The 69,499-nt window shown below is 42.2% G+C and overlaps 2 protein-coding genes across 2 annotated transcripts in view; both read left to right on the top strand.

Annotated features, from left to right (window-relative positions):
• The first annotated feature begins 8,949 nt into the window (after window positions 1-8,949).
• On the top strand, window positions 8,950-51,364 carry foxp3b (forkhead box P3b). The gene is given in 12 exon segments (XM_034087736.2): window positions 8,950-8,980; window positions 28,769-28,859; window positions 29,121-29,289; window positions 29,412-29,504; window positions 29,919-30,006; window positions 42,581-42,655; window positions 42,848-42,995; window positions 46,888-46,964; window positions 47,340-47,441; window positions 49,767-49,812; window positions 49,815-49,887; window positions 50,339-51,364. Coding segments are annotated over 11 exon segments (1,008 nt in total). The 5' UTR covers window positions 8,950-8,980; window positions 28,769-28,780; the 3' UTR covers window positions 50,397-51,364.
• A 12,946-nt stretch (window positions 51,365-64,310) lies between these two features.
• Window positions 64,311-69,499, top strand: part of trappc6b (trafficking protein particle complex subunit 6B) — a 16,480-nt gene continuing 11,291 nt past the window's right edge. Inside the window, exons 1-3 of the mRNA XM_034087812.2 lie at window positions 64,311-64,531; window positions 64,601-64,668; window positions 64,856-64,973. Coding sequence (XP_033943703.1) covers window positions 64,424-64,531; window positions 64,601-64,668; window positions 64,856-64,973 — 294 coding nt within the window. The 5' untranslated portion in view covers window positions 64,311-64,423. The remainder of the gene's footprint in view (window positions 64,532-64,600; window positions 64,669-64,855; window positions 64,974-69,499) is intronic.

The raw sequence follows: 69,499 nt of genomic DNA, 5'->3' as shown, positions 1-69,499 counted from the left end.
TGTTGATATAACTGATTCACAGTTCACAGATCATGTGACCATAATATTTTAAAAATACATCAGTATTTTAAAAACTGACATATGTTTAATGCCTCCATGTCCCACACAAACATTAGCTGTGCTTAACACAGGAAACATGGTGATGATGTTTGAAGTATACAGAGGTGGGAAGTAACTAAGTACATTTACTCAAGCACTGTACTTAAGTACCATTTTGAGGTAATTTCACACAAGTATTACCATGTTTGGTTACTCTGTACGTTTACTCCAGTACAATCTAACCAAGTGTTAAATCAGACTTTAGTTCCACCTGGAGTAAATCCACCAGCTACCCTGCAGTCTACAAAGTACTTCAGACTAGCTGCACCTTCACCAGCTACCCTGCAGTCTACAAAGTACTTCAGACTAGCTGCACCTTCACCAGCTTTGAGAACACTTTCATGATCAATCATTATAAAACATATCATATATATTATTCTGAAATGGACCAATCTGCACAACGACTACTTTTACTGTCGCTACTTTCACTATATTCTGATGAGAATACTTTTCTACTTTTACTCGAGGAACATTTTGAATGCAGGACTTTTACTGAAACAGAGTATTCCTACTACACTGGTACTTCTACTTATATTCAAGTACAAGATCTGAGTATTCCCTCTACCTATGCACATATATATAACATGTCATTGAATGTGGAGCCACCTGGATATACTTACTGATGTCTCTTGACATTTCCAGTAGCAGTAAAGTAAGTTGACTTACTTTAACTCATTGCTGTTCATTGCATGTATGTGAGTTTCACTGTGGACTAACAACCAATGAGATCAAGCGTCGGGTTGCTCTCAAGCTAATCAGGGAAATGTCAGTCAAACCCATTTTCCAATTCCTGAACACAATCATCAGAATCAGAATTCCTTTATTTGGGGGAATTGACATTGTTACAGCAAAAGTAAAGAGCCAAAAATAGCTAAATATTAATAAGGAGGTATGCATAAAATATTAAAGATACAAGTTGAAATTACACAAATTACAATTTACAAAAATACACATCCAGGTGGACAACAAAAAATACCAGAAACAGTATTTAAAATAAACAAGTGTAGCATGAATAAAGTAGTGCGATAGCAGCCGGGTAACAGTAGCACAAGCGCAAGTATATTGCGCTTTTATTAGAGATGTATTACAGTAGTTAAATTGTCTAACTACGAAATAGCAGTCAGTAATAATTATTATTATGAAGTGGTATTGCACATAGATGTGTGATAGTCTTTGTCTTTGTTGTTAAATGTGTTTATCATGTTTATTTATATACATGTTTGCCTTTAGCAGACGGACTGGAAAGGGGGAGGGAGAGGGTATAGGATGCATTAAGGCTACGGGACAACAAAGCTTTGTTTTATGCTCGCTCAAACAGTTGGCTGGGTTCATTCAGATCAAAGATCACAGATTTGAATATAAGAGTCTCCTACATACATTTACCTATATCAAGGATCAACGTATTAGGATGTATGACTTGAATTAGAACTATGAGTAATAAACCCACACAGTTAGAGTAGTCGCTGTCTGAGGCGCCTGCAAGTTTCCACACTGTAATGTGGCTGATTTCAATATCCTACAGGAAACACTTCTTCAAACCCTTTGTGGCCAACACATGGTGACTCACAGCCAAATATCAACCATCACATCAAATCCTTTCGAGTGTCGTGTTGTGACTAAAGCTCTCCTCTCTTTGATTTGGCTCTCGTAGGAGAGATAAAGTCAGGAAGGGAAGCCATAATGAGATGTGAGTGAGAAGCCACAAACATGCTGAGCCCTCTCACTTTCTTCTGAAGTCCTGTTTCTGTGGGTGTACATGTGCACAACTCATGTGAGGTCGCCTGTTTGTTTTTTGCAAAGATGCACACACCGTGCAGCCTTCGAGAAATCTCTGATGTGACAGTCAGCGAGATGAAAGAAAGGACCCGGCTCTAACACTAACATTATAACTTCTGGCCAACCTGATCTCACCAGAATGCGTGACTCCACCACGACTCCTTAACACCACAATGCGTGGTGGAGTCACGAACTTTGTTACATTTGCGTGTCTGCACCACGCAAACAACCCCAATGTAAAGTGAATGAGGCTCCTTTGTCGTGGTGCACACACGCATTTCTCCAACGTCCCGCAGTGAGCTTTTATTCTATACAACGTTTTTTAAATCTACTTTATAGCTTGTAGTAACTCACGGGAGGCTTCTTTTATTTTATTTGTATTCATAATTGTTTTTATTTTTCGTCAGAATGTAAAGATTACATTAGTTACGAATTGTTGTTCTCAAAAAACAGTGCATTGTACGGTGGCCCTGAAGTGCAAGACACCACAGCATTTCACAAAACGCCACAGCGTTTCACAAAACGCCACAGCGTTTCAGAAAACGCCGCAGCGTTTCACAAAACGCCGCAGCGTTTCACAAAACGCCGCAGCATTTCACAAAACGCCGCAGCATTTCAGAAAACGCTGCAACAGTTGTTTTTGCTGCCAGTCAAGAAATGACGCTTCGTGATTAGCCCAACACATCAGCCGTTAGCTGTTAGCACACACTCAGAGCTCACAGCTCCTCATATCTGTTCAGAAACTGGACAAAAGTTAAACATATACAAAACACAGACTGTCTATGTCATGGTGAATACAGTCGCTGCTTTATTTATGTCTGTATGACGTTGTTGTGAGTGTGGACGGAGCAGCTACAGGTTAGTTTAGCCTGATGGATCCGATTCCGATTTACATGGAGATACAGCCCGCCCCCTCTCCAGCGTCTTGTTTGTATGACAGGAGTAAACACAGAATTAATGCTTTATTAACTCATGGTTTTTAAGGGGCTTATCTCGATGTAAATACTATGGTAGACCACCCAATATTCGCATCGCTCTAATCGCTCGAGTTTCACCGCGGCTGTCAGCTGTGTTTGCTCCTGTCAATGCTGTCATTCAAACAAGAGGCGCTGGAGAGGGGACGGGGCGTATCTCCATGTAAATCCTACAACAAAATGAACATATTTGACCGTGATTTAATTGTAATACAAGGTGATGCCGAAGTAACTACATACTGATAACAGTTAGTAAAAACCATGAATTAACGCTTTGACAAGTCTGCAGACAAGACGGCAGGCGAAAAGCTTTTAAAATGCGTGTTTTCTGAATTGGATTCATCAGGCTAAACTAACCTGTAGCTGCTCCGTCCACACTCACAACAACGTCATACAGACATAAATAAAGCAGCGACTGTATTCGCCATGACACAGACAGTCTGTGGTTTGTACATGTTTAACTTTTGTCCAGTTTCTGAACAGATATGAGGAGCTGTGAGATCTGAGTGTGTGGTAACGGCTGATGTGTTGGGACCATACGTTGTGGGACCATGGTTGGGACATATTTCGCTGTCGGGTGTTGACCAATCACGAAGCGTCATTTCTTGACTGGCAGCAAAAACAACCAATCACAGCAGTGCTTCTCTGGCTGGCTCTGTCCAATCACAAACAAGAAGTGTTCTCCCTAAAGGAATACCCTTTCCGTCCAATGTGAAATGCTGTGGTGTTTTCTGAAATGCTGCGGCGTTTTCTGAAATGCTGTGGTGTTTTGTGAAATGCTGTAGTGTTTTCTGAAATGCTGTGGTGTCTTGCACTTCAGGGCCACCGTAGCATTGTGTGTAATGCAACTGTGATTTTTATTAAATTAGTTAGTTTTTAAGGAAGGCCAGAGCTTCAGCTGTGTCAAATAGATTGTTCCCTTTAGTTAACGTTATTTAAAAGATAATGATCATGTCCCCTGTATTGTATTACGAGCGTCCATTCCTATTGGATAACGGAGAATTGTACACCCGGAAGTAAGTACTCCTCTTACTGTCGATTGATTTTACAGTGATATCTGCACTACTCATCGACTAAAAAACACCAAATTGTCCTTGTTAATTACACAACATTGATTGGTTTGAATTGTGTACAATGCTTTTGTATTTTCCCCCCTTCGATTCGGAGAAACAAATATTTTTTCGGAGTTTTTGGACGGCAGAAGACACTACACTACCCAGAATCCTCAGCTATCGTTTGGGACTACACCATGTGCTTAGCTTGACAAACCCCGTGATCAGTCCTCAAGCTCTTTGATTGGTTGACCTCCAACTGCATTCCATATAAAAAAACGTTTCGTAAAAGAGAAAATCATACTTTATTCAGCAGTGCTTGCTTTACTCTTTGAAAGTCGTCACATGAATGCATTGTAATAAATGGTTTGGCTGCATTAAATATTACACATCTGTCGTAGTTCTTTATTTATCTACAGAGATCGGGCATCAGAATACACCGGAAACTATTCTTTTACCGTTCTGTTTTAATTTCACAATAAAGTTAGTAGTAATATTTTGTTTTGATATTATTGTTTTTTATTAACTACTAGACGACTGGGTCATGTTAAGACCATCTTTTTTTTGTTGCTATGGGTTTTTTCCATCGCTTTTGTGTTACAAATATCAAAACAATAACAAAATAATATTCGTCGTAAACTAAACCGGAAACAGCAGTATATTTTATTTTGTTAACACTGTAAACTTGAGAGCCTTTTAACCCAAACCACCTACTGGTTGAAGCACGTTATTGCACGTTTTAGAGTAATTGCAATGCAGGAAGATTGTGTTGCTTTTAATGACTGTTTAAAATGTCTTTCATTTTGTAAAGCACTTTTGAATGTGTTATATTTATGAAAACATTTAAATATTAAGAGTACATACAAAAATAGTGGGAAAGTAGAAGGTCAATTATATACATATAGAATAGAAAATATCAAGAAGATACTCAAATGATATCTAGAGTAAAACAGTTTAGTGCCTGATAGGAGGATGTGCTAACTAATAAGGCTTTAATTAAAGAAATGTGCAGAATACGACAGTGTAATGGTGGAGGTACACACACATTGATAGATGTCTTGTAATGCACTGTTGAGGAACCTGTGACCCAAGTTGTTCATTCATTGCATAACTACACTGTTGTGTATATGATATGTCAATAAACCTTAGAAAATCTTGAAGTCTTGAAAGGGATGTGCAAAATAGCAATTATATACAGTCTTTAATGAACTATTAGAGAATAACGAGTAATGAATATGCTTTATTTGCAGATACATATTTAGTCTTCTCAAGCACCAACAATCAAATATCTCTCCTGATTGTTGGCACTTGACAATCACCTTCACTGAATTTCATTCAGGTATAACTAAAGTCTGATTTAAGGGTTGTTTATATTTCACATCATTAATCCAAATCTGTAAAGTAACTAAAATAAATGTAGTGGAGTAAAAATACCAGGTTAACCTTAAAGAAAGCCCTCAGGATTATAAAAGACCCCATCACCCCAGCCACAAACTGTTCTGTCTGCTGCAGTCTGGCAGGCGGTACCGCAGCATCCGGACTAAAACCACCAGACACAGAGACAAGCTTCATCCCACAGGGCACAGGCTATTAAATACCTGAACTTAGAAATAACATCCATCTGGCTGCTACTTAGAAATTATTTATCTAATATATCATATTCTAATCACTTGTATATAGACTCTTATTGCACTATTTCACTATTTTTTCTGTGTATCTGTTTTATTGCGTAGCACTGTTGGAGGAGCCTGTGACCTAAGGGAGGAGGGGGTAGGACAACGTTCGATTCCTGTTTTGAATAGTGGTGCCGTCGATGGGTTTCATTCCATTTCAAAGTCCTTTTGGACGCTCTGTTGTAAACTTCACGCATCCAATCACAGAGCTTGAGGACTGATCACGGGGTTTTGTCAAGCTAAGCACATGGTGTAGTCCCAACGATAGCTGAGGATTCTGGGTAGTGTAGTGTCTTCGGCCATCCTAAAAATCCGAAAAAATATTTGTTTCTCCCGAATCAAAGGGGAAAATACAAAAGCATGTACACAATTCAAACCATCAATGTTGTGTAATTAACAAGGACAATCTGGTGTTTTTTAGTCGATGAGTAGTGCAGATATCACTGTAAAATCAATCGACAGTAAGGAGAATAGGCTACTTACTTCCGGGTGTAAAATTCTCCGTTATCCAATGGGAATGGACCGCTCGTAATACAATACAGGGGACATGATCATTATCTTTTAAATAACGTTAACTAAAGGGAACAATCTATTTGACACAGCTGAAGCTCTGGTCTTCCTTAAAAACTAACTCATTTAATAAAAATCACAGTTGCATTACACACAATGCACTGTTTTTTGAGAACACAAATTCGTAACTAATGTAATTTTTACATTCTGACGAAAAATAAAAATAATTATGAATACAAATAAAATAAAAGAAGCCTCCCGTGAGTTACTACACGCTATAAAGTAGATTTAAAAAAACGTTGTATAGAATAAAAGCTCACTGCGGGACGTTGTAGAAATGCGTGTGTGCACCACGACAAAGGAGCCTCATTCACTTTACATTGGGGTTGTTTGCGTGGTGCAGACACGTAAATGTAACAAGTTCGTGACTCCACCACGCATTGTGGTGTTAAGGAGTCGTGGTGTAGTCACGCATTCTGGTGAGATCAGGTTGCTTCTGACCTGCTTCATGAGAGATATGTCATGTCACCTTTCATATGAACTGAAGCATTAAAATGCATTCATTAGCATAACAAGAGTTCAAATAGAGTTTAAAAATATGGGAGAAGAGACGCCAAGGGATGAAGTACCCAGGGTGTAATGAGGAATAAAAGGTCATTGCTTAAGTTCTTCCAATGACATGTAGAAGTGGAAGAATAATTGATTTAATAATAGTAGAATAGAATAGGTACCTTAGCCACGTGCTTATTATTGGGACCATGGTGCTCCACTAACCTTAACCTGCTTCATCAACCCGATCCACTCTTTACTGTCACATCAGGAAACAGTGAATTGAAAAGCTTTTACAGATATGTCTTGAGAAATTAGCAAACCACAAACAATTCAATTTTGATTAAGACATTCCAGAACAAGCGCCCAGCATTTGCTGCTTCTTACATTAAGGCAAGGCAAGGCAAGGCAAGGCAAGGCAAGTTTATTTATATAGCACCTTTCAACACAAGGCTACTGTAAATAGAAAGTTTTCTTTGAAATTCTGAATTTAAATTGTAACGTCAGTGGCCCTGGCAGAGTTTGCCCTCTAATGAAACATACACTCACCCCACGGCCCTCACATCCAACACATTGTCAGGGAAGGAGTGAATCATCAGCATATCGACAATATCATTTTCACTCTGAATCATACTCCCAAAGGCATCAGCGGAATAGCAGCCACATGTATGCCTGTGCTGAAGTTGCAGAATCTGAAAGTACGATCATCAAAGCTTCCGCGGATATTCACACGAGGACGCCGTTCACACCGGCCGATGCCTGGCTGCAACAACATGATGTACTGTTTCCAGGACACGTCCACATCGTATATAATTCGACAAATCATCACAACTTCAGCAAAACACATGACTTCAAATGTATTTCAAAAGTGAATTCTGTATTCCTGCCAATGACTGGTTGAAACACGCCTTCAGTATCAATGGCCTCACAGTCAGCTTGAAATGCATGGAAGGTAGATAACGGCAATCAAGAGGAACATTTGTGCTTTAGAAAAAAGCTAGCATTAATTTCAAATAGAATGTACTTGCAGAACAAATATATATATATATATATATATATATATTGAATAAATTATTGTAATGTTTTTTACATGAGAAAGTTGCCACAGGAGGATAATCAAACAACTGGTGGCTGTTAAACATACGTGCATAACATAAAGTAGTGATCTAATAAATTAATGAAATCAAATACAGTGTTCAATTTGAATTTAAATGTTCATTGTAAATAACATTAATTTTCATTTCTCACTTTAAAGCTCGCTGAAAATGCTCAGATTCATTTGGTAACAATAATAGCTTTGATTTGAGAATGCTAAATAGACCGAGTAGTTATTATTCTTTATAACCTCAGACATTATATATTGAAACAAAGTCATAGGAATACTTGCAAAGTAACTTACTGCTATGGATCATAATGTAATACATCATATACATACATACATATAAACATAATATACATAAATATATATATATATAATAGTTTTATTATTTTTGTTTATATCAAATATATATATGCATTTATATGTATATACATCTATATCAATCATATATATTTATTTATTACATATTTAACTAAGACCAACATCTTTCCCTATACTTTAAATAGAGACGCTACTATTGACTCATTCAGATGAAATAATCTGTGTGCAGTGCCAATGCTTAGCATGACGGCATGTTGTGTTCATGTAGTTCTGATGCATGAAGTCATCATGAAGTACATTAGCAGGCTGAACTTATGGTGAGGTGTTATTGAGTGAGGGCTGTGTCGACGTTGGCCCTGATGGCTTGTGTGCTTTGCTCTGGTGTGAAGCAGCGTACTCTCCATGTGTTCTCAGGTTGAGAGCGCGTTCGGAAAGTGTACAGCTTTCGATGCACTCTGTTATTGTGCTGTGATTTGCTGAGAGCTCCGTGCCTCACCTTTCCTCCTCTCCCTCTGAGGTACAAATACCGAGAGGAGGTCTGGGCCTCCTCTCGGAGACTGAGGCCGGCTGAGTGCGAACCTAAACAATTATCATAGTAAGATATATTCTTTCAAACAGTTCAACTGAAACTACAACTTCACTTCTTCAAACTTTATAAACTTTATTTGTGATGGTGAAGTTCACCTATTTCTTTCTCTTGTTGTTTTCTCTTTTCTAACTTTTGTTTTCTCTTAAACCTGAATAGCACAGCCGTGCAGGCGTCTAACAACGAGGTCTGTTTGACTTTTTCTCAAGCTTTCAGTTGCCAAAAAAACACAATACCATATTTCCTGTGGAATAACCCCCCCTCTAAATGATTTCACAGTGTCTCCCTCGAGAAAGTGAGAAGAAGAGACAGAGTCGAGAGGAGCTTCTGCGTGAGACACGGTAAGCTGCAAACCTTACTGTTTTACAGCAAACCTCAAATCATCGGACTAGCTCGTGACAGAGTGAAAGGAAATACATGAAATATGTGCAGGGTTAGAGAATGTGTTTAAAAACAGTTGATGCGTACATGCCTACATATTTCATATAGTGGATATTAACAGCAATCACAAAGCTTCTTTCTTTAAATAATCTGCAGATGACCTTGAAACGTCTTTGAATGAACGTGGAAAAGACATAAAGGTGTTATGGGTTTTATTTTCAAATTTGAGTTCAGTTCATTAGCAGTGAAATATTATCTATAATTGTATGATATACATATAATAAATCATTATATGAGAATTGTGGCAGAGGGTGTGAATACGCCCATTGGCTATAGGGTTTTTACATGTAAGTTAGCTTTGGTAAAATAACATAAAATAGAACAGTAATGTAATGTCATGTAATGAAACTGTACGCGCTCAGGCTCCTCCACTGAAATCCGCCTCTGATGTCTTTAAATAGACAGAAACTGTCTCCTAGGAGTCTGAGAGAGAGAAAAGAGACACATTACTCAGAATGAGCTTTGTTTTTTCTGTCCGGCCTCTAATTTCGCTTTTTTGACAACTACTTGATAAATATGGACCAGAACCGATTCAAAAGGTCAAGGAAAGAACCCTCTTTGGTTGAACTGGTCCCCATATGGGCACTGAAATATGAACTGGTGTATGGAGTGCAAGGGTTTTCCTTTGCTGTCTAATACCATAAGTACCAACATATTAAAATGTTATATTATATATATTATTATATTATATATCATTCAATTAAATTCTCCGTACAGATTAATCATTTACAAAACAGGCAGTGCTATGATAAGTGCGGTATAATACATTTAAACTTCCATGAAACTCTTTAAAAAGCCCACATGTTGATATAACTGATTCACAGTTCCACAGATCATGTGACCATAAATATTTTAAAAATACATCAGTATTTTAAAAACTGACATATGTTAATGCCTCCATGTCCCACACAAACATTAGCTGTGCTTAACACAGGAAACATGGTGATGATGTTTGAAGTATACAGAGGTGGGAAAGTTAACTAAGTACATTTACTCAAGCACTGTACTTAAGTACCATTTTGAGGTAATTTCACACAAGTATTACCATGTTGGTTACTCTGTACGTTTACTCCAGTACAATCTAACGCAAGTGTTAAAATCAGACTTTAGTTCCACCTGGAGTAAATCCACCAGCTACCCTGCAGTCTACAAAGTACTTCAGACTAGCTGCACCTTCACCAGCTACCCTGCAGTCTACAAAAGTCCTTCAGACTAGCTGCACCTTCACCAGCTTTGAGAACACTTTCATGATCAATCATTATAAAACATATCATATATATTATTCTGAAATGGACCAATCTGCACAACGACTACTTTTACTGTCGCTACTTTCACTATATTCTGATGAGAATACTTTTCTACTTTACTCGAGGAACATTTTGAATGCAGGACTTTTACTGAAACAGAGTATTCCTACTACACTGGTACTTCTACTTATATTCAAGTACAAGATCTGAGTATTCCCTCTACCTATGCACATATATATAAACATGTCATTGAATGTGGAGCCACCTGGATATACATTACTGATGTCTCTTGACATTTCCAGTAGCAGTAAAGTAAGTTGACTTACTTTAACTCATTGCTGTTCATTGCATGTATGTGAGTTTCACTGTGGACCTAACAACCAATGAGATCAAGCGTCGGGTTGCTCTCAAGCTAATCAGGGAAATGTCAGTCAAAAACCCATTTTCCAATTCCTGAACACAATCATCAGAATCAGAATTCCTTTATTTGGGGGGAATTGACATTGTTACAAGCAAAAGTAAAGGAGCCAAAATAGCTAAATATTAATAAGGAGGTATGCATAAAATATTAAAGATACAAGTTGAAATTACACAAATTACAATTTACAAAAATACACATCCAGGTGGACAAACAAAAAATACCAGAAACAGTATTTAAAATAAACAAGTGTAGCATGAATAAAGTAGTGCGATAGCAGCCGGGTAACAGTAGCACAAGCGCAAGTATATTGCGCTTTTATTAGAGATGTATTACAGTAGTTAAATTGTCTAACTACGAAATAGCAGTCAGTAATAATTATTATTATGAAGTGGTATTGCACATAGATGTGTGATAGTCTTTGTCTTTGTTGTTAAATGTGTTTATCATGTTTATTTATATACATGTTTGCCTTTAGCAGACGGACTGGAAAGGGGGAGGGAGAGGGTATAGGATGCATTAAGGCTACGGGACAACAAAGCTTTGTTTTATGCTCGCTCAAACAGTTGGCTGGGTTCATTCAGATCAAAGATCACAGATTTGAATATAAGAGTCTCCTACATACATTTACCTATATCAAGGATCAACGTATTAGGATGTATGACTTGAATTAGAACTATGAGTAATAAACCCACACAGTTAGAGTAGTCGCTGTCTGAGGCGCCTGCAAGTTTCCACACTGTAATGTGGCTGATTTCAATATCCTACAGGAAACACTTCTTCAAACCCTTTGTGGCCAACACATGGTGACTCACAGCCAAATATCAACCATCACATCAAATCCTTTCGAGTGTCGTGTTGTGACTAAAGCTCTCCTCTCTTTGATTTGGCTCTCGTAGGAGAGATAAAGTCAGGAAGGGAAGCCATAATGAGATGTGAGTGAGAAGCCACAAACATGCTGAGCCCTCTCACTTTCTTCTGAAGTCCTGTTTCTGTGGGTGTACATGTGCACAACTCATGTGAGGTCGCCTGTTTGTTTTTTGCAAAGATGCACACAACCGTGCAGCCTTCGAGAAATCTCTGATGTGACAGTCAGCGAGATGAAAGAAAGGACCCGGCTCTAACACTAACATTATAACTTCTGGCCAACCTGATCTCACCAGAATGCGTGACTCCACCACGACTCCTTAACACCACAATGCGTGGTGGAGTCACGAACTTTGTTACATTTGCGTGTCTGCACCACGCAAACAACCCCAATGTAAAGTGAATGAGGCTCCTTTGTCGTGGTGCACACACGCATTTCTCCAACGTCCCGCAGTGAGCTTTTATTCTATACAACGTTTTTTAAATCTACTTTATAGCTTGTAGTAACTCACGGGAGGCTTCTTTTATTTTATTTGTATTCATAATTGTTTTTATTTTTCGTCAGAATGTAAAAATTACATTAGTTACGAATTGTTGTTCTCAAAAAACAGTGCATTGTACGGTGGCCCTGAAGTGCAAGACACCACAGCATTTCACAAAACGCCACAGCGTTTCACAAAACGCCACAGCGTTTCAGAAAACGCCGCAGCGTTTCACAAAACGCCGCAGCGTTTCACAAAACGCCGCAGCATTTCACAAAAACGCCGCAGCATTTCAGAAAACGCTGCAAACAGTTGTTTTTGCTGCCAGTCAAGAAATGACGCTTCGTGATTAGCCCAACACATCAGCCGTTAGCTGTTAGCACACACTCAGAGCTCACAGCTCCTCATATCTGTTCAGAAACTGGACAAAAGTTAAACATATACAAAACACAGACTGTCATGGTGAATACAGTCGCTGCTTTATTTATGTCTGTATGACGTTGTTGTGAGTGTGGACGGAGCAGCTACAGGTTAGTTTAGCCTGATGGATCCGATTCCGATTTACATGGAGATACAGCCCGCCCCCTCTCCAGCGTCTTGTTTGTATGACAGGAGTAAACACAGAATTAATGCTTTATTAACTCATGGTTTTTAAGGGGCTTATCTCGATGTAAATACTATGGTAGACCACCCAATATTCGCATCGCTCTAATCGCTCGAGTTTCACCGCGGCTGTCAGCTGTGTTTGCTCCTGTCAATGCTGTCATTCAAACAAGAGGCGCTGGAGAGGGGACGGGGCGTATCTCCATGTAAATCCTACAACAAAATGAACATATTTGACCGTGATTTAATTGTAATACAAGGTGATGCCGAAGTAACTACATACTGATAACAGTTAGTAAAAACCATGAATTAACGCTTTGACAAGTCTGCAGACAAGACGGCAGGCGAAAAGCTTTTAAAATGCGTGTTTTCTGAATTGGATTCATCAGGCTAAACTAACCTGTAGCTGCTCCGTCCACACTCACAACAACGTCATACAGACATAAATAAAGCAGCGACTGTATTCGCCATGACACAGACAGTCTGTGGTTTGTACATGTTTAACTTTTGTCCAGTTTCTGAACAGATATGAGGAGCTGTGAGATCTGAGTGTGTGGTAACGGCTGATGTGTTGGGACCATACGTTGTGGGACCATGGTTGGGACATATTTCGCTGTCGGGTGTTGACCAATCACGAAGCGTCATTTCTTGACTGGCAGCAAAAACAACCAATCACAGCAGTGCTTCTCTGGCTGGCTCTGTCCAATCACAAACAAGAAGTGTTCTCCCTAAAGGAATACCCTTTCCGTCCAATGTGAAATGCTGTGGTGTTTTCTGAAATGCTGCGGCGTTTTCTGAAATGCTGTGGTGTTTTGTGAAATGCTGTAGTGTTTTCTGAAATGCTGTGGTGTCTTGCACTTCAGGGCCACCGTAGCATTGTGTGTAATGCAACTGTGATTTTTATTAAATTAGTTAGTTTTTAAGGAAGGCCAGAGCTTCAGCTGTGTCAAATAGATTGTTCCCTTTAGTTAACGTTATTTAAAAGATAATGATCATGTCCCCTGTATTGTATTACGAGCGTCCATTCCTATTGGATAACGGAGAATTGTACACCCGGAAGTAAGTACTCCTCTTACTGTCGATTGATTTTACAGTGATATCTGCACTACTCATCGACTAAAAAACACCAAATTGTCCTTGTTAATTACACAACATTGATTGGTTTGAATTGTGTACAATGCTTTTGTATTTTCCCCCTTCGATTCGGAGAAACAAATATTTTTTCGGAGTTTTTGGACGGCAGAAGACACTACACTACCCAGAATCCTCAGCTATCGTTTGGGACTACACCATGTGCTTAGCTTGACAAACCCCGTGATCAGTCCTCAAGCTCTTTGATTGGTTGACCTCCAACTGCATTCCATATAAAAAAACGTTTCGTAAAAGAGAAAATCATACTTTATTCAGCAGTGCTTGCTTTACTCTTTGAAAGTCGTCACATGAATGCATTGTAATAAATGGTTTGGCTGCATTAAATATTACACATCTGTCGTAGTTCTTTATTTATCTACAGAGATCGGGCATCAGAATACACCGGAAACTATTCTTTTACCGTTCTGTTTTAATTTCACAATAAAGTTAGTAGTAATATTTTGTTTTGATATTATTGTTTTTTATTAACTACTAGACGACTGGGTCATGTTAAGACCATCTTTTTTTTGTTGCTATGGGTTTTTTCCATCGCTTTTGTGTTACAAATATCAAAACAATAACAAAATAATATTCGTCGTAAACTAAACCGGAAACAGCAGTATATTTTATTTTGTTAACACTGTAAACTTGAGAGCCTTTTAACCCAAACCACCTACTGGTTGAAGCACGTTATTGCACGTTTAGAGTAATTGCAATGCAGGAAGATTGTGTTGCTTTTTAATGACTGTTTAAAATGTCTTTCATTTTTGTAAAGCACTTTTGAATGTGTTATATTTTATGAAAACATTTAAATATTAAGAGTACATACAAAATAGTGGGAAAGTAGAAGGTCAATTATATACATATAGAATAGAAAATATCAAGAAGATACTCAAATGATATCTAGAGTAAAACAGTTTAGTGCCTGATAGGAGGATGTGCTAACTAATAAGGCTTTAATTAAAGAAATGTGCAGAATACGACAGTGTAATGGTGGAGGTACACACACATTGATAGATGTCTTGTAATGCACTGTTGAGGAACCTGTGACCCAAGTTGTTCATTCATTGCATAACTACACTGTTGTGTATATGATATGTCAATAAACCTTAGAAAATCTTGAAGTCTTGAAAGGGATGTGCAAAATAGCAATTATATACAGTCTTTAATGAACTATTAGAGAATAACGAGTAATGAATATGCTTTATTTGCAGATACATATTTAGTCTTCTCAAGCACCAACAATCAAATATCTCTCCTGATTGTTGGCACTTGACAATCACCTTCACTGAATTTCATTCAGGTATAACTAAAGTCTGATTTAAGGGTTGTTTATATTTCACATCATTAATCCAAATCTGTAAAGTAACTAAAATAAATGTAGTGGAGTAAAAATACCAGGTTAACCTTAAAGAAAGCCCTCAGGATTATAAAAGACCCCATCACCCCAGCCACAAACTGTTCTGTCTGCTGCAGTCTGGCAGGCGGTACCGCAGCATCCGGACTAAAACCACCAGACACAGAGACAGCTTCATCCCACAGGGCACAGGCTATTAAATACCTGAACTTAGAAATAACATCCATCTGGCTGCTACTTAGAAATTATTTATCTAATATATCATATTCTAATCACTTGTATATAGACTCTTATTGCACTATTTCACTATTTTTTCTGTGTATCTGTTTTATTGCGTAGCACTGTTGGAGGAGCCTGTGACCTAAGGGGAGGAGGGGGTAGGACACGTTCGATTCCTGTTTTGAATAGTGTGCCGTCGATGGGTTTCATTCCATTTCAAAGTCCTTTTGGACGCTCTGTGTAAACTTCACGCATCCAATCACAGAGCTTGAGGACTGATCACGGGGTTTGTCAAGCTAAGCACATGGTGTAGTCCCAAACGATAGCTGAGGATTCTGGGTAGTGTAGTGTCTTCGGCCATCCTAAAAATCCGAAAAAATATTTGTTTCTCCGAATCAAAGGGGAAAATACAAAAGCATTGTACACAATTCAAACCAATCAATGTTGTGTAATTAACAAGGACAATCTGGTGTTTTTTAGTCGATGAGTAGTGCAGATATCACTGTAAAATCAATCGACAGTAAGGAGAATAGGCTACTTACTTCCGGGTGTAAAATTCTCCGTTATCCAATGGGAATGGACGCTCGTAATACAATACAGGGGACATGATCATTATCTTTTAAATAACGTTAACTAAAGGGAACAATCTATTTGACACAGCTGAAGCTCTGGTCTTCCTTAAAAACTAACTCATTTAATAAAAATCACAGTTGCATTACACACAATGCACTGTTTTTTGAGAACACAAATTCGTAACTAATGTAATTTTTACATTCTGACGAAAAATAAAAATAATTATGAATACAAATAAAATAAAAGAAGCCTCCCGTGAGTTACTACACGCTATAAAGTAGATTTAAAAAACGTTGTATAGAATAAAAGCTCACTGCGGGACGTTGTAGAAATGCGTGTGTGCACCACGACAAAGGAGCCTCATTCACTTTACATTGGGGTTGTTTGCGTGGTGCAGACACGTAAATGTAACAAAGTTCGTGACTCCACCACGCATTGTGGTGTTAAGGAGTCGTGGTGTAGTCACGCATTCTGGTGAGATCAGGTTGCTTCTGACCTGCTTCATGGAGAGATATGTCATGTCACCTTTCATATGAACTGAAGCATTAAATGCATTCATTACATAACAAGAGTTCAAATAGAGTTTAAAATATGGGAGAAGAGACGCCAAGGATGAAGTACCAGGTGTAAATGAGGAATAAAAGGTCATTGCTTAAGTTCTTCCAATGACATGTAAGAAGTGGAAGAATAATTGATTTAATAATAGTAGAATAGAATAGGTACCTTAGCCACGTGCTTATTATTGGGACCATGGTGCTCCACTAACCTTAACCTGCTTCATCAACCCGATCCACTCTTTACTGTCACATCAGGAAACAGTGAATTGAAAAGCTTTTACAGATATGTCTTGAGAAATTAGCAAACCACAAACAATTCAATTTTGATTAAGACATTCCAGAACAAGCGCCCAGCATTTGCTGCTTCTTACATTAAGGCAAGGCAAGGCAAGGCAAGGCAAGGCAAGTTTATTTATATAGCACCTTTCAACACAAGGCAATTCAAAGTGCTTTACAAAAAACGAAAGACATGGCAAAATGCAAAGTGGCATTTAAAATCAGTCATTCAAAAGAAAAGATAATAAAATAAACATTGAAAGAAAAAATACATGGATAAAAGTTACAGTGCAGTTTAAGATGTGAATAGTTCAATTAAAAGCAGTGATTAAAGCTCACCTATTATGCAGAATCTACTTTTTCATATTTGTTATACACAGTGGCGAACCGTGTCTATCACAACTGGACCTTCTGTCGACACACACCTATTATAATGTCCGTCTTTTCACTGAATTGTCGTCTTGAAAAGGGTACTCACAACAATTCCTCAACAACTTCCTCTTCACCTGTTGCACTTGTCATTTCAACCTTAAAAACAATAAATGAATTGCTTCGTCGTATTCATCTAGATCCTCTGCCTCGAGCCAGTGAACTAGCGGGCCTTCTAGAATACCCTGGAACCGAGGGACACTCCGAAAGAACACGCCCATTGGCTACAAATCAATATATGATTGGTTGATCAAACTGTCAGTCCAAACGTACGCTCTCATTCGGTGCAACGGCCAGGGCATTTGATCAAGGATGTAGAATACCTTGGTGAAGGATATTCTACCCAGAGACCCAGAACGAGATCTGATTGGTTGCTTTCTTTTCTAACACAAAACCACTGAAATGCGTAGAGCATGGTCCGAGAAGGACAAACAAATCAACGTAACACTGTAATATTACAGATCAACAACACAGATACCATTCTCATTTATTCATTTTATATACATTTTATTACATTAGTATATAATTAAATCGATTTTTTGTTTGTTTTATCTGAGTGTTCCAGGGTATTCTCTGAATACCTCGAAGGCCCTGACGGTTCGCCACTGGTTATACATCAACATGTGTCTCCTCTTCGTCATGTCTCTTCTACATCAACATGTGTCCCCTCTTCTTCATGTCTCTTCTACATCAACACGTGTCTCCTCTTCGTCATGTCTCTTCTACATCAACATGTGTCCCCTCTTCTTCATGTCTCTTCTACATCAACATGTGTCCCCTCTTCTTCATGTCTCTTCTACATCAACATGTGTCCCCTCTTCTTCATGTATCTTCTACATCAACATGTGTCCCCTCTTCTTCATGTATCTTCTACATCAACATGTGTCCCCTCTTCTTCATGTCTCTTCTACATCAACATGTGTCCCCTCTTTTTCATGTCTCTTCTACATCAACCTGTGTCCCCTCTTCTTCATGTCTCTTCTACATCAACATGTGTCCCCTCTTCTCCATGTCTCTTCTACATCAACATGTGTCCCCTCTTCTTCATGTCTCTATATCAACATGTGTCCCCTCTTCTCCATGTCTCTTCTACATCAACATGTGTCCCCTCTTCTTCATGTCTCTATATCAACATGTGTCCCCTCTTCTCCATGTCTCTTCTACATCAACATGTGTCCCCTCTTCTTCATGTCTCTATATCAACATGTGTCCCCTCTTCTCCATGTCTCTTCTACATCAACATGTGTCCCCTCTTCTTCATGTCTCTTCTACATCAACATGTGTCCCCTCTTCTCCATGTCTCTTCTACATCAACATGTGTCCCCTCTTCCCCATGTCTCTTCTACATCAACATGTGTCCCCTCTTCTCCATGTCTCTTCTACATCAACATGTGTCCCCTCTTCTCCATGTCTCTTCTACATCAACATGTGTCCCCTCTTCTTCATGTCTCTTCTACATCAACATGTGTCCCCTCTTCTTCATGTCTCTTCTACATCAACATGTGTCCCCTCTTTTTCATGTCTCTTCTACATCAACCTGTGTCCCCTCTTCTTCATGTCTCTTCTACATCAACATGTGTCCCCTCTTCTCCATGTCTCTTCTACATCAACATGTGTCCCCTCTTCTTCATGTCTCTATATCAACATGTGTCCCCTCTTCTCCATGTCTCTTCTACATCAACATGTGTCCCCTCTTCTTCATGTCTCTATATCAACATGTGTCCCCTCTTCTCCATGTCTCTTCTACATCAACATGTGTCCCCTCTTCTTCATGTCTCTATATCAACATGTGTCCCCTCTTCTCCATGTCTCTTCTACATCAACATGTGTCCCCTCTTCTTCATGTCTCTTCTACATCAACATGTGTCCCCTCTTCTCCATGTCTCTTCTACATCAACATGTGTCCCCTCTTCCCCATGTCTCTTCTACATCAACATGTGTCCCCTCTTCTCCATGTCTCTTCTACATCAACATGTGTCCCCTCTTCTCCATGTCTCTTCTACATCAACATGTGTCCCCTCTTCTTCATGTCTCTTCTACATCAACATGTGCCCCCTCTTCTTCATGTCTCTTCTACATCAACATGTGTCCCCTCTTCTCCATGTCTCTTCTACATCAACATGTGTCCCCTCTTCTTCATGTCTCTTCTACATCAACATGTGTCCCCTCTGTGGAAAGAGACTCTGAAAGTTTCAGGAACAAAGATTTTCTCTCTTTTTGATCCATTTCTATAAAAACCTGTCTGAAAATGAGCTGATCAGATTTTGGCCACTTTATGATGTCATAACGATGTTTTGTCTTGTGTAACCATTAGCCAATCAGCAACCAAGGTAACCCCCCCCCCCCCTGATCATTGCAGCGTGGTGTGTTCCAGCCAAACACTTGACATGTTTTATCTGAGACCTGAGAGTTACTGATGAAGCACGGGATAATAGGGGACCTTTAAACGGGGAAATAGCATTGGACATCGAGCATTGTCCTTTATTGTTGATCTACAAGTTAATACATGGAACAACATTGGTTTGTTTAAGGTATTCTTCAGGCCAGAAAGGGCCTTTATTAGAGATGTGTCGAGTCGAGAGGGCAAGACAGAGGGGAGGACTTTGCTTGAATGTTCGGCCGGTTGGGATTCAAACTGTCTTTTTAACAAAGTATCATTATGTATAACAACCTTAAATAAGCTCCGTTATCAAATATGTTTTGCAGCCCCAGACACACTTACTTTGGGGGCAGAAGTGATCAGGGCGGTCCGAGCAGCTCTCTTTCTTACATGTGGCAGCAGCTTTGAACCTGCATTATGTGTTTAAGATCTGACCGTGTGGTAAAGCTAAGTTTACAAGGTAAACTATCTCAATACGGTTAAAATCAAATGTTTCAGTATCCCTTTAAATACACTGTAACCTTTAGGGTGGGCCATTAGTGGTTTGAACTACTCAGTGAAAGACAATTAAAGAGTGAATTACACTTTGATACGTTTCTATTAAAAAAGTCCTGATTTCAAGTCATTATTCAAATCAAAAGGAACTGAAGTAAAGCTGACTACACACATTTATTCATACAACAAAGTGTGAGAGTGCTTGATGTTTAAAAGCTGGAGTATCAATGTTAGAATGAGAATATGACAGCTTGGTGGAACTGAGAGCTGAGTAGAACACTTTTCCAGGACAGATACCATCTGATTTGGAAATAGCCTCCAGGCATCTTCGACAGGTGGTTACAGGAACACCGTGCCGCACTAAAGTGGAGCAGCTTCCTCTCACTCATTCTGTAGACTGCTGTGGTGGTGCTCTGTGTGTGTGTGTGGTGTGTGTGTGTGTGTGTGTGTGTGTGTGCGTGCGTGTGCGTGTGCGTGCGTGCGTTCGGCGTAGGTGTGTGTGTCACTGCACCTGCAACCACAGCCTCTGTGTCAGAAGGCCTGCAGCAGGAAATGTTTTGAACCACGACAGACTTGTACATGGCTGCAGTGAATGCTGCATGCTGATTGGCTAAAGCTGGTTGCATTATTTTGAGATAAACACATATTGACTTCACACAATACATACATTAAGGAAATAAATACTTTAAATAATTAGTGAGCATTAATTAATGCAAAAAGAATATTCAAACAGTCCAGGTTCATTGCTGCCTGTGGTTAGGGATCAGCAACTCTCCCGCTGGCGAAGCTTTATCCCAGACGACCCCCAACATGTTACTGGTTCAGGATCAGCATCTGGGGACGGCTGAGAGCAATGACAGGAAGTCATACACTTTAGCATATGGAATGTTCTGGCCATCCCTTGACTTCTTCACTCTTAACCCAAACCAGAATGTCACACCTCCTCAAGCCAATGTAAGTGTAGCACGCCATCTACAGGTTAAACTGTATAACAGCACACAAACTAAATAGCAGTATATAGGATTAATTCAGTGCACGTGTAATAAAGTTAGATGAACATGTAATTGTAAATAAATGTAAATAACTAAAAATTAAATAGTAGGGGTATCTGTTTTTATCTAACTATGCATTACATGCAGTGGCGGCTGGTGCATTTTTCTCTAGGGGGGGCTCTACACAAACTCAAAACATGTCATATTATAACGCAGGGCTAGCTCAACGGCACACAGCACTTGATACAGTCTATTATTTTAGTGCCTGTTTTTGTCAACCTCCTTATTATGCTTACTGATCCCTATCCTGTAGCCCTCATTGGACAGCTGTTTACTTTCCTACACATGGCTAGTCGCATAGCATCATCCATGTGGACTCTAGTTTGTTCATAAAGCAGCTCCTTGAAAAAGAGCACGTATACTGCCTTCCTCTGTCCTTGACTCCTGCCTATGTCCGGCTGATCAGGTCCGAGCTCTTTCACTTTCAGCTTTCCCTCCAGTGTCCTCCTCTCAAAGGATGTTTCTTTAAGTGATTAAACATCATTTTCCTTCTCCATATTCGCTATCCAGTTTTGTTTACACTCCGTCTCCGTCTAATTCTCTCATTCAAACGTCAATCACTCGCTCCTGCTGCCCCCTAGTTGTTGGCTGCTTTTGGCACAGCTTGGTGCGCCCCGAGCTGCTCCTATCTGTTGCATTGAAGAGGTGCGGACGGCGCATGCACTACTTATAATTAGAGTCAATGGGCAAAGATTTCTGTGCCCCAAGCAGGAAACACGTGACTTATCAGTAACTTTAGACATCGTAAAACCATTTTTATCTATATTTTATTCAACTGACACCAACTATATAATACCTTGTTCATTACAAAATAAATGTACACAATTATTAACATTTAAATATTTTTTAATGACAATCTAGAATTTTGGAAGAGGTGGGGCGGCGCCCCTAGCACCCCTATGGGCCGCCCGCCACTGATTACATGCTTCACCTTTTACAGACGGTACACATGCTCTCAAATGAATTATCAATGTGAACCATTTTTTTAAAAGCCCTCTTGAATTAATAAGTATTGAGTGTAACAAATTACTAATTTGTTCACCTGACTAGGGATGGGTATCGAGAACTGATAGTAAATTAGTACTTGTACCTAATTGGTCAGTACCTACGTTTCGATAATCTCCTAAACAATCTGTTTACTTGTTAAGCGACGGATGGTGATGAGCGCACTGCTTGTGCATAGAGGCATTCAAAGCATTTTAAATGCTGAGCCTCATCTCTCAATGCTCTGATTCAGTATGTGATCCCCACAGTCAAAGCCGACAAGAAAAAACATGCATGTAAAGGAGGTGTTTGACTCAACCTGATCTCACCAGAATGCGTGATTCCACCACGACTCCTTAACACCGCATTGCGTGGTGGACTCACGAACTTTGTTACATTTACGTGTCTGCACCACGCAAACAAGCCCAATGTAAAGTGAATGAGGCTCCTTTGTCGTGGTGCACACACGCATTTCTACAACGTCCTGCAGTGAGCTTTTATTCTATAAAACGTTTTTTTTAAATCTACTTTATAGCTTGTAGTAACTCACGGGAGGCTTCTTTTATTTTATTTGTATTCATAATAATTTTTATTTTTGGTCAGAATGCATTATGGTGCATTAGTTACGAATTTTTGTTCTCAAAAAACAGTGCATTGTGTGTAATACAACTGTGATTTTTATTAAATTAGTTAGTTTTTAAGGAAGGCCAGAGCTTCAGCTGTGTCCAATAGATTGTTCCCTTTAGTTAACGTTTTTTTTTAAAGAACATTATATTCCTATTTGATCCTGTCTCCTTTATTGTATTACGGAGAGCAATGTGAGCGTCCATTCCCATTGGATAACGCAGGATTTTACCCTGGAAGTAAGTATTCCCCTTACTGTCGATTGATTTTACAGTGATATCTGCACTACTCATCAACTGAAAAACACCAGATTATCCTTGTTGATTACACAACATTGATTGGTTTAAGTTGAGTGCAATGCTTTTGTAATTTCCCCCTTTTATTCGGAGAAACAAATATTTGTTCAGTTTAGGATGGCCCGAAGACACTACACTACCCAGAATCCTCAGCTATTGGCATTCCATATGCAAAACAACTTTATTCAGCAGTGCTTGCTTTACTCTTTTAAAGTCATCACATGAATGCATTGTAAATATTACACATCTGTCGTAGTTCTTTATTTATCTACAGAGATCTGGCCTCAAAATAGACCGGAAACTATTCTTTTACCGTTCTGTTTTAATTTCACAATAGAGTTAGTAGTAATAATTTGTTTTGATATTATTGTTTTTTATTAACTACTAGACCGCTGGGTCATGTTAAGACCATATTTTCTGTGTTGCTGTGGGGTTTTTCCATCGCTTTTGTGTTACAAATATCAAAACAATAACAGAATATATCCATCGTAAACTAAACCAGAAACAGCAGTATATTTTATTTTGTTAACACTGTAAACTTGACAGCTTTTTAACCTATGTTTTTAACCCATACCTCCTACTGGTTAAAGCACGTTATTACACGTTTAGAGTAATATTGAAATCTTAAAAAGGGATGTCCAAAATAGCAATTATATACAGTTTTTAATTAACTATTTGTAGAGAATAACGAGTAATGTATATACTTTATAGGGATCTGCAGATACATATTTAGTCTTCTCAAGCACCAACAATCATTACATTACATTACATTGCATTTAGCTGACACTTTTATCCAAAGCGAATTACAATAAGTACATTCGACCAACAAAATACAAGCTTGAAGAAAACAGAATCATAAAGTACATCAGGTTTCATAGAGCAAAACATTTCAAGTGCTACTCAATTGGCTTTAGATAAGCCAGTCCTCCAATCAAATATCTCTCCTGATTGTTGGCACTTGACAATCACCTTCCCTGAATTTTACTCAGGTGTAACTAAAGTCTGCTCCTCTGAGACCCACATAGGACATTTCTGTTTTTGTATATTTTTGTGTTTTGCCTAATAAATTGTCATTTCTTTGCAGTAAAATCAAGTTTTACACATCCCAGAAATCAACACAACCTCAGCTAATGATATGTGTCACTCATTAGAGACTTATATACACTATAATAGGGGATATTTGCCCATAAATAAAAAATAAATAAAAAACGGAGCTTGAATGTTTTACTTATTTCATTAAAAAGAACTGCTAACCATAACATTGAAAGAAACATTCAACACAGAAAATTGCACACATTTATTATCATTGTATCATAACTGATTAGAAGATTCTAACGTATTCTGTTCAATAGTTATGCCCATTCTTTTGGGCAGTGTCCATGGGCGTTTTTTTGCGAAGAATTGTCATTTTCTGTCCTGCCAATTTTGAAGAGTACACATGATATATCATGTCCTCAATCACACATGGCATGCTGAGCAGATTCGTCTGAATTTTCATCAACATTGTCCCCTTGAAAAATCTGCTCCAAAGCCTCAGCTGTAGTAAACGTCTTTGCCGTCCTTGTTTACTTTCAAAACACTAAAAGAACGTATTCCAACTTTTATTTATTTATTTCGCGCATGGAATTATACCGGCTCTCATTTCAGTAAACATAACATCAGAACAGACAGGCAACCCTCTGAATCAGACTCCGATTGGCTGTGACTGCATCCACTCAGAGTGTCCGATTCAGAAACGTGACTCTTTCACTCTTTACGTCAGAAACAAAGATGGTGGATGAGAATAGATCTATAAATGATGAGCGATGCGCCAGAATCAAGGTGAGACCATCCGCAGCATATACAACTTTATGCATTCATTTCACCGAAATAAGTAAACGCCTCTCAATGAAAAACTGAATAGAGTTGTTTAGTGCCGTTTCTGTAGTTGAAGAGGAAAAACACGGCATGTCTCTGGCTGAAACAGCTGAGAAGTTATGACGCTTTGAACACAACGTGATCTTTGGGATCGTATACGGCCCCGTGGGTCTCAGAGGGTTTTAAGGGTTGTTTATATTTCACATCATTAATAAGAATCTGTAAAATAACTAAAATAAATAGTGGAGTAAAAATACCAGGTTAACCTTAAAGAAAGCCCTCAGGATTATAAAAGACCCCCATCACCCCAGCCACAAACTGTTCTGTCTGCTGCCGTCTGGCACAACAGCCGCATTCTAGGAGAGGATGTGGCTGTTATGGAGGACTATAGTACCTGGGAGTGCACTTATGGGCTGAACTGGAGGATCAACACTGACGCTGTGTACAAGAAGGGGATGAGCAGACTCTATTTTCTGAGGAAGCTGAGATCCTTCCACGTGTGCAGCAAGATGCTGGAGATCTTCTAGTCTGTTGTGGCCAGTGCACTCTTCTTTGCTGCGGTCTGCTGGGGGGGGGGGGGGGGGGGCAGCATCAGAGCCGGTGACACCAGCAGGATCAATAAAGTGATCAGAAAAGCTGGGTCTGTCATCGGCATCAAGCTGGACCCCTTTGAAGCTGTGGTGGAGAGGAGGACACTGAACAGGCTGTTGTCCATGATGGATAACCCACCCATCCTCTCCACCTGCAGCTGGACAGTCAACGGAGCTCCTTCTCCAACAGACTGCTGCAGCTCCGCTGTCACAAGGACCGATACAGGAACACATTCCTGCCCACTGCAATAACTCTGTGCAATAAATCACCTCTGGCTGGAAGAGAACTCTCTGCTCCATAGTTTCTCTAATACAACCTCGCTGTACATTTTACACATATATAATCTGTTCAATATTTGATATTCCATATTCCATTGTCATATTTTTTTGAAAATGTATATTATATATAATATCTACATGTATATTTTCTATTTCAACACGTATATTTTCTATTTTCTTTTTTTTCTATTCTTGTTTATTTGTAGTTTTGTTTTATTGTAAAATGCCTTGTCTTTTATACTGCTGCAACAAAAACAATTTCCCAAATTGGGATCAATAAAGTACCATCTTATCTTATCTTATCTTACATCCGGACTAAAACCACCAGACTCAGGGACAGTTTCATCCCACAGGCCATACGACTATTAAACACCTGCACTTTGAAATAACATCCATAACATTCATCTGGCTGCTACTTAGAAATGATTTGTCTAATATATCATATTCCAATCACTTGTTTAGACTCTTATTGCACTATTTCACTTTTTACTATTTTTCGGTTTCATTCCATTTCAAAATGCTGTTTGTCGCTCAGCGTAAACTTCGCGCACTGCCACTCCAACATCCAATCACAGAGCTTGAGGACAAATCACGGGGTTTGTCAAGAAAAGCACATGTGGTGTAGTCCCAAACGATAGATGAGGATTCTGGGTAGTGTAGTGTCTTCAGCCATCCTAAACTGAACACATATTTGTTTCTCCGAATCGAAGGGGAACATTACAAAAGCATTGTACACAATTTAAACCAATCAATGTTGTGTAATCAACAAGGATAATCTGGTGTTTTTGAGTCGATGAGTAGTGCAGATAGCACTGTAAAATCAATCGACAGTAAGGGGAATACTTACTTCCGGGTGTAAAATCCTCCGTTATCCAATGGCAATGGATGCTCACATTGCTCTCCGTAATACAATAAAGGGGACATGATCGAATATAATGTTCTTTTAAAAAACGTTAACTAAAGGGAACAATCTATTTGACACAGCTGAAGCTCTGGCCTTCCTTAAAAACTAACTAATTTAATAAAAATCACAGTTGTATTACACACAATGCACTGTTTTTTGAGAACAAAAAATCGTAGCTAATGCACCATAATACATTCTGATGAAAAATAAAAATTATTATGAATATAAATAAAATAAAAGAAGCCTCCCGCGAGTTACTACAAGCTATAAAGTAGATTTTAAAAACGTTTTATAGAATACAAGCTCACTGCAGGACGTTGTAGAAATGCGTGTGTACACCACGACAAAAGAGCCTCATTCACTACATTGGGGTTGTTTGCGTGGTGCAGACACGTAAATGTAACAAAGTTCGTGACTCCACCACGCAATGCGGTGTTAAGGAGTCGTGGTGGAGTCACGCATTCTGGTGAGATCAGGTTGGTTTGACTGCTGTCAGCAAGGTTAGCGTTACACTGTTGTCCCTCAATATCTATGTTTATGTCTATCCTCTGTACTAAGTGCAGCCTCCCATGTCCAATGGGGGGAGAATAACACAGAAACAGACATGGGAGTGTCACATGACAAGTTTATTGTCAAAGACTTGCAGCGCTTCACTACAGCCAGGACCAGCCCGTGGCATAGGCACTATAGGCGAATGCTAAAGGTGCATCCATCCATGGGGGGCACCACAAATAGGGGGGGAAGAAAACATTCCCGGCGGTCCGACGTGAATGTAATTGTTTGCCTGGTGTCCGCTTGGATACAGTTGTTTTGTGGTCTATGTCGCCGGAGAATCATACCCTGGTGTGAGCGTCCTGTTAGAGGTAACTGAAGTAATAACCTGTATTATACAATCATTAGGAGAGAGCTTGACTTTTCACAGGGCAACTCGCTAGCGGGCAACTCAACAGCAGGAAAACAGAGCTAATGGTTGTGGCCCCCAAGGCGCTGCTCCAGAAGGTTGGTGACTTCATCCTTGAGGTTGACGGCTGCTCCATTTCCCCATCTCCTGAAGTCCGCAACCTGGGTGCCATCTTTGACTCCACCCTTCCTTCCACTCCCACGTCAAGTCTGTGACCAAATCTGTCTTTTTCCATCTAAGGAACATTGCCAGACTCCGCCCGTCACTCTCGGAGTCGGTTGCAGAAGCCCTAGTCCATGCTTTCGTCACCTCCCACTTGGACTACTGCAATGGTCTCCTGTTTGGGGTCCCCAACAAAACCCTGGTCAGGCTCCAGTATGTTCAACACTGTGCTGCTAGGGTACTCACACATACAAAGCCATGGCAGCACATCACTCCCACCCTCATCCACCTCCACTGGCTGCCGGTCAAGTCCCGCATAACTTACAAAATCCTCCTCCTCACCTACAAGTCCCTCCATGCCCATGCACCCCACTACTTATCGGACCTCCTCCGCCCACATGCCCCACCCCGGAACCTGCGGTATTCAGACTCCGGCCTGCTTATCGCCCCCCGCACCAACCTGCGATCCTTCGGGGATAGAGCCTTCAGTGTGGCAGCCCCCACCCTCTGGAATGCTGCGGAGATCTGCAACATCCCCACGCTTGACGCCTTCAAAAGGGCCCTCAAGTCCCATCTGTTTGCCAAGGCCTTCAACCCCTAATTGATTTGTTGTTTTGTCTGACTCTTGGGTCCTTGGGTCTCATCAAAGGCGCTATATAAATCCAAGCTATTATTATTAGTTTACAAAAAACAAAAACTGTTGAATGAATAAATGATAACGTTTTTTTGAAGTGGACTAAATAATAGTCTTAAAATGTTTGTTCTTTGTAGAAAATTATATTTCTGCAAACATCATTAATATTTCAACTGGTATTGAACCTTTAAAAAATATATATGGAATTTAGTATGCATTAATAGGAACGCCCCCGTTCCTGACCCTCAGGAGGTATTCATCAGGCTGAAATTAGTCAAGTTAAAGTTAGTAGAGCTTGTAATGGTTAAAAATGACTACATGTTGTTTTATCTGTCACATCATCCACATCATATTGGTGTTTTTTCTCCCAGTCTTGGAGCAGTATGGAAGACTTAAGGCAGAAACAGCAGAGGCCATCAGTGCTGCGCCAGGTTTCCCAAACCGCTTCCAGTCAACCCCACGGTACGCACAATCCTCCGAGTCCTGAGCACCACAACAGCAACATATTCACCTGATACAACCCTTCATTCAAGTGTGCTAACGTTTTTTTTAGCTACGCTATTGTTGTATTCAGTATTTATTTCAGTATGCACAAACAATTAGCCTTTATACAAATTATGCAACTGGACATGAGACATTCTTTCTTGCAACGTAGAGCTTGATGCTATTCATGTACAATTTAGATCAAATGCCTACATCAATATTATATTTTTGTCCATCCAGAAAATAATGCAGTCGTCTTCATTTGCAAGGAAGAGGTGGATGCAGACTCTCTTCCCCAGTCTTCCTCACCACACATGGGCTCTTCCTCTCACAGGCAGAATCATCACTTCCTCCCAGTGAGGAGAGATGTTCATGTTCAGAACTCCATGGAGGCCAGGATTCATGATGGGTGACTTTCTCAAATGTCCACCGAATGGTGTCTTTCCTTGTACTGCACTTTCAGCCTGAAAGCGCTGCCGTTATTTCATTGGTTCAGAAATGGTATCACTGAGATATTTGTGTTCACACCAGGATCTCAGGCAGGACCACTGCTCTGTCTGTGGGGGGGCTCTGCCGCTGGCCCGGCTGTGATGTGCTGTCTGAGGATTTCCCCTCTTTCTTAAAGTAAGTAGACTGCTGAATCCAACAGTAACAGCACACTTGTCTTTGAATTGGTATGGTATTTTTGGAAAATGATCAGGGGGTACATATCCTCTTTAGTTGATATTAGTAATGTAATGTGAAAATAACCTAGCAATATCAAACAATGTTTGCCTCTTTAAAATATTGTTCAGCACATATGTTATTCCATCTTACCCAGAGTACAATACATCTGTCAGGCAGTACCATGCCCTCATGTTTGTGTTTTTTGAAGCACATTAAGTTTGTAATGGCACTTGCTCTTGTTCATCATTTGGTATTGAGTTGATGTGTGTTGGGGGTAGATACACAAATCAATGGAGGAAAGAACATCATCCCAATATCTGTTTGATTCCCAAATAAGCTGGAAGGTAAGCTCTGTCCTGTTTGGTATTCCAGGCACCTCCACTCTGAACACAGTCCTGGTGACAGGAGCATCGCTCAGTGGAAGCTCCAGCAAGACGTCGTCCAGTGCATTGAGAGCCAGGTGGGAACGAGATAAGCCTAGAACAGGGGTGTCAAACTAATTTTCATCTCGGGCCACATTCGCATTATGGTTGCACTCAAAGGGCCGGTTGTAACTTTAAGACTATATAAAACTACATATATAAATATTTAATATATATAAAATAATGTATTATCTTACATTATTGCCTCTGCATTGGATTATTATCAGATAGGGTAATAACTTCATAATTAACTCGGTCTGAAAGTAGAAGTCTAGGGCAAATAATCGCAAGTCTCTTCAGTGAGAACGTCACAAAATGATTTTAAAAGAAAAGAAAAAGAAGAAGAAAAAGTGACATTTTGAAAAAAAAGTCAAATCTGAGAAAAAAGTCTAATTTGAGATGCATTGTGGTACATGTAGTTTATGGGCAACGTGCTTCTGTAAATCGCCATGTAACCGTATAACAAACATATATTTCTTTGCAAGCTCTTAGAGTATTACTGATCTACTCTAAATGTTTCAGAAAACTGATTGTATGCCTCATTGATGATTACCAAAGTGTGTTGAAGCTATTATGGATGTTGGAATATTTCCTCTATATATTTTGTGGGTGTTCCATAAAGCTTTTATCCTAATGACACATGAAAACCAAATAAAAGGAGCGTTGTCTCTTTAGGCTATAACTGAGAGTCCGCTACAGGACAAACACAGCTCTAATGTTTGAAATTGTTGAATTCGAAAATGATAAAAGTAGGGTAGACTGTCTACCCTACTTTTATAATTTTCGAATCAAAAATCTATTGATTAGATTAGATTTATGATACACTTTTGAAACTACAAGAAGATAAGGAGGACTTTTACAAAAAAGTAATAGAGATTTTTGTCCAGAGGGATAGGCAAATGGACTTAATCTTCAAGTCAAGGTAAGACTGCAATTTTATTGAAAATGGGATCTTACTAAGAGAGAACAATTCAATATTTAAATGATAAAATTACATTTTTTTGGGTATCTTTCTGTTGAACTGTCTGTTTAAAAGTAATTGAAGCATCAGACAAAAAAAGCTTTTGAAAATAATATTATATTTTTAAACCTGAAGAGTCAGTGCCAGTGCCTCACCAGCCATGAACCTCTCTGCAGAAGCTTATATATAGACATCTGAGTTTTTTGTGCCCCACCACTTTTGTACATATAGAAACGCCACTGGGTAGACATGTGGATATTATCCGGCTGAACAAAACGTACATTTATCTAATAGCTACGTTTCCCACAGATCTTATTTTGAGCTATTTTCTAAAATCCTATGGAGAAATCTCGTTGCTTTTTTGTGGAGGGAAGCCATGCGCAGCTTACTTCCTGGTTTTAGGACGCCTCACTGCAGCTCTCGTCTCTTCAATCAATCAATCAATCAATGTTTATTTATATAGCCCAATATCACAAATGTTACATTTGTCTCAGTGGTCTTCACAGTGTGTACAGAATATCAGTATGACAATACGACACCCTCTGTCCTTAGACCCTCACATCGTACAAGGAAAAACTTCCAAAGAAAACCCAGTTTAAAGGGAAAAATGGGAGAAACCTCAGGGAGAGCCACAGAGGAGGGATCCCTCTCCCAGGACGGACAGACGTGCAATAGATGCCGTGTGTAAATTGAAAAGATAATACATTTGCAACATAGGTAGTCCAGATGTTTGGAAATGCATGTGTGTATAATAGGAAGATGAATCCACGAGGATATCCATCCAGGACTTATGATCCAGGACCACAGCCACGACTCAAGATCCAGCGCTCGCGATCCAGGACACAGGACCGCAGGATCATCCATGACTCCGGATCCCAGCGTATATAGACACCAAAAGAAAGACATTTGGGGAAGCTGGGTTAATCGGAACATGAGAGTACACAGGTATAGACAGAGAGAGAAGGAAGAAGTAAGATGACCCCCGACAAACTAAGCCTATATCAGCAAAACTAGGGGCTGAATCTAATCAGCCCTAACTATAAGCTTTATCAAAAAGGAAGGTCTTAAGCGCACTCTTAAAAACGGATAGGGTGCCGCCCGAACACAAACTGGAAGCTGATTCCACAAATGTGGAGCTTGATAAGAAAAGGCTCTGGCTCCCATTGTACTTTTAGAGATTCTAGGAACAACCAACAACCCTGCATCTTGGAACGCAATGCCCTAGTAGGACAGTAGGGTATAATGAGTTCTTTAAGGTAAGATGGCGCCTGCCCATTAAGGGCTTTGTAGGCGAGAAGAAGAATTTTAAATTCTATCCTGTGTTCTATAGGGAGCCAGTGTAAGGCAGCCAGAACAGGAGTAATGTGGTCCCTTTTCCTAACTCTGGTTAGTACACGAGCTGCAGCATTTTGAATCAGCTGAAGCGACTTGATTGACTTCTTGGTACTCCCTAATAATAAAGAGTTACAATAATCCAGCCTAGAAGTAACAAATGCATGGACTAGTTTCTCTGCATCGTTTTGAGGCAAGATATGCCTGATTTTTGCAATGTTACGTAGATGGAAGTAGGCGGTCCTTGAAATTGATTTTATGTGGGCGTTAAAGGATAAATCCTGATCAAATATAACACCAAGATTCCTTACAGTCTCACTGGAGGCCAAATTAATGCCATCCATAGTTAGTATATCTTTAGATAATTTGTTTCGTAGATTCTTCGGGCCAAGTACAATAACTTCAGTTTTGGTCGTGTTTAACATCAAAAAGTTTAAGGTCATCCACGTTTTTAAGTCCTTAAGGCAGTCTTGAATTTTATTTAGATGATTAATTTCATCAGGCTTGATTGATAAATATAGTTGAGTAATCATCCGCATAACAATGAAAGTTTACAGAATGATTCCTTATAATATTGCCTAACGGAAGCATATATAATGTGAACAAAATAGGTCCGAGCACTGAGCCCTGTGGCACTCCATGGCTAACTTTGGTTTGCGTGGAAGATTCATCGTTAACACGTACAAAACTGAGAGCGTTCAGATAGATAGGACCTAAACCAGCCTAAAGCAGTTCCCTGTATGCCAACTAAGTGCCTCTAGTCTTTGCAATAGGATATCATGGTGTAGTAGTATCAAATGCAGCACTGAGATCGAGCAAAAAAGAATAGAGACAAGTCCCTTGTCTGAGGCTATTAGAATATCATTTGTGACTTTAACCAGAGCTGTCTCGTGCTATGATGTGTTCTAAAGCCAGACTGAAAGTCTTCAAATAAATCATTGTTTTTTAAGTAATCACACAACTGTTTTGCGACCGCTTTCTCAAGAATTTTTGAGAGGAATGGAGATTAGAAATAGGTCTATAGTTGGCTAAAACCTCTGGATCGAGGTTGTGCTTTTTAAGAAGCGGTTTTATCACTGCTACTTTGAATGATGGTGGAACATAGCCTGATAATAAAGACATATTCATAATATTTAATAAAGAAGTGCTAATTAATGGAAAAACTTCCTTCAACAGCTTAGTTGGAATTGGGTCTAACATGCACGTTGATGGTTTAGAAGAGAGAACACACACCACACTTTTCGCGGCACACGTACTTACAGCCAATCAGCTCTGAATTATGTGAGATGACGTATGGTGGGGATGGCAGCACTTTGCCCCTATGGTCATTATTTTTTGCCACACACATTAAATAGGAAAATACTCTGAGCATGCGCAGTGTAGTTTTTGCAGTCACCGTTCACTTAGACAGTCAGAGGGAGGGGCAGGATCAGGTTTTGTCCCACATGGCTCTAAACAGCTCAATAGGCACACACTGTAGACACTAATTAGAAGAACACATACTAAAACAGCAATGTACAGACGAATCAGATGATTAAACATGATCTTAAAATATATTTTATATATTCTTTTATTTATTTTTGCATTTTGTTGTAATCATTATTTAATACTTTCTGCTGACACTAGGTGGGGCTGTGCCCCACCTGCCCCTAATGACCAGTCGCCACTGGCTATATGAAGTGACAATGGCTGAAGAAAAAGGAAAAAATAAACTGTTGGAGGGAATAAGAATCAATGGTGCGGGGCAGAGACTGCATGGCAAAATAACTCACGGTGTCATTCCTAAATATACCTTCGTATATATTCGACACTACAATTAAAGGCAGATTGGCAATGTGGGGGGTTCTGCCTGTCTCGGCAATAAAGAGAAGAATGTGGCCCGGCACTGATGTGGTTGATGGGACGAGGTTTCTGAGAGTGGAATTCAATAAGGAAGTGCAGTCACTTCCGTACTCCACAAGGTTCGAGACTCGAGAGGGGCCGGAATACTTCAGGGTGATCCACGACAAGCAGGTACCGGTCTGCAGGATGTGCATAAGGCCAGGGCGTTTACACAAAGAATGACCGGAGTTTAGATGCCATAAATGTGCCAAGCAGGGACATTATGCTTGGGACTGTGTGACTCGAGAGGAGGGGGCGAGCGGAGCCAGGGGGAGAGAAAGTGCCCAGGCGGAAAACACAGCGGAGAATGGAATGGAGGAAGAGGAGGGTGGAAGTCAGGAAGAGAGTGAAGAAGAGGATATACGTGATAAGGCTGGGAGCAGGATCAACGAGGAAGCTGTGGCTGCTGTCGGGGCGGTGTTTGTGGCGGCTGCTGCAAAGAGAGCAGCTGACGCGGCTGCCATGGATGGTGGAGGAGAAGAGGAAGGAGGAAGAAGGGGAAAGCAGACAAAGGAAAGATGTGTAGTAGCAGAGCCAATACTGCTGCTGTTCTGGCTGCTGCGGATGATGGACAGACTGCGAGGAGTGGTGAAGGTTTGGCTGAGACTGAAGTAGAGGCTGTGGTGGATGTTATTCTGGGGGCAGAAACTGATACCGAGGCTGAAGCGGACGTTGAAGGTGAACCTGAGGCTGGAGGAGGAGCTGTCGGTGGGAGGAGAGGAGGAGAAGGAGAAGGAGGCGGAGGACAGACGGCTGAGGGAATGGAGGGCAGCTCGGTTGTGTCGGACATGGAGGAGGGAGGAGACGACGAGGAGAACGAGTCTGAGGACGAGGAGGTGAAGATGATAGGACCCAGAGAGGAGAAGATCTTTGGCGAGGCGAAAGCTGGGTTAAAGAGCAGAGGAATGAGGAGAGAATCCAGCAGGCTGAATGCAAAGAGGAAAGCCGATAAGGTGAAAGTGATGGAGAAAAGACGGGTGAAAGCGACAGGAGAAGGTGCAAAGTGTTCGGACAAAAAATAAATAGAATGAATACAATAATAAGCTTAAACACTTGTAATGGTGACAATTTCCTCTTTCAATGGAAATGGGCTGAGGTCCAAGGACAGGAGAGAGCAGGCCTTAATGATATGTGACTCAGACATCATCTGCTTGCAAGAGACACATTGGGATGAAAGGTGTGTGGAGGATGTAAGGAAAGAATGGATGGGAGAAATGTATGTACATAATGGGAGTGTGGGTGCTAGAGGGGTGGCAATATTAATTAAAACAGGGGTGGTAAAGAATACAAGGAAAGGTGAGGATGATGGTGTTGGGAGAATGGTTGGGATAATGTTTGAATGTACGGGGAAACTTTAATTTAGTAAACGTTTATGCACCGAATGAGACGAGGAGGAGGAGGGAGTTAAAGTGGTGGGAGGGATATTAAAACAGAGTAGAATAGATTTAGTGTGGAGTAATTTAGGGGAGAAAATTGGCGGAATTGAATATAGGAATACTGCCATGAGTGATCATAAAATATTATCTCTTTTGACTCCACCTCGAGCGATAGAGTTACTAACAAATAGATAGAGAAGAGAAAGTGTCGAGGTGCTATAATAAGAAGTAGGGCTAGGTATGCAGTTGAGGGAGAGAAGAGTACAGGGTTTTTTTTGGCGCTAGAGAAGGTAAAGCAGAGAAAGAATAATATAGAGAGGGTTGAAGGAAAGGGAGGAGAAATAATATCAGATGTTGTAGGGATTGCTGAGAGAGTTGAGGAATTGTATAGGGAGTTATTTGAGGCTGAGGAGATTGATAGGGAGAGCTTAGAACAGGTGATAGATAGTATGGAAGCTAGAATGAGTGATGAAGGTAGGGACATATGCGAGGGGGAGATAGAGTTAGCTATAGCAGGGTTGGGTAGGAATAAGAGTCCAGGGGTAGATGGTCTGACGTCTGAATTCTATGTAGAGTTTAGGGAGGGGTTGGCACCAATACTCCTTAAACTGTACACGAGCTTGGAGGAGAGGGACGAATTGCCGGCAGGCATATCTACAGGGATGATTAGTATATTGTTTAAGAAAGGAAATAGGGAGAAGTTAGAAAACTATAGGCCACTTAGTATGTTAAACACGGATTATAAGGTGCTAGCACGGGTGTTAGAAAATAGAATTAAGAGGGTTATAAAATCAGTAGGGTGGGATAGTGGTTAGTTTAGATTTAAATAAAGCTTTTGATAGGGTTAGTCATGGTTTCTTGTATAGAGTGTTAGAGAAGGCAGGTAAGGAGGATTTTTAGTAGTGCAGTCAGTTGCGTTAAGATTAATGGGGTGGTAACCAATGTGTTTAAGCTAGGGAGGTCTGTCCGGCAAGGATGCCCTCTCTCAGCAATGCTATATGCGCTGTCAGCCGAGCCCCTTGCGACGCTGCTGAGGCAAAACAGGTTTATAAAGGAGTGGAGGTGCCAGGAGGGGGGGTTAGTTTAGTTTATCAGTATGCGGATGACACCACCATTACAGTTAAAGATAGGGAAAGTGTTAGGGAAGTGTTGAAGACAGTTAGGTTGTATGGTAGGGCATCAGGAGCTAGGGTGAATATAGAAAAGTCAGAGATGATGTATATAGGACAGGTGAGGGATAGGAGTTGTGATATAGGGTTGAAGGAAAATAAGGATTATTTGAGGGTGTTGGGGATCAATTTGGGAATGAAAGATGTGGAGGGTAGGGACAGACAGTATGTAGAGTTAGTGAATGGTTTAGTGAAGACGTTGAGGTTTTGGAAGATGAGGGGGCTTAAGTTGAGGGGGAAGATAGTTGTAGTGAATGGGTTAATTATGAGTAGGGCACTTTATATAATGACAGTTTTAGATGTGCCGGATAGTGTAGTGAATGAAATAGATAAGATAGTTAGTGAGTTTATATGGGGTGGGAGGGGGGTAAAGATAGCTAGAGAAGTGTTAGAAAATGAGTGTAGGGATGGAGGGTTAAAGCTGATAAATTTAAGAAGGAAAATAAAAGCAATTAGAATTAAAATGATGGTTCGCTACATTGGAAATAAGGAGGACCAGATATGGAAAATGTTCTTAAAAGACAAAATAAATAAATGTGGAGGATGTGGTGATAGTGCTATTATGGTGCTGAAAAAGGGGGTGTTGAATGGTATGAGTGCTTATCAAAGGGAGGTGATGAGTGCATGGGGCGAGTTTTTGAAGTATGTCAGGTATGAGTGTGTGAACGTGCAGCAGGTGTGGGAGCAGCCGATCTTCCTAAACCCTAGGATCACTCGTGAGCAGTGTTCCTTGTTCAATCTGCCAATGTGGAGAGCAGGGATGAGGAGGGTCAAGGATGTAGTGTTAGAGTATGTACCAGGCTTTATGAGGGCACAGGTGATTGTGGATAGGAGGGTCAAGGATGTAGTTTTAGAGTATGTACCAGGATATGAGGGCTCAGGTGATAGTGGATGAGGAGGGTCAAGGATGTAGTTTTAGAGTATGTACCAGGCTTTATGAGGGCACAGGTGATAGTGGATGAGGAGGGTCAAGGATGTAGTTTTAGAGTATGTACCAGGCTTTATGAGGGCACAGGTGATAGTGGATGAGGAGGGTCAAGGATGTAGTTTTAGAGTATGTACCAGGCTTTATGAGGGCACAGGTGATAGTGGATTAGGAGGGTCAAGGATGTAGTTTTAGAGTATGTACCAGGCTTTATGAGGGCACAGGTGATAGTGGATGAGGTTAGGGAAATAGATGGAGTGATGTATTTAGGGACAGCTGAACGAATGATGGGAGAAATCAAAGAAGGAATGTCGAGTGATGGTTAACAATGATTGAAATGAGAGTGTTAAAGGGAAGGAGTGTGGTTGATCTATATGTGGGGAAAGAGGATGTCAATGGAAAAATAGAAAATGTGAAAACAAAAAGATGTATAAATGGTTAAAAGGGGATGTGATTAGAAGACCTGCATCAGAAAAGGTGTGGACGAGTGTTGTGAACGGTATGACTGGCAGGGGAATGTGGGAGAATGTGAACATTAAGTGGAACAGTATTGAATGTGATCATTTGATCTTCTGTTGAGGCATAATAGGATGTTTAACAACCTGATCATTAGTCATGTTGATGCAACTGTTGGGAGAGAGTGTGATGTGTGTAAGGATCAGGTTGAAACGTGTTTGCATGAGTTTGTTGAATGTAAAGAGCTTGGTGTTTTTTTGGAAGGATGAAAGAGTTAATTGGTAGATGTTGGAATGAATGGTGTGTAGAGGAATGGAATGGAAGGAGCTGTGTGTTTGGTGGGATTGAGAAGAAGGATGAATGCAATGTGAATCTTTAAATTATGTTCTGAGCCATGCAAGGCGTGCGGTCCAAATAAGGAGGAACATTGCCCATTTCGAGGGTAACATGTCAGAGGTGTGGCATAATGAAGAGGACAGTAAAAAGGGACATTAACCTTGTGCTAATACATGTGGAAAAGGACACATTTTGCGAGGATTTTGTGGATGGCAGCAGGCTAGTTGAGATGGGTGAGGAGGGAGCATTGTGCTTCAACTTTGAACGGAAAACTTAAGGCACACTACCTTTAAGCTAGTGGTATGAAGTATTGAATGTGTGTATTATGAGCAATGCTTTATGTAGTTGTGATGAGATGTTAAATGTCTATTTTTGATAATAAAAGATACAAAAAATAAAAAAAAAAGTAGGGGCTTGGACTAGGAGCCATAGGGTTTCCGGTTCAAGTCCCCGACCAGACCTAAATATGGAGTGTGGACTGCTACTTGGAGAGGTTCACCTCCTGCCCTGCCGTGGTGCCCTTGAGCAAAGCACCAGACACCCCCTCCCCCACTCCCATTGCTCCCCGGGCGCTGTACACTAGCCCACTGCCCCTAGTGCTAGACTCCTGGGGCTAGGATGGGTTAAAAGCAGAGAACACATGTGTGTGCTGTGTGCTCTGCATGTGTGACCATTAAAGAGGGATTCATCCCTCCCAATGTTATCATTATTATACATTCAATGCTGTGGGGTGAAGTCCATCCATCCATCCATCCATCCATCTTCTCCCGCTTATCCGTGGTCGAGTCGCGGGGGTAGCAGTTCGAGCAGAGAGCCCCAAACTTTCCTTTCCCTGGCCACATCAACCAGCTCTGACTGGGGGATCCCAAGGCGCTCCTAGGCCAGCGAAGATATATAATCCCTCCACCTGGTCCTAGGTCTACCCCTTGGTCTCTTCCCAGCTGGACGTGCCTGGAACACCTCCCTAAGGAGGCGCCCAGGTGGCATCCTAACTAGGTGCCTGAACCACCTCAACTGGCTCCTTTCGACGCGAAGGAGGAGCGGTTCAACCCCTCCCCGATGACCGAACTTCTCACCTTATGCCTAAGGGAGACACCAGCCACCCGGCGGAGGAAACCCATCTCGGCCGCTTGTATCCGCGATCTCGTTCTTTCGGTCATGACCCATCCTTCATGACCATAGATGAGGGTAGGAACAAAAATGGCCCGGTAGACAGAGAGCTTTGCCTTCTGGCTCAGCTCCCTTTTCGTCACAACGGTGCGGTAAAGCGACTGCAGTACCGCTCCCGCTGCTCCGATTCTCCGGCCCATCTCACGCTCCATTGTTCCCTCACTCGAGAACAAGACCCCGAGATACTTGAACTCCTTCACTTGGGGTAAGGAGTCATTCCCTACTTGGAGTGGACAGTCCATCGGTTTCCTGCTGAGAACCATGGCCTCAGATTTGGAGGTGCTGATCCTCATCCCAGCCGCTTCACACTCGGTTGCGAACCGATCCAGTGAGTGCTGAAGGTCGCAGACCGATGAAGCCATTAGAACCACATCATCTGCAAAAAGCAGTGGTGCAATCCTTAGTCCACGAACTGCAGACCCCCTCCCCCACGACTACGCCTCGAAATCCGATCCATGTATATTACAAACAGGATTGGTGACAAAGCGCAGCCCTGGCGGAGGCCAACCCTCACCGGAAATGGGTCCGACTTACTGCCGAGGACCCGGACACAGCTCTCGCTTTGGGAGTACAGAGATTGGATGGCCCTGAGTAGAGACCCCTCACCCGATACTCCCGCAGCACCTCCCACAGTAACTCCCTGGGAACTCGGTCATACGCCTTCTCCAAGTCTACAAAACACATGCAGATCGGATAAGCGTACTCCCAGGTCCCCTCCAGGATCCTTGCGAGAGTAAAAAGCTGATCCGTCGTTCCACGACCTGGACGGAATCCGCATTGTTCCTCCTCAATCTGAGGTTCGACAATCGGCCTGACCCTCCTTTCGAGTACCTTAGAGTAAACTTTCCCGGGGAGGCTGAGTAGTGTGATGCCTCTGTAATTGGCACACACCCTCTGATCCCCCTTTTTGAAAAGGGGAACCACCACCCCGGTCTGCCACTGCTTCGGTACTGTTTCCGACTTCCACGCAACGTTGATGAGACGTGTCAACCATGACAGTCCCTCAACACCCAGAGCCTTCAGCATTTCCGGGCGGATCATCCACCCCCGGGGCTTTCCCACTGTGGAGTTGTTTGACGACCTCAGTGACCTCCCCCCGGGAGATTGGTGTTGATCCCTCGTCATACTCCAGCTCTGCCTCTAACATAGAGGGCGGAGTTGTCGGGTTCAGTGTTCCTTCCAACGCCCTAACACTCCATCAGTTGAGGTCAACAACGTCCCATCCTTACTGTACACAGCTTGGATCCTCCTGAGGTGTCGGACAGTTTTCCAGAACAACTTTGGTGCCGCCCGAAAGTCCTTCTCCATGTCTTCTCCAAACTTCTCCCACACCCGCTGCTTTGCCTCGGCCACGACTGAGGCTGCTGCCCTTCGGGCCTGTCGGTACCTTGCAACTGCCTCGGGAGCCCCCGGGATAACAAATCCCTGAAGGCCTCCTTCTTCAGTCGGACGGCTTCCTGACCACCGGTGTCCACCAGGAGGTTCGAGGGTTACCGCCCTTGAGGCACCTAGGACCTTGAGACCACAGCTCCCCGCCGCGGCTTCGGCAATAGAGGCTTTGAACACCGACCACTCTGGTTCAATGTCCCCAACCTCCACAGGAATGCCCGAAAAGCTCCGCCGGAGGTGTGAGTTGAAGGCCTCCTGAACCTGGGCCTCCTCCAGACGTTCCCAGTTCACCCGAACTACACGTTTGGGCTTACCAGGTCTATCCAGAGGCTTCCCCCGCCACTCGACCCAACTCACCACCAGATGGTGATCAGTTGACAACTCCGCCCCTCTCTTTAGTGTCCAAAACATACGGCCTCAGGTCCGATGATACGATAACGAAATCGATCATGGACCTTCTGCCTAGGGTGCTCTGGTACCACGTACAATTATGAGCATCCTTATGTTCGAACATGGTGTTTGTTATGGCCAATTCATGACTAGCACAGAAGTCGAGTAACAAACCACCACTCCGGTTCAGATCAGGGGGGCCGTTCCTCCCAATCACGCCCCTCCAAGTGTCTCCATCATTGCCCACATGTGCGTTGAAGTCTCCCAGCAAGATTAAAGAGTCCCCTTCAGGAGCCCCATACAGGACTCTTTCCAGGGTCTCCAAGAAGGCCGTATACTCTGAACTGCTGTTGGGTGCATAAGCACACACAACAGTCAGAGTTTTCCCCCCCATTACTCGCAGGCGTAGGGAAGCGACCCTCTCGTCCACTGGGGTAAACTCCAACAACGAAGCACCCAACCGGGGATTTGTGAGTATCCCCACACCCGCCCGGCGCCTCACACCTTGAGTAACTCCGGAGAAGAATAGAGTCCAACCCCTATCCAGAAGTAAGGTTCCAGAACCGACGCTGTGCGTAGAGGTGAGCCCAACCAGATCCAACTGGTACCGCTCCACCTCCCGCACAAGCTCCGGCTCCTTCCCCCCCAGAGAGGTGACGTTCCACGTCCCCAAAGCCAGCTTCTGTCACCCGGGTCTGGTCCGTCGAGACCCTCCGCTTTCACTGCCACCCTTCTGACGGAGAAGCAGAGGTGTTGCCCACGTTGCCTTTTCGGGCTGTGCCCGGCCGGGCTCCGTGGCAAGCCCGGCCACCAGACGCTCGCTGACGAGTCCTCCTTCTGGGCCTGGCTCCAGAAGGGGACCCCGGGCTTCCTCCGGGGGGTATCTTCCGGGCCGGGTATCCTCATTTCTTTGTTGTTCTTTCATGAGGTCTTCTGAACCAATCTTAGTCTGGCCCCTTGCCTGAGACCAATTTGCCATGGGAGACCCTACCAGGAACACAAGGTTGAGGTGGGGTGAAGTTTCATGCCAAAAGACACAGAGAAATGCTGATGCAGCGGGATTTGAACCGGTGCCCCCCGCTACGAAGATCAGCACACTAAAGCACTGAGCCACACTTGTCACCTGCCAAATGTTAAATAAGGACTTACAAACACTGTGTGTGTCATGTTGTAAATCACTTATTTAATGTGATGTATATTTAACCATATAGGCTTTCTCTTTTCCAGCTCATCCTGGAAAAACAGAAGCTCATTGCAATGCAACTTCATCTACACCTCTCTGAACACACACACACTGATTTGGTATGTTGTTTCAAAGTATGTATTGTTTCTTCTAGATTTGTGTGCTTTACTAGAATTTAGCTAAGTGTAGCTAGAAGAATTCATTCAAAACTTTATATTTAGCCAAGATTTTTAGTGACTGATTTTCTACCTGGAAAGAAAGCAGATGAATGAAAGTGTTTTCATATCCTCCTCCATCCATGCACACTGAAGGCAGCGTCTCAATGGCCGTACAGTCTGTTCCTGCCCCAGCCCCCGGGCACAGAGGGAGACAGAGTGCAACAGTGGGGCATCAAACATCCAGAGGGGAGGGGGGGGCAGCACGGCCCCAGAGCTCCTGCCTCTGCCCACCTGCTGCCAGGTAAGTTTTCTATGGAAGTATAATACAGTTTATTTTGCTTACACACGTAAACATGGCTCATTCTCTCAAAACCCTTAAAACAATTCACAAAATCACAGACCCAAAGTACAGAACACCTCTTATATCCTGCAGAATGACTTACTGCACCTACAACTACATAAACACTCACCAAAACCAAACTTTTGCACCACATGGCACACACCTCATTTAGAGTTCACCCACATACACAACGCTGTGCTCAATCTAAAGCACACTCGTCTCTTACGGCGTTCTGTACGTAGAGAATTCTGCGCTAAATACGTGCAGAAACACAAATATTCTGTTGAAACAAAACTTTAATTTTTCTACACAGTCCATCAGCGCAACATACACACAGTACATACAGTGACAGTTAAGGGTATAAAACATGTGCACACTATCACATACAGTAAAGGGAAAAGAAAACTTTAAGGAACAATATTTAGCAGAGGAAAGAAAAATACTTAGGCTGCATTTGACCACCTAGCTGGCTCTGGCCACACCATCAGCATCACAGGCAACATTTCCCCCGGCTAGACATGGGGGAGGAAGTGCCTGTTGGTTCAGCTCTGGGCCCTGACCAGGGTCATCACCACAGTAACCAGGGTCATCACCACAGTAACCAGGGTCATCACCACAGTAACCAGGGTCATCACCACAGTAACCAGGGTCATCACACACAGGCCTCTCCACTGCCTGCAGAGGATGCCTGACGCTCACTCAGCTCCAACCTGACTTCAGTTCATCCCCTCTCTCATCCTCTCTCATCATCCTCACCTCTCTCATCATCCTCACCTCTCTCATCCTCCCTCTCTCATCATCCCTCTCATCACCCTTCTCTCATCCTCTCTCTCATCCCTCCCTTCATCTCCCCTCATCCTCCCCTCTCATCATCCTCACCTCTCTCATCATCCTCACCTCTCTCATCATCCTCTCCCCTCCCCTCCCCTCTCTCATCCTCCCTCTCTTCATCCTCCCTCTCTCTTCCTCCCTCTCCATCCTCCCTCTCTCATCCTCCTCTCCATCTCCCTCTCTCTCTCCCTCTCCCTCTTGCTGCTATCCATATATCCATGTTGTTGTAAACAGGTATTATGTGGAGCCTTGTTCGAGTGCTTACATCCTGATTGCTGAGTCAACAATAAAGCAGTTTGGTGTGTATGGTCATTTGGCACGTGTATTTGTTTATTGGTTCATGTGTGTAGCATTTCTAATGGCGGTGTTTTGAAAACGGCAAACAAGTGAATATGTCAGATGTATGTTCTTACTTAGAGAAGCGTGTGCAGTGTTTTGCACAAAGTGCCAGGTTGAATTGCAAATTGGGTTCAGAGCTGAACATGTGTTCAGAGTTTTGGAGATTTGAGCTCAGGTTTTGCTCTTTGAGTGTGAGCTTAAATAATTGTACATACATGTAATTTCGTTCCGATGCTACGATTGTGTTAGCAAATACATGTGCCATGTGCCTAACTGATTATTTCTTGACTCATCAATCAGGATGTAAGCACTATATAAAGACTGCAGGTGAGTATTTTTTTGCAACATAGATAGAAGCAACATGTGAGGACGAATTGAAGTGAATTGAGGAGTTATTTGTGGCTGTATGACCCTCAGCCCTGTGGTGGTGGAGGCTGTATGACCCTCAGCCCTGTGGTGGTGGAGGCTGTATGACCCTCAGCCCTGTGGTGGTGGAGGCTGTATGACCCTCAGCCCTGTGGTGGTGGAGGCTGTATGACCCTCAGTCCTGTGGTGGTGGAGGCTGTATGACCCTCAGCCCTGTGGTGGTGGAGGCTGTATGACCCTCAGTCCTGTGGTGGTGGAGGCTGTATGACCCTCAGCCCTGTGGTGGTGGAGGCTGTATGACCCTCAGCCCTGTGGTGGTGGAGGCTGTATGACCCTCAGCCCTGTGGTGGTGGAGGCTGTATGACCCTCAGCCCTGTGGTGGTGGAGGCTGTATGACCCTCAGCCCTGTGGTGGTGGAGGCTGTGTATGACCCTCAGTCCTGTGGTGGTGGAGGCTGTATGACCCTCAGCCCTGTGGTGCACGGTCATACATACGGTGCGCGCCTGTCCAGCAGGCAGTGGAGCAGGACTCTGATGTCACACACCGGATCAGGGAATGAGACAAAAGAGGGGAAACAAGTCAGGTGAGTGGTTAGCAATGTCTTTATTCAGGTGAACATAGTATCCATGTAAGGGACGAGTTGTGTGTTCCATCAGTGTTCAGCCAGTACATATATTGCCTGTCATGCTGATTAGTCGCTGTGGCCAGTCCCAGCTCGGTTAGGTATTGTTCTTTCCGCTTTTTTGGAAAAAAATATTGTATTTTTCATGGTTTTCTTTTTCCTTTACTGTATTTGGTAGTGATCACATGTTATGGTTCCCACAACTGTAGCTGTTTGTGCTTTGCATGCATGTTGCACTGATTAGTTGTTCGAAAACTAAAAGGTTTGTTTCAACAGTGTACTGTATTTGTGTTCTGCATTTATTTCTGTAAAGCAAGATTCTTTACATACAGGGGCCAAAGGGTGGATAGTGGCGTCGGGGATACTCTAGGCCCGGATCGCCAAAGGGAACACAGGGGGGTGGAGCTTGAGCAGTGTCAGGGGCTGGTAGCAGGGTTGGCTGAGGGCCAGCAGTCCGGAGCAAGCAACAGTTTCAACAAAATCCTTTATCAGCCGGGTAAAGAACGTACAATCCAGAGAGCTTTGTCTGCGCTTCCAGAGGTCGTAGACGAAGTCAGTCCAACAGACCCTGATATCTCTGAGTTATCTGGCTTAACTAACCATAACAAACGAGATACGACGCTGGTTATCAACTCGGTAAGTCAACCAGGGTTTCTCTGTCCAGAGCGTGTTCACAGGGTGAAAGGGACAGGGTTAGCAACAGTTGACCAATCACAAACATGAAGAAGCGTTCTGACAGCGGAAGGTCATACTTCATGAAAGAAAGAGTAACTATCATGTTAGACAAATATGAAGAAGTTAAACTTTAAACATCCATGACTCAAACACTTAATCCAGGATAAAAGCAATATGACTTGATAGCTTTAACCTCGGCACACAGAGCTCTGATTGGTCAGCAGGCGGTGCTTACACTGAGTTGATCTCTTATCTGGAACATAACCTGCTCCGGAGCAGGTTTGGTGTTCATGGAGATCGACCCCAGGAAGAAGTGAAGCGTCGTAGGACAGACAACTCAGAGTTAACCCTGAAGTTACCTCGCTAACCGAACATCCTGCTTCTAGTACAGGCCCCTGGTATGCCAGTCTTAAAGCTACTATGTTGTAGTTCGTTGTCGGGGCTACCCTCACTCTCCATAGCAGCAGACAAGGGAGTAGGACAGCTCAAAAGGTTCTTCCTCAAATAACTCGTCCGCTCGGTCCATGTTCTTGTCAGATCCTTCTGTCTGGCTTGGGAGCAGAGCAGGGTGGACCAAATGCAGAACGTACAAAGGTTCAAAAAAAAAGACCTTTAATCGATAGAGTAGGACAACGCCAGGCAAAATAAAAGTAACACACTCTAGGCAATCAATGCACTAATCCACACATGACATACAAGGATCTGACAACAACTAAGAGACCACCAGAACTGGCAAAGCATGCACGACTAATCACGAGGACAAGACCCAGCTGGGTAGGGAAGGCAAACACAAAGGTTATCAAACAGGAGGGAACACAGAGACAGGAAGTAAAGACAGACGTGAGACAGGGGACGAACACTGTTCAAAATGAAACAGGAAACAGACATGCTCTTAAAACACCTGGTCAGTGCTATAGTTTCCCACGAACAGGAATCTGATAAGATCAGATGAATAACCACGTGCTTGTAGTCCCATGTGCTTGTTGACATGAATTGATGATCATTATTTTTGTTGTACAGATTTGGTCACAAGTATTGAATGCTACAAATACAACAACATCAGGCCTCCGTACACCTATGCGCACTTGATCAGATGGGTGAGTCTCTCTCAGGAGGTGCTGTGACATGTTCCATTATTTGTGAAGACATGTGTGTTTTTTAACAGCAGCACAGCAATAATGCAAAGCATGTTAACAGTGTGACATTGAATAAGTTGTAATTGCACAAATGAAAGTTAACACAAAATAACCAGCACGTTTTTGACATATAACACTAATATTATCAAACAGTTTAATATTGACTTGTGTTTCAATGTGGTGGTTTTTAGTAGTGTTGCCGTAGTGCCTCCGGTTCCAAGCAGCTGGGTCAGATAGTCTGCTACCAGCTGCACCGTCTCTGATCTGTCAACACGTTGGATTACAGTCTTCTCACTGAGTGTCATCGTGTGTTTCTCTCCCTGTGTCTGTGTGCAGGCCATCCTGGAGTCTACTGACAAACAGTGCACGTTGAATGAGATTTACAACTGGTTCACGATCATGTTCTTCTACTTCAGACACAACACTGCTACCTGGAAGGTTTGAACACACACATTCATTCTGCTCAGACGTATTTATGATGGGTGGAGCCTAACTGCAAATGTCACTTGCTAAATCATGTATGCACACTGAAATGCAACTTCACAGTTTGTCCACTCCTTCTGACTTGTTAATATCACTTACATTGCAACACGTTCACATGTGGTGAACATAATACATCAAAAGACTAATGTTTGACCTGCTCATGTCTTTGATATGATGATAGTTCTACAACTAATAATGACCTGATGTGGCTAATACTGGGTTTGAAACTTTCTGAAGCCACATGAGGTCAGGTGACGGTGTCTGACACACATTTTCAAAAAGCACGCAAAGAGATGCTGGTTAATTCCACTTGAAAAATTATGATTTATTAAACAATAAACTCCGGCAATCGTCAAAGATAATGTGTGAAAAGAATGTGCTAAATAGTGCGGCAAAAAAATAATTTAAACAATATGCCAAATAATGTGATCTACTTTATAGAATGATGCGCTTAATAATGTGGTCTGAAACCTCCGCCATCTGACCCGAAGACACACAAGTGTCTCGTCAATTTAAAAGCCTCAAAACACCACAGGGGGAGGCTGACGTCACACAATCACAGCGATAGAGAGCGCCTGCCAAAACACGAAATCATGAATATATATATATATATATTACATAAATATCTTAAACAGTTTCTAAAAAATAATAGTTTGTAACTAATGCTGTTGATAATTTCATCATAATCATAAAGCGATTAATGTCTCCAAAAGTCTCTTTTGACTGTGGTGTTCTCATAGCAACATATCTATATCCATTCAACAAGGCAACAGTAACAAGGTAATGAGGCTAAATTAAACCGCCATTTTCATTACATCAGCCAACAAGATATATTAGAGTTCTCCATTTGTTTAGATCATGTCATCATAATTACAAATGCACTATTTAGAACTTGGACGCTGGGCAATCACGTTAACTCCTTCGTGACAGGAAGATTGCATTATGGTTAAACCAGTGGTTCTCAAAACTTTTTCTGTCAGGCCCCCCCTTTGGAGAAAAAAAAATGTCGGGCCCCCCCCAACACAAATAGTCAGGCTCAGTGGCGGCGCCAGAGATTTATTTTGGGGGTGCTGTGGGTTAGCTTGATATTCATAGAAGGCGCTCAAACATTTAGGGTTTCCCATTAATGTACCGGGCGCTACAGAGGAATGTTTCTACTACTGCAACACTCCCCACGCACATACACAGTGTACCCGCGACTGTTACAATGAAGGCTCGATAATCAGCTCACGGCATATAGGTGTAAGCAGGTAAGACTATTTTTATAGGTGGTGGTGTGTGGACCCTCACATAGGGGGGGTCCGGGGGCAAGCTCCCCGGGAAGAATTTTTAAATATTGAAGTTAAAAGCATCAGATTGAGAGCAAATTAAGAGATCTATGGATACATCTATCAACACCCATTTGGAACAGAACTGTAAACAGATTTACTTTTCTTTATGGATATTTTACAAAGCACCCCTTTATTAAAAAACGTTATTCTTGTTTTAAAACTGTCATGTAGTATTTCATACCTGTTTTTCATTTATTCTCTTATTTTTTTATAACTATAATGATCATCTAAATGTGTGCCTCGGAAATAATTGTTTTACATTAATGGTGAACCAAAAGTTTGAAACCCACTGAGATAACACTGAGAGTCCTTTAGCTCACTGAGTCTCTCAGTCTGACAGGAGAGGACTCTCCTCCACTTTGTTGTTGAAAAAACTCCTTATATCCGTTAGCGTAGCTCGCTAGCACCAGAAGCTACAGACAGCGATCTCCGGTACCGGTGCGCTCTCTCTCTCGCGCACAACAAAATGGCTCGTTCCACACACACAACACACAACACACACACACACACACACACAACCACAACACACAGCACACACACACACACACACACACACACACACACACACACACACACACACACACAGACACACACACACACACACACAAACACACACACACACACACACCACACACACACACACAACACACACACAACACGCAGAGCCGAGCTTTATTGAAACACAGAGACCCAGGCGTAATAGTACTGTACTGCATATTATTTTCGAATCAATAATTTTTCAATTTATGATTCTTTTTATAGCCATTTTTCCTGGTCTCTCGCGCACCCCTGGCATGGCTCTGCGCCCCCCCTGGCATGCCTCCCACTTTGAGAACCACTGCGTTAAACCGATAGGAAAATCACAAGAAATGTTGGTCTTAATTGTTCTACTAAAAATCTACAAGAAAACGTTTTCCATCTCCTAAATCACATTGACCTTTCCTCCCAGAATGCAGTGCGGCACAACCTAAGCCTGCACAAGTGTTTTGTGCGCGTGGGGGAGGAAAGGGAGCCGTGTGGACAGTGGATGAAACAGAGTACCAGAGGAGGAAAGGACAAAAGTATCACAGGTACAAACATCCTCAGAGCAAAACATGTTGCTCCCCATTCACCACTCAGCATCCACTGCCAAAGCAACAGGAAGTACCGAAATATAAGCCTTAGCACAAACAGTAAGGACATTTGTGTTTGGTAGATGATTTCTTTGTTGTGGCAACAAATCTTATACCGTTGGAAGTCTATTTATTACCTTTAAAATAGTGCTACATTTGTGAGGAACATGCATTTGTGGGATGAGAAGCCGAGCTGTGTGTGAGGTGTGCCCATGAAAAATGTGACAAATCTCCTCTGCCAAGGTAGGAAAGCAAAAGGGAAATGGTAAGGAAAGGTGGAAGTAAGAAGAAACTTCAAATTCAAATGAGCACTGCATAACTTGGTAATTAAAGACAATGGCTATAGTGATAGAGCAGTCTCTTAGTGCTGTGTGTGTGTCTTTTTGATAACAGGTGTGTGTGTTTTCAGGGACTGTGCAGTGAAGTGGATCTCGCCATACTCTCATTACTGTGTGGAGGAGCCCTGATGAGCAGCAGGTGGCAGCACTGAGGGCCGCTCAGAGTTAGACAGAACTGCATGAGAAACAGAAGAATCTGTTGCACATCTTTTCACTTTGTATTTTTTTTAATGAATTGTTAAAAAACATGTATTCTTGTGTTGTATATATGTGTTGTACACATATCTGACAGCAGTTTTTAATACTCACTGATTTATAATTGTAAACAAAGTGTTGCAAAGCCAATGAAGCAAACATTGTGTTGTTTTTCTTCTGCATGATCTGACCTACTCAGTCAGTAGGTCAGAGGTCCAATGTGTCTTTCCCTGGAACACATCAATTCCCATAGAGAGAGAACAGCCCTACACCGTGTCATCCTGCACTTGACGCCGTAGCGCTGTGGTTTTCAGTGATTTCACAACAAGGCACAGCAAACCTCTTTCCCCTCTGTTCTACTTTCACAACAGAAACCCATGTACAAATTAATTCTTCTTCAGTTCATAACGCATACAAAACGATATAACAATTGATGAAAAAACAAACCAATGTCTTATAGTAAATTTGCTAAATAGTAAATATAAAAAATAGCAGAGAAACAGAAAGCAAAAACCTTCCCTGACTCAGCAGGCTCACACGTTTATGTTTGTGTCACATCTAGTCACACTGGACCCAATAGTCCAGTGTCACTAAATGTGACATAAACATATAAACATGAATATGTGGCTCAGTGGATAGTGTGCTGGACTTCGAATCAGGGGATAGCAAGTTCAAGTCCCACTGCAGTCAGCATGTCCTTGTGTCCCTGAGACACTTCACCCCAAAGTGCTCCTGTGGGGATTGTCCACAGTACTGAATGTACGTAAGTCGCTTTGGATAAAATGCCATGTAATATATATACAGTATATATTATGGCTGTCAGTCGATTAAAATATTTAATCGCGATTAATCGCATGATTGTCCGTAATTAATCGCACATTTTTTATCTGTTCTAAATGTACCTTAGAGGGATATTTTTCAAGTGTTTAATACTCTTATCAACATATGAGTGGACAAATATGCTTTATGCAAAGGTTTGTTTATCATTTGAACAACACACAAACACAATGACAAATATTAAACACAACAATCTCAGAACATTACAAATATTTGCCTCAATTCTACCTGGAACCTCTCTCACACAATAATACAATACAAAGTGTGTGTGTGTGTGTGTGTGTGTGTGTGTGTGTGTGTGTGTGTGTGTGTGTGTGTGTGTGTGTGTGTGTGTGTTGTGTGTGTGTGTGTGTGTGTGTGTGTGTGTGTGCTGTGTGTGTGTGTGTGTGTGTGTTGTGAAAAACATGTCTGCAACGCGTGAGTGGTGAGATGAACTCGCTCACCTTTTTTAACATCTAAGCTCACATTTTTAACTGCCATCCTTATTGCAGTGGGGATATAAGATGCACTGGACGCTTCTGGTACACAATGTGTCTCGTTACCACGCTAAGATTGGCCTTTAATCAAGCCCTGAACAGCGGGCGCATGTCTGTCTGTCTGTCTGTCTGTCTGTATCTGTCTGTCCAACCCAGTCTCATAAAAAAACGTGTAATAACTACGTTGGTCCACAACGTAGGACGTAGTATTTCTACAAAAACGCCTCTGAAATTGTAAAATCCCTACGTTTTTTTTTCAGCATTCATTCTGGCTGGCGTCTATGTCACGTGATCTTCACATTTCTCCCTGCAGAAAAGAAAACATGGCCGAACTTCGTTTTATTCTCGGTGGAAAATGCCTATTTTAAAGTTAGTTTGGCCATTAAAATGCCTTTTGATGTCATTTGATGCGAGAAATATGAGTTGTTATTTCAGATTATGTGTGCAGTGGATGTACATGATCTTTAGTTTGCTAGTTATTACGAAGATTACTTCAGGAAAGTGTGTCCATACGACGTTTTCATTGTTACCAAGGTGGTTGCTAGGGACGCTGCTATCGATATTATTTCTGTTATGTTGTGTAACTGTTTAATGGTGTTATCTTTATTGCTACCCCCTTCCCCGTCAATGTGTAGTGTTGGTCCACAACGCAAACGTATTAGTTTAACAAAATCCGCATCTAAGATTGTGGCATGGATACGTTATTTCCCCTGTGCATTTCTCCATTTACTCAAACAATAACACATTATTATCCTTGTGTTTATTTATTTGTTTGATTAATAAACACAAGTTGGAGTCCGTCAGGACCGAGGGTCGGAGCAGCTCATTTGCTTTAGAGAATATTACACCCGAAATAAGTATTCCCTCTCCGCTCTGTTTGACAAACCCCGTGATAGTCCTCAAGCTCTGTGATTGGAGAGTGTGCTCCGAGGGTTACGACCGAGCGTCGAACAGCACTTGAAATGGAATGGAAACCACGGCAGACTGTCCAAAAACTGGATTTTAACGGGTCCACCCCCGTCCCTCGGTCCCCAGAACTACACATGCTGGCTATTGTGTTTCGCACAACAAGTCCTCCAACTCATACGACCAAATGGGTCGATTGTTTAAGAACCTTATTACGACCAAATATGTCGTTTGTTCAAGCGCTTAATACGACCTATAATTACGTTTTAAAATTGTCGGCCTCTAGTGCTCCCGTTGAATGCAAACGTTACAGAGGGTTGTTTATTCACAAATAACCCTCTCTGTAAAATCCTAAATTGTAGGATAGTTTGGCCATTAAAACGCTTTATGATTAGATTTCTAGCGAGAAGTATATATTGTACTTTTAGAATCCACGTCCAGTCGATATGTAGGATCTATAGTTTGATAGATATTACGAAGATGATCTGAGGTTTCGTCAGGACAACGTGTATATGCGGCAAGCTTCCATGTAAAGTTACGGGTTGAAAAACAGTATTTCCGGTCTCGCCGTTTCATAATAAAACCAATGATCAAATGATTTAACAGTGATATCTACACTACTCATCCACTAAAAAAACATCAGTTTATCCTAGTTAATTATACGACATTAATTGGTTTAAATTGTGTACAATGCTTTTGTGTTTTTTCCCATAGGTTTTTCTCTTTCGATTCTGAGAGACACATTTCTTTTTTCAGAGGTTTTGATAGGCTAAAATCACGCCGCAATGCACGTCGGGATATGGTGTTTATGTGATATGAAATCGGAAAACATTAAAAAAAAAAATAATAATACTTTATTCCGAGTGTTTCTTGCTTTTCTCTTTGAAAGTCATCACATAACGGCATTGTAATACACGGTTCGGCTGCATTAAAATATTACATATCTGCCCTAGATATGTATTTATAGAGCCCTGATCAGAAGACCTTTTGACAAACTGGAAGAGATGCCGCCCAAAACTGAATACGTGACGTGGACCATAAATATATCAACAATTAAACAACATCTTCCATTTCTTTTCACCACAATACGGTCTCCTTGCAGTATCAACACTAATTCGGCTGACTTTATATTTGATCCAATTGGTAGATAGTCTGTATTTACACAATAACGGTGCACAGCTGATTAGAAAGGGACTTTTTTGTAGTTTTTAAAGATATTACTGATTTTCTGAACTACCTTTCCAAATCCTCATGCAGTTGACTGTTACAGGTCTATACAGGTTCATGGTACAATGCATAAGCTTCACATCGAGAGACTGAAACTGTATTTTCCTTTAACGTTCTGTTTTAAACTCACAATAAATGAATAGTCATATTATGTACGATATTATTATGTTTTATTAACTAGAACCACTGGTCTAAACCGCACCTCCTAGTGGTTAAAGCACGTTATTGAATTTAGTTGTTGAATAAGTTATATTTATTTAGTTATTGATGAAACATTTAAATATTAAGAGTAGCCTACATACAAAATAGGGGTCAATGATAGAAATATAGAATGGAAAATATCTAGAAGATACTGTAGTGATCTCTACAATAAAACAGTTTAGTGCAGGACGTCAAAGATATTACAGGAGGATGTGCAAAACAGACAAACTGATAAGGCTGAATTTTACTCAGTGTAACTAAAGTCTGATTTAAGGGTTGTTTATATTTCACATCATTAATCAGAATCTGCAAAGTAACAAAAATAAATGTAGTAGAGTAAAATACCAGGTTAACCTCTGAATTGTAGTGGAGTAGAACAAAGTAGTACATGCTGCTGTAACAAAAACATTTCCCAACTTGGGATCAATAAAGTATCTTAACTTAAGATGATCGATGGCTACTGCCATATTTGCTAAATGTGCATCTGAACCTTGACAAGTGCATGTTTCAGGCTTATCAATGAACAACAGGAGGGGTCACAGACATAAGACCAGCTGTCATGTGGTATTAATGCTGCCCATTATGGACACAAGCAATTTTCACCCATGTATTAATTATATGTTTTAAATTTGATAACACCAATGTGTTTCGTATCCCCTAAACCTCCAGGGATGTATACAGTTTAATACTGGCAACTTCTAATTGTGGGAAATACGAAAACGTCTTTTAAAACTACATTTCCCAGTAGAGACGTGCCATAGAACATGTTGCGAAACACACAATAGCCAGCAAGTGTAATTCTGGGGGGGGAGGGCCGGGCTGGACCCGTCCAAGTCCAGTTTTGGATAGTCTGCCGTGGTTCCATTCCATTTCAAAGAGCTTTGACGCTCAGCGTAACCTTGTCGCACTGCCACTCCAATATCCAATCACAGAGCTTGAGGGCTAATCACGGGGTTTGTAAAGCAAGGCGGATGTTGTAGTCCCAAACGATAGCTGGGGATTCTGGGTAGTGTAGTGTCTTCGGAAACTCTGTAGTGTCTAAACTCCGAAAAACTATTTGTTTTTCCGAATCGAAGGTTAAAAACACAAAAGCATTGTACACAATTTAAACCAATCAATATTGTGTAATTAACAAGGATAAACTGATGTTTTTTAGTGGATGAGTAATGGAGATATCACTGCGTAATCATTTGACAGTGTGGGGAATACTTCCGGTTTTATTATGAAAACTTCGAGACCGGAAATACTGTTTTCACCCACGCTAACTTTACATGGAAGTTGCCCCATATACAGTACACGTTCTCCTGGCAAGACCTCAAATCATCTTCGTATATCTATCAAACTGTAGATCCTACACATCCACTGGACGTAGATTATAAAAGTACAATATACACTTCTCGCTAGAAATCTAATAAAAAATCATTTTAATGGCCAAACTATTCCACAATTTAGGATTTTCCAGAGAGGGTTATTTGTGAATAAACGACCCTCCGGAGCGTTTGCAATCGACAGGAGCATGTTGTTTCTTACACGACCACTAGAGGGGCTACACTTTAAAACGTGTCTCTGGGTCGTATTTAGCTGCTGAACAATCGACCTATATGGTCGTTTTTGTAGGAGGACAGGCTGGTTTCGCAACATGTTCTATGGCATGTACTAGGAGTTGTAGTTTTAAAAGTCGTTTTCATATTTCCCATAATAAGAAGTGGCCAGTATTAAACTGTGTACATCCCTGGAGGTTTAGGGGACAGGAAACACTCAAATTTAAAACATATAATTAATAAATGGGTGAAAATTGCTTGTGCCCATAATGGGCAGCATTACCCACATGCCAGCTAAGGTCATAAGAGCTTTATTTAACAGCTGGTCTTATGTCTGTGACTGTTAGAACGGGGTACAAAAATACTGGACTCAAATGCGACGGCTCAGATTTTAATGAAAAAATAAAACAAAGTTTTAACAAAAAATCACTCAAGCGAGGACAAAACAAAACTTCTCGATTTCAAGCAAACAAAACTCTTCTCTCTGGTTTTAACGCTGGGTCTCTGGACATGGAAGCACACTGAAACAAGACGAACTGGCACAAGACAAAGGGAGACAAGGACTATTTATACATGAGGGAATAGGGACCAGGTGGAAACAATCAGGGGCGGGGCAGACACTGACGATGACGGAAAATCACCCAAAGTGAGGAATTAACAGGACCTGAAAGGAAAGACAAGAGGTAAGTACAAAATAAAACAGGAAATGGGAAAACGAGACATGACATGAAATAGACAGACATGAAGTAACGAGAAAACGTGACTCTACATAGAAACCTTACTAGACTTGGAATTACATACCTGACTAAACATGAAGTGACAGACATAAAACAAACACGACTAACACAATTGACGAGACACCACAGTACCCCCCCCTCTAGGGACTGCTCCGGAAGTCCCAGGCCCTCCTGGATGATCCTGATAAAAGTCAGTGATCAAACTCCGATCTACAATGAAGCTTGCAGGGACCCATTGTCTTTCTTCGGGACCGTAACCAACCCAGTCCACGAGGAATTGTTTCCCTCGACCACGGTTACGGACTCCAAGCAGTTTCTTAACAGTGTAGACAGGACCACCATCAACCATCCGGGGAGGCGGTGGGGGCTTAGAGGCGGGCACCAGAGGACTCTCTCTTACAGGCTTGACCTTCCCCACATGAAACGTCGGATGGACTTTGAGCGACCTGGGTAGACGTAAGCGCACAGACACTGGGTTAATCACCTTAGACACCTGGAAAGGACCCACGAACCTTGGGGCTAGCTTTCTGGACATGACATGAAGGGGTAAGTCTTTGGTAGCCAGCCAAACGCTTTGTCCAGGCCTATAGGATGGAGCAGGTCTGCGATGCCGATCCACCACCTTCTTCATCTGGCTGGCACTGCGCAGGAGAGCACGACGAGCACCTGCCCAGATCCGGCGACACCGACGGACCATGGCGTGTGCCGACGGGACCGTGACCTCACCTTCATTGGCAGGGAACAAGGGTGGCTGATAACCATAAACACACTGGAAAGGAGTAAGTCTAGTAGCTGCGGTGGGCAGTGTGTTGTGAGCATACTCGACCCACACCAGGTGCTTGCTCCACGATGCCTGGTTCTGGGAAACGAGACACCGCAAACAGGTCTCCAGCTCCTGGTTGATCCGCTCTGATTGGCCATTGGACTGCGGGTGGTAACCCGAAGACAAGCTGACGGTGGCACCCAGGAGATGGCAGAACTCCTTCCAAAAACCTGAGATGAACTGCGGGCCTCGGTCCGATACGATATCCCTGGGAAAACCATGAATGCGGAAAACTTCACGTAACATGAGGGGAGCTTGGGTAATGCAATGAAATGTGCCATCTTACTGAATCTGTCCACCACCGTCAGGACGGTGGTGTTTCCCTCGGAAACGGGTAATCCAGTGACGAAGTCCATGGAGAGGTGTGACCATGGACGATGTGGAATAGGAAGAGGCTGCAGCAGACCCATCTGAGCTTGTTTGGAGGTCTTGTTTCTGGCACAAACGGTGCAGGCTGCCACATACTCTGCCACCTGTTTCTCCATAGCCGGCCACCAGAAACGTTGCTTTATCATAAAGATTGTGCGTTTAACCCCCGGATGACAGGTGAGCAAAGACGTGTGAGCCCAGTGAATTACCTGTGAGCGAACAGAAACCGGTACAAACAACCTATTTTGCGGGCAACCACTAGGAGCCGGGCTCTCACCATGTGCTTGCTTCACCACAGATTCTATTTGCCATGAAACTGCCCCAACCACACAATGAAGTGGAAGGATGCTTTCAGGTTTTTTGGCAGCAGGTTCAGGCTCGTACATGCGTGACAAAGCATCTGGTTTCACATTTTGAGAGCCTGGTCTGTATGACAAGGTGAAGTTAAAGCGACTAAAAAACAATGACCATCTAGCCTGGCGTGGGTTTAGTCTTTTGGATTTTCTAATGAATTCCAGGTTCTTGTGATCAGTCCATACTATAAATGGTTGTTCCGCCCCCTCTAACCAATGACGCCAGTCTTCTAAGGCTATCTTTACTGCCAAAAGTTCCTTGTTCCCCACATCGTAATTCCTCTCTGCGTCTGTCAACTTCTGTGACAAGAAAGCACAAGGATGGAGCTTGTTGTCCTGAGCAGACCTTTGGGAGAGCACCGCTCCGACGCCTTCGTTCGAGGCATCCACCTCCACAATGAATTGTCTCTGCGGGTCAGGCACTGTGAGGATTGGAGCGGTTGTGAACAACGTCTTAAGTCTTTGAAAGGCTTTCTCCGCCTCAGTGTTCCACTTAAAAACAACATGAGAAGAGGTTAGTGCATGTAATGGCGCCGCAATGGTGCTAAAGTTTCTTATGAACCTTCTGTAGAAATTGGCAAAGCCTAAGAATTGTTGGATCTGTTTCCTGTTTGTGGGAGTTGGCCAATCTTCCACAGCACTAACCTTTACTGGATCCATCTGAACATGGTTAGCGGTGACGATATAACCCAGGAAGGAGACCGTCTTGACATGAAACTCACATTTCTCAGCTTTGCAGTACAGTTGATTCTCCAACAGTTTCTGGAGTACTTGGCGGACATGTTGAATGTGAGTTTCCTCATCCGGTGAGAAAATTAAGATGTCGTCAAGGTAGACGAAGACAAACTTGTTGAGAAAGTTCCTCAACACATCATTGATCATACCCTGAAAAACACCTGGAGCATTGCATAAACCAAAAGGCATAAGATATTCGTAGTGGCCACTCGGAGTGTTGAACCCTGTTTTCCACTCATCCCCCTCCCGAATTCTGACGAGATGATAGGCGTTTCTGAGGTCCAGTTTGGTGAATACTTGGGCATCCTGCAACAGTTCAAACGCTGTAGACATTAGTGGAAGGGGGTATTTATTCTTGACAGTTATTCCATTGAGTGGACTATAGTCTATGCATGGACGGAGGGAACCATCTTTCTTGCCCACAAAGAAAAAGCCTGCAGCCGCAGGTGATGACGACGGTCTAATGAGTCCAGACTTAAGGGAAGAGTCAATATACGTCTTCATGGCCCCTCTTTCTGGTGCAGAGATGGAGTAAAGCTGACCTCTAGGGATCGGAGCTCCATGCAAAAGGTCAATAGGGCAGTCATAAGGTCGATGAGGTGGTAGCGAAGTAGCCTTAGTCTTGTCAAAAACCTCTTTTAAGTCCAGATAACATGCAGGCACTCTGGACAGGTCAGTATACTCTGACTTGATGTCAGTGGTAACTCTATTGGGGATGTCTGTCTGATTAACAGACTGTCTGGAGTTCCCAGGGGAGGCTAAGCACGTTACTTTACAATCAGAGCCCCAGTTCATAATGTTTCCCGACCGCCAGTCAATATTCGGATTGTGCCTGAGGAGCCATGGAAGTCCCAAAACTATAGGGTGAAGTGCAGAGTCAAATAAGTGGAATCTTAATGTTTCTGTGTGAATGTCATCTATGGTTACTTGAACGGGTTCAGTTATATGGGTTACTCTGAATAACAGCTTGCCATCTAAGGCACTGGCATCTACAGGAGAAGTCAAAGGAACAGTAGTAATACCCAGTCTTTTAACAAGACCCCAGTCCATCAGACTTTCGTCCGCCCCTGAATCCACTAGTACCCCCTGAGTCATGGTGTGGTCACGTAACTGTAATGTTACCTTGGTCAATGAACGTGGAGGAAAGTCAGCTGCAGAAAATCGGCTCACCAGCGCCCTCCGTCGCGCCGATGAGCCTGTCCTTTTAACGGGCAGGAAGATGCAGCATGGCCATGTTGTCCACAGTAGAAGCAGCATCCTTCACGGAAACGGCGCTGTCGCTCCTCTGCCGTGATCCTGGCTCCGCCCAGCTGCATTGGTTCCTCGGATGATGTTGTCAGAGGTGTATTGTTTATCCATGGGCGTTGTGGGGCAGATGGGCGCACGCTGGTCCTTAACCTTTCACTGTTCCTTTCATTAAGTCTAATATCAACGCGGGTAGACATTGCAATGATAGAGTTAAGATCTGTTGGTAGCTCCAGGGGTGCTAATTGATCCTTAATAGAATACTTTAATCCATTCATAAAGGCATCAATAAGGGCTGGGGTGTTCCACCCGCTATCTGCTGCTAAAGTGCGAAATTGTATCGCATAATCTGCCACTCTTCTGGGTCCCTGTTTAATTTGCATTAACACTCGGCTGGCCTCTCTGGCTGGTGAAGAGTGATCAAAAACATGCCTTAGAGTCTCTGAGAACATGTTCACTGACTGGCTCACTGGAGAATTAGAGGACCATTCGGCCGTAGCCCAGGCAGCAGCTCGCCCGGTTAAATGGGACAGCATAAAGGCTACTCTAGCTTGGTCTGAGATAAAGGCTGAGGGGTTATGGGTGAAATGCAGTTCACACTGTACCAGAAAGGGGCGACAGTCCCCAGAGTCCCCGGAAAACTTTTCTGGAGATGCAAGGCGAAGCGACATTCCAGAAGAGGGAATGTGGTCTGCAGCAGCACCAGCGGATGCAACGGATGGGCTTGGCATAGTAGGAGACCGTGTAGATGATCCAGCCTCGAGCTGGGCAAGAGCTCTGTGCACTTGAACCGCCAGGTGATTAACTTGATTCGTTACAGCCTCCTGGAATTCTGCTTGGCGATCAGTGAGGTTACCAACTCCTCTGTTAATGGAGACCAGCTGTGCAGCATGGTGAGCAAGCTCTGCTCTCTGTTCTTCGATATCCACTTTAATTTTTTCTGAGTCGGCTGAGTCCATGTTGGCCAGTTCGTTCTGTTAGAACGGGGTACAAAAATACTGGACTCAAATGCGACGGCTCAGATTTTAATGAAAAAATAAAACAAAGTTTTAACAAAAAATCACTCAAGCGAGGACAAAACAAAACTTCTCGATTTCAAACAAACAAAACTCTTCTCTCTGGTTTTAACGCTGGGTCTCTGGACATGGAAGCACACTGAAACAAGACGAACTGGCACAAGACAAAGGGAGACAAGGACTATTTATACATGAGGGAATAGGGACCAGGTGGAAACAATCAGGGGCGGGGCAGACACTGACGATGACGGAAAATCACCCAAAGTGAGGAATTAACAGGACCTGAAAGGAAAGACAAGAGGTAAGTACAAAATAAAACAGGAAATGGGAAAACGAGACATGACATGAAATAGACAGACAAGACATGAAGTAACGAGAAAACGTGACTCTACATAGAAACCTTACTAGACTTGGAATTACATACCTGACTAAACATGAAGTGACAGACATAAAACAAACACGACTAACACAATTGACGAGACACCACAGTGACCCCTCCTGTTGTTCATTGATGAGCCTGAAACATGCACTTGTCAAGGTTCAGAGGCAAATATGGCAGTAGCCATCAATCATCTTAAGATAAGATATACTTTATTGATCCCAAGTTGGAAACATTTGCGTTACATCAGCATGTGTAACATGTGTAAATATGCAGTGGTGTTTATTTGTAAATCATTTAGTATAATCACACAAATTCTGTGTTTTATATTTAATAATTCTGTGTTCTTTATTTATTGATTGTTCAATACCTGACAAGGTCGGAGATGAAACACTTTGGTCGCAGGTTCCTCAACAGTGCATTACAAGACATCTATCAATATGTGTACCTCCACCATTAAACTGTCGTATTCTGCACATTTATTATACTATTTACATACATCTTATATAAGAGTATAATACATATGTATAATATCAGTTAAAATAAGTGCTTCAACATAGTTAACATTGCTGGAGGTATACACAAAGTTTTTCATTCAATGCATAACTACACCATAGTTGTGTAGGCCTATATGATATGTCAATAAACCTTAGAACATCTTGAAAGGGATGTGCAAAATAGTCATTATATACAGTCTCCGTGACGGAGTGAACTCCGTCACGGAGGGGTAGGGTCGAGGGAGTAGTTTGGGATTGGGCCTTAATCATACTTACAGCCCATATAGTATTATATTTTACAAATGATGAATTACAGCAAACATGTGCAATATATCCATTATTACAGCTCCGTGGGATGGCAGTAAGGCGATATGGGTCCGTTCTTATTGTGCATCCATGGGTAAAGATCATAGACTGTATATATAAAGGTAAAGATAAACGCATGGCGCGGTCCCGTGGGTTAGATGCGCGTTCATAATGCAGAGGGAAATAACTCTTAGAATAACGTTATTAGCACATTTTTACAACTTGAGGAACGAATGTTTTTAATAAGGGCTATACAAGTGTTCATACTGGGTTGTTTATTTAGTTAAAAAAAAAGTATCCAACGAGTTACAGACCACTCTTTCCCAATGTATGTCAATGGGAAAAAGTGTTAAATAAACAACCCAGTATGAACACTGTTAGAGATATGAATGAATAACTAGTTCGCATTTTCAAATCTCCTCGCGTCCCTAAACAAGCTGATCTTACAGGAAGGAAATCCAGAGCATACACTTAACCGTTAAACAATAATCCACTTTAATGGTAATATACAATGCAATACAATCAATACATTACCATACACAACCATATCGTATCATATGTATAATGTCAGGAGTTGGCCTACTCCTGGCTCCTGCCCACAGGCCGCCACGACCTTCCAGTCCGAGCGACGCGAGAAGAGAGAGGCAGAACAGCAAGCTGGATAGGCTTTCATACCAAATGATACAGGAAGGGGTGGAGTTTAAGGACAACTGGTCGTCTTTTCCAGTCATCTCAAACAAACACCTCTGACCCTCACTGTCTCCAGTTTCTGCAGCCTCTACACATACACACATCCCCCCATCACATTCCAGAGACCACAGTGGGGTCTTGTTCCAGCTCCCCCACAGCAATAAAACCCTTACCAGCCCTTGGTCTACCGCCATTTTGGTCCTCACATTTATGAAAGGATGAAACAGATAACTCAATATAAAACACAAACATAGGTATTGTTTGAACAGTATTCACTTAACTGCTACTATTTGATAATTACCAGAGGAACTCAATGGACCTATTTTAATATCTGGAAATTGCAACAAGACTTTCTGCCTTTTTCAAATGTAACACACTTCTTAAATATCAGATGCTGCAACACTTGTATAGCCCTTATTAAAAACATTCGTTCCTCAAGTTGTAAACATTTGCTAATAACGTTATTCTGAGAGTTATTTCCCTCTGCATTATGAACGCGCATCTAACCCACGGGACCGCGCCGCCCGGCACGTTCATGTTACGAATGCACTTTCACTATCCGAAGTGTTTATTGATGCGCCAGCGGACGTCATGAATGTGCGTCTGCTGCTGTGGGGGAACTATGGAAACTACAGTTTTCTATACAGCGGACTACAACATGGATAAGAACCACGGACTACTGTGAACTCATCTAGAGACTCTGCACCGTGCTCTGACGCTGCTGCTTTGCTTTATGAACGTGGACAACAGAGAAACATATTCTTCATGACCAAAGTTGGAATTGAAATAAAAAAGGAAAGTGAAACTTATGCTCGTCACCCTCTCCCTCCGGTCCACATTAATACCAATGATCTCAATACGTATGATTGTATGAAAATATCTTAAAATCAATACAAATGTATTTATTATAAATGTTAGTCCTTACCATCTATCACTGTGTATATCACCATTCAAACATCTTTTAAAAGTTGAACAAACCCCACACAGCTCAGTAAAGACTGTGAGATGTTGACTTTATTTGATCATTTCAGTAAAAACTAACGTTCATATTTCTCTTTTTGATTATAATACTAATGAACGTTCAGAACAAAGCACTTTGGCAACTTACCACATACGTTTTAAAATGCTTAATAAGCACCGTAACTTTCATGATATCATTTCTCGGTCATAATCGGTTGTTTCCGTGAACGGCCGACTGTTGAGTGACGGCAAATGCTGCGGCTGCAATGCATTGTGGGGCAGCATTTTCTCCTCTCCTTTCGGTTAGGGAGGTCCAGTGGTTCCTAAGCTAAAGGAGGTTATAAAGGAAGTTTGAAACCTCCTTTCCTTTCATTTGGAGAATTGGAACGGCACTTATCATGGCTGCCACTGAGAGACTTCCAGGTCATTTCACTTGGTTAGGAAGGTTCCTAAGCTAAATGGACTATTGGAACGCAACCCAGTTCTTATTTTCCATCCATGGGAAAAACGATAGACGCCTCCGGGCCAGCATGGGGCGGTGTGGAGCTCTGTCTGCCCCCTCTGCCGAGAGAGCAACAAGGAAGCAGCAGAAAGCGCTCTGTTTGTGTTGAATAAAGTCCTGTCTGTTAGCAGTCTGACTGTAGTGATGTCGGGCTCAGTGTAATGAAACAACACTTAAGAGGAGGAACAATGGCAGACGAAGTTCCTTTCCAGTTTCTACATAACGAAGTGATACAGTACATCTACAAGTCAGCTGACAGCGGGGACACGGTAAGAGAGCGACCGAGTGTTGTCTGATCAGAGCTGTCAATCATCTCATCCTCCTCTCTGTCCTCTCAGGAACATGGCGGGGACATCTCTACCCTGGAGAACATGGGCTGTAGAGTGGGCCAGGGGCTGGTGGAGAGGTGTGTGTGTGTGTGTGTTTTACCTTTCTATGTGTATGGAAAAGGTATGAATGACGTTGTTTTTTTTTGACATGGTGAATAACTTCGACAAGGCTGAGAAGTCAGACTCAAACTCTGGATCTTATTCCAGAAGCGTCCGTATGAAAGGCAGAGCTTCTGGATTCTGAACAGCTTTCCTTTTCTCTAGATTAACCAAAGACACGGCACGGTTCAAAGATGAGCTCGACATCATGAAGTTTGTCTGTAAGGACTTCTGGACATGTGTGTTCAAGAAGCAAATTGACAACCTCCGAACCAATCACCAGGTATACCACACTGAATATTCGTATTAATATCTTTACTGCCAGAATATATCTGCAAAAGGACAAAACAAATCATTTATTTTCTTTAGGTCTTTCTGGTCTTATTAGACAAAGTCATCTGTGATTGTGAGTGTTCTACAGCACTGCAATACTACCTGGTACACGTGTTTGTCTCTCGCTTTAAAGTCCAAACTGCTCCACCATCAAAGATTGTAGGTCAACCCTGTGAGAGATTTTAATAACCAGCCCACCATAACAACATTAACATCATCTCTGACCCAACCATGCCCTGTACAGTGAGTATGAATTGATAGAATAGAATCATTTAATGTTATTATACATGTACAATGAGAGAAATAAATGCTTCTCCCTTTCAAAAGGTGCCATCAAAACATAAGACAACAAATACACGCAGCATACATACTTAGGAATAAGGAATAAAGTGCAGTGTAATTATTTCCAGGGGTATAACAAATAAAATCTAAAATGTAATAAATAATAATAGTATGTATGTATTTATAATAATAAGGATAATAATGATATATATGTGTGTATGCGTGTGTATATATATATATATATATATATATACATACACACACACAGTCACATTTATTTCACATGCAGGATGATTAAGAGGTATGATTTCAGGTGTTAAGAGCAATGATGGCTCTTGGGAAAAAACTGTCTTTGAGTCAGTTTGTTTTGGATGATATACACCTGTAGCGCCTGCCGGAGGGCAGCAGGTTGAACAGGTGAACACCGGGGTGTGAACTGTCCTTAACAATGTTTTTGGCTCTTCTGAGGCAGCGGGAGGTGTACATGAGGGCAGCCGATGATCCTCTGTGCTGCTTTTACGACTCTCTGGAGCCTCATCCTGTCGGCCTCAGTGCAGCTGGCGGACCACGCTGTGATGCAGCATGTCAATAGGCTCTTGATGGTAGAGCGGTAGAAGGTCTCCAGCAGCTTATGGAGCATTCCCACTACAAGCCGGGCCTCGCTCGGTATGTCTAGGCCTCGTTAGGACTGGCTCACTTTATGCTGCGTCATTACAGTTTAGGAACTGGGGTAGTATCTATAGTAACGCAGTGAGGCGGAGCCGTCACGTCATCTTCAATGAGCGCCCCAAAAAAACAAACAGCCGTTAGCTGTTAGCACTCAGAGCTCACAGCTCTTCATATCTGTTCAGAAACTAGACAGAAGTTAAACAAGTACAAACCACAGACTGCCTGAGTCATGGCGAATACAGTCGCTGGTTTATTTATGTCTGCAGGCCGTTGTTGTGAGTGTGGACGGTCGGAGCATATATTGCGTTAGCTTAGCCAATCTCCATTCAGAAAACACGTATTTTAAAAGGGTTTTTGCCGGCCGTCTGTCTGCAGACTTGTCAAAGCATTAATTTATGGTTTTTACTAACCGGTATCAGGATGTTGTTACTTCGGCATCATTTTGAAACGTGTATTACAATTAAATCACGGTCAAATATGTTCATCTTGTTGTAGTTGTAGCCCCCTTGCCAGCGATTCTCTCTCTAGTTTAGCATACTCAGCCTGGTTGTTGGCCCGGGAAAGAACCTCGATTTTATGGGGCCAGAAAACTGTGAAATAGTACCTGCTAGGCGGTACTACGCCAAGTAACCAAAAACGGGCCCCGCACGGCTCGGCACGCTTAAAGCGAGCTCCGCGCTGTAGTGGAAACGTGCCATTAGTGGCCAAGTTGCTCTTCCTGAGCACCCTCAGGAAGTGCAGACGCTGCTGGGCCTTCTTGGTGACAGCTGTGGTGTTGTCCTTCCAGGAAAGGTTATTGGTGATGAGGACGCCGAGGAACTTGAAGGTGTGGACCCTCTCCACACACTCGCCGTTAATGTCGAGGGGAGCGAGGTCGGTAGTATTCCTCCTGAAGTCTACGATGATCTCTTTGGTTTCTGTGGGGTTCAGTGCCAGGTTGTTCACTGAACACCACGCTGAGAGCTCCAGTACCTCACTCCTGTAGGCCGACTCGTCTCCTCCTGAGACGAGCCCCACCACATTGGTGTCGTCAGCAAACTTGACGATGATGTTCTCTGGGTGGGCTGGACTGCAGTCGTGGGTGTAGAGCGAGTACAGGAGAGGCTCAGCACACAGCCCTGAGGAGAGCCGGTGCTGAGAGTGCGGGTGGAGGAGTGATGGGGGCCAAGTCTCACACACTGGGGGCAGTTAGTGAGGACATCTTTGATCCAGGAACAGGTGGGTGGGGGAAGGCCTAGGTTTGATAGTTTGCAAACTAGAATGTCCGGGATGATTGTGTTTGAATGCTGAGCTGTAGTCAATAAAGAGCAATCTGACGTAGCTCCCACGATGCTCCGGGTGGCTCAGTGCAGAGTGGAGAGCTATGGCTATGGCGTCTTCAGTGGATCTATTTGCTCTGTAGGCAAACTGGTGGGGGGAAGGCAGGCCTTTCTGTGATGTAACACCAGCCTCTCAAAACACTTCATGATCACAGGTGTGAGTGCAATGGGGCGGGAGTCATTGAGGCTGTCTGTGGTTGCTTTCTTAGGAACAGGGATGATAGTGGCAGTTTTAAGGCGAGACACCCCAGGTGAATAGGGTAATTTTTTAACTTAAAGGTATCAGCTAGAAATGTGTCCAGTTAATTACTTACAATAAGGCAATTGTCTTTTGTATTACAAGTTTTCTGAAATAGCTTATTTAAATATGCAAATGATCCATTATCTCATTAAATATGCACATATTTTAACACATTTCAGGAATCGAAATCTGAACTTTGGATATAGCCAGATTCAAAATTATTGTTTAATTTTGTAGTCATATTAGTATCTAAGGCTTTTACAGAAGGGATATTGGATATCTCTTTTTATCACTCCATAAATCAGAAAATACTGTTAACAGCCCTAAAATATCCATTTTCGCCATGTTTTTAGGTATACAATGTTGTATAATTCAGGCTATGAATGATATATGAACAAACCCTTCTGTAAAAGCCTTCATAATATTGATAGGAATATAATTGGAAGGTTTGGTGTCTCTACGTGCTACTGAACTTGAAATTTCGAACTCAGAGTAGGAGAAACAACTCATTTTGAGAAAACGACCTTTAAAGATTGCAGTGAGGCGCTAGCTAAACCCTCCTGTTCTCTGGATGACAGCTTGCGCCTCGACGCACTCCGTGAAGGTATTTCATGTTCGGGGTCATTTTTTTTTGTATAACCTTGCTTCGTGCAAGTGACAATTGTTGTCGTCTTCTATGTGAACGTTTTTTTCGCCGTTCTTTTGGCATTTTGAGATTTCAATTTCTAGCTGAAAGCTAACCAGGAAGTGTTTTAGCACACCACGTGACGCATCTGAACGAATCACGTTGTCAGAAATTGACACCAGCCAATGAGATTTTGTTTCTTGGTTTAAGACCCCTTTGTGCTTTCACGATTGGTTGCTGATACAAAGGAAATGACCATATTTGGATCCGATGAGATTGTGCAGGAGAGACACAGGCCCTTTCTCATTTCTCGAACTCCCCTCCTCGACTCCCCTCCTCGACTCCTTTCCTCGATACTTAGTCCCGCCCACAGGAGATGCGAGCCGAGGAGGGGAACCGAGGAGAGAGGAGGGGAAGCAGCAGGCGGTTAGAGAAATGAGAACTCCTCTCCTCTGAGCGGTCATTTTAAAGAGACGTCCATTAATGATGACAGGAGGCAGCAGCCCTCTGTCTGATGGACAGATGTGTTCATGATGACTTATATATTTACTTTGATTCATTCACAGTGCGGTATAATGAGACAATAATGGCTACAGATGCGGACACACACACACATATATATATGTATATATTTATATAAATATATACAATTTCAGAATCAAGCAGAGCACTCTCATAATAACGTAACACTATCAGAGACTGGATATATCCCCCCCCCTCTCTCTGGTCGCTGCAATGTGGAAAATAAATTACGGGCCAAAAGTTTTATTTACAAGTATTAAAGTAAGCAGAGGACACCAAACCAACTGAGACCTGTCTGTCCGCTGCATCGACGCACACACTGTACCACACACACCTACAGCACACACACGCATATACAGCTCCTAAAACAGGCTACAGCCGTGGTGTATTTTATTGTGAAGCACTAAATGGTTTTAGAAAAATATCGACTCTTTGTTTGTAGATATCTACTAAACTAAAGCAAAAAGAGTAGGCCTGTTCTACTGAGTGATATATGTTATACACACTGCTCTGCTTTCTGCACGGACCTCACAGCTGTTCTCACTGTAAACATCGCGTCGCGATGAGAGCAGTTAATAAAATAATATCCAGGGGATGCATGCAGAGCTGCCATTGGCTGAGATAAGTCCGGCCGTGCGTCACGATTCTTTGAAACATCTCTGTTGCCGGAAATGCATCCACGAAGCAGCCGTGGAGGACCCATCAGTGTATCCTCGGTTATAGCTCCTCCAGAGAGCCTCCTCGACGCTCGATCCTCGGTCCTCGAAATGCATTTAGAGAAATGAGATGTCCTTCAACATGGCGCGCTGAAATTCATT

This window comes from Pseudochaenichthys georgianus, chromosome 7, assembly GCF_902827115.2.
Source record: "Pseudochaenichthys georgianus chromosome 7, fPseGeo1.2, whole genome shotgun sequence".
In the NCBI taxonomy this organism is placed as follows: domain Eukaryota; kingdom Metazoa; phylum Chordata; class Actinopteri; order Perciformes; family Channichthyidae; genus Pseudochaenichthys; species Pseudochaenichthys georgianus.
The sequence above is the reverse complement of the archived record's forward strand: the minus strand, read 5'-3'. Positions and strand labels throughout refer to the sequence as shown.